This window comes from Pistacia vera, unplaced genomic scaffold (assembly GCF_008641045.1).
Source record: "Pistacia vera cultivar Batoury unplaced genomic scaffold, PisVer_v2 Contig1027, whole genome shotgun sequence".
Taxonomy (NCBI): domain Eukaryota; kingdom Viridiplantae; phylum Streptophyta; class Magnoliopsida; order Sapindales; family Anacardiaceae; genus Pistacia; species Pistacia vera.
The window spans coordinates 96,936-169,024 of NW_022195058.1; the positions used below are offsets into that span (position 1 = coordinate 96,936).

Below are 72,089 nucleotides of genomic sequence, written 5' to 3' on the forward strand. Positions count from 1 at the left end.
ATCTCACTGACGTCAACGTCAACATTCCAGGCCAGATCTCGCCAACGCCAGTGTCGACAACCCTCTCCATCACCCCGAAAATACTCCCCTTTTCCTATTGACCAAAACCCACCTCACCACACCCTCGTTAACCTCCCCAATCGCCTACAAAAGCTGGCAGTAGCCACCGCCACATTTTTTTGATTTCTGGTTGATTCACTCACTGAAAATCAACTCTGTCGCCATCATTGCACTCACTGACACTTTCTCTTCAAAAGCCCCAACATCCTAACCTTCAATTGTTCGTCGGTCATCATCCCAAATTCTATGGTTTTGGGTGAATGGGGAAAATGTTAACCCGACCCAGTGAAGCTCCCGGGTCCTGGTTAAACCGGTCAGGTAGGGCCGAGTTTTAAAATAGTGCCGAATCTCAAAAGACACAGGGGGGATATGGCAAGACGCTACAAATTTAATTGGATTGAGCCTTTGTTTTAAACTTTTGTTAGGGTTCCATTAAATTTATTTACCTAGACCCCCTCCAACATTAAAAACTCATATGTTGCTCCCTAAATTAGCCACTTGTCTCCCTGTCAATTTTTAAAAATTGTAACATAGTGTTTTTTTTTTTTTTTAAATCAATAATTACAAGGTCAAAACAAAAATATTTTACAAATTAAAATGACAAAAAGTGAAAATATATATATATATATATATTTTTGAAAAGAGGTGGTTAGTTCTAACGATCTAAGAATAGTGGTTTTGGAGATTTTGATCGTTGGAAAAAGGTAAATTGTTTAAAATAATGTTAAAATTTCAGTATATTTTATTTTTAAAAGTTTTTTATAATTTTTTTATATTTAATTTATAACTTTGGGTTTTAACATAAAAGGTCTATTTTGCCTTTCACTTAGTTAACTTCAACACAAATAAAAAAAAAAATATGATAATAAGGGGTGTAAGTGGCTGATTATAGGGCGCAACTGTCAATTTTGTAAGTTGGAGGGGTTATAAAGGATGTAACCCTAACAAAACCCTAATGGAAGTTAAAAGGGTGGGATGTTTGTGTTAACCTAATGGACTTTTTTATGCTCCTGTGAAATATTGAAACCTCAGGGGAGATCTGTGTAATTAACTCTAAAATAAATGACCAACAATAATACTAGATGAGATAATTTTAAGATTATTGGAGAATTATTGATAATATCCAATATGTTTCTAAAAAATTGAATATATAAAATTTATTATTTTTATTTTTGTTTGAAATAGATTTATAAAGAATTACCGAAGTGGCCTACATCATTTTGTAAAGAGTTGTGTAATTTAAGCCTAATAAATCTCTTTCTAGAATAATAATTAAAATTGTTTTTAAAAAATAATTTATAGATATATTATATTTGATTTTGTTATGCCTGAAAATATAGGGCTGACGCAAGACTCAGTCAACATAAAAGATCAGAGCTTGGGTAGGCCCGCAGCCAGTTAGAAGCAGCCACGTCGCGTGGTGACCTGAGCAGCACACTCATGTCAGTAAAGTGGGTGCGCGCCAGACCAGCCAGAAGCCATAGTGACTCCATGTGTCCAATCCCTGCCCCAAATCGCGTAAATCACTCTGGCAGGTGGGCAATGTGACATAAAGAAAGATTTGCACGGATAATCCCACTGACTCACAGATTTAGTAATGATAACCTTAATCCATCCCACTATAAATTGAGAGCTCTTCTCTCATTTACGGGATTAGCTACTCTCTCTCTCTCAACAATATATAACATTCTCTCTCTTGTACAATCATTTGTAAGTCAGTCCGCTAACGTGACCTGACCTCTATCATTAATACAAAAATCAGTGGATGTAGGATTCGCTTCCTTAGCATCCGAACCACTTTAAATACTGTTTTCCATTGCATTTAATCTCATTTTTATATTCACGTGTGTTCTCTGGGCCTACTCAGTATTTCACACGTGCGTTTGGTTGGTGTCAAAATCACGCATCAACAGATTTCAATTTATTTTCAATATTCTTAATATTTCCTTCTAAAGAATAAAATCAATGTTAAAAATCTTACCCACTTTTATCTAAATCAACTTGGACTTTCGCAAGAAGTAAAAAAATAAAAGACTTTTCATATGGCATATTACAAATAATAAACACATTGAAAATGTGGAAATATTAGATGAGTGGCTACAGCTGTTTACGCAGTCTTATTTGAAATTAGTAATTACCCAATTCCATCAAACTTATTTTCATTTTCTGCATGACAATTGACAACTAAACATCAGCCTGCCAAGTTAATTGAACTCGTTGCAAATAAGGGTAGTCACTCGAACTCTTATCTGATCGATAGTTTCAAGATCCTGAAAGATTAGTTGAGATACGTATAAGTTGGTCCGGATATACTTTGTCATAAAAAGAAAAAAGGTTAATTGAGCCAAATCTCATTTATTTCAAATCGGCTTTAATTTGTAAACCATTCATGGTGGTTCATTTGCTCACATGGCCCCTCCTCCTCCCTTGAAGAAATTCCAGTAAATCATCCACCATGATTATTTTATCATAAGGTTTAGCTCTATCATGAATACAATCATCTAAAATAATAATAAATTCTATAATATTTCAAAAATAATTAGGTCAGACATAAGTATAACTTAACTTCTGACTTAAAATTTTATTATAATCTAATAGACTGGAAAGAAGTTGAAGCCCTCTTTCAACTTGTATACTATTGTATGATCATAACAATAAATTATTATTTTAAAATCGCTTAATCCATATAAATAATGGTAAACATCGACCCCATGAGGTATAATATAATAGAGTAACACTAAACTCACTAACACTTCTCACTAACTTTCTCTCACTAACGGCACATGTCAGTTCATAATTCGTCAATTCACATGGGTCCTGCCTAACCAAACCAATCACAAACTCCCACATAGGGTCAGTAAGAGGGATTAGTGAGGTTAGTATTATTGAATATAATAATAAAATATCTATGAGGTTTTTGAAAAAAAAAAAAAATTCCTTATAGTTAATGAACTGTTAGTGAGCTGTCAACATTTACTCTGCTATGAGTTAGCAAATGTTATCAAATTGCTCTCTTACTATTTATTTTAACGTCTAAAACTTAATGATTAGGAAATTTTTGTTATTTTTGAAACTTCAAGGGGATGTTATTTTATCATACCTCATGGGATTAAATAATAACCCTTTCGTACTATTTGGTCTGGGGAATTTTTTATCACTGAAAAGATAGGATTATCACTGAGATAAATTACCTTGAAGATTAATAAAGAATATTATATTAATATGTTTGGTTAGATTGTTGATTATAAATAATTAATATATTTGGTTGGAAGGAATAAAATATTATTGGAGGGGTTTTTACTAAATTACCCTTCCTTTTTAATATTATTATTATTATTTAGAATATTTTTTGACCCCCTATATTTGAGAATTTAGCTAAAAACAGTCTAGCAACAAAAAATTAAAACCTAACAAAATACCCCCAACCATCCAAGACGATTGTCAGCCGATAGTCACCACCACTAGCCGCTATCGACAGTCAATGAAACGATGCACGATTGGCCGGATCTGGCCATTACCGGCTAGATCTATGGCTGCTAATGATTGTGGATATGGCTAGAAATGGCTTTGGCCAATCTATGGCCAGATCGACGCATTGCTGGCCAGATCCAACCGATCATGCATTGTTTAGACGACTACCAGAGACAGTCGACAATGGTGGTCGATGGCCAGCAGTCGTCTTGGGTGATTGAGGGTATTTTGGGTATTATTCATCTAAATAGTGAATGTATTTCTATCCAAAAAATTAATATATGAGGTTACGGAAGTCATTTCGCATATTTGGGCTAATTGTTATTTAGTAGATATAAGAGAGCATTTGTGTCCACAATGTTTATAAATTAAGGATAAAATTGGTATAAACATTGGATTACCTCGGTAATAAAAAATAGCACCCTTTCAGATAGTAATCGAATTACCCTTTATATTACCTATAGTAATCACTATTGGTATTGATCGATTACTAGAATCTTTAGTTACTTGACATCCAAATATGGTAGTTATCGAATTAAAAGATAGATTACCGGTGTTATCTTTTATGACCTCGAACCAAATGCTATGTTTATGTCCATAAGACACACCATACTGTATATCTATTAAATCAAATTGGCCCATAAGCGGTTTATACAGTGGCTGGGGCCTGGCCCAAGCCAAAAAAATTTAAAAATGATCTGGTTAATTTATAACATTAATCCCCATAAGGTATGATAAAATTACAAATTTTCCTAAGGTTTTACAATGACAGAAAACTCTCTACTGTTAAGTTTTAGATGTTAAAAAATCAATAATACAGCAATTTGATAATATTAATTAACTCATAAAAAAGTAAATTTTAACACTTCATTACTGTCAGAGTTATTTTAGAAACCTTAAGGGTCTGCTTAGGAGTTTTTTTTTCCGCTGGTTTTAAAGGGTTTTTAATCAGATTGGTTTTGAGGTGTTCTAAAACCATTACTTGCCAAATTTTTTTTGCATTGGTTTTAATTGGCTCAAAAACCCCTCAAAACTAGTGTAGTGTATTTTTGAGGGGTTTATAAAACACCCCAAATCGGGGTGTTTTAGTTGGTTTTAAAATTTTATTCCATAAATACCTATCTACTACAAAACTATCCCAATTGTATCTAAATTTTTTTTTAATCATATTATGCGCGTCTCCAACCATATTAAATATAAAATAATTTTAAACAATTATAAAAAAGAAAAAAAATTATCAAAATCCCATTTCTAGATGCTTTCTTGGAGAATTGGAGTTACAATTTTTCAATCATTCTAGATGCTGCAAAGAATGGCGAAGAAGGATAGAGAGACTTTATCATATTTGAAGTTATAAAATACTAATAAGTAAAAAAACAAAATAAAGAAATCTTACCTTGTAATTGAAAAAACAAAACTCCCAAGTATTGGTTGAAGTTGGGTATTTTTATGAGCATATATGTAAATTTATCATTTTAAAAAACTGTCAGAACCGCTAAAAAATAAACTCCCAAGCACAAGTTAGGTGTTTTAAAAACCGCTACTAAAAACTTCTCAAAATCGCTCCGATAGTTTACCTTCATAACCGCTACTATGAAACTCCTAAGCGGACCCTCCTAAGGGAATTTTATTATTATATCATACCTCAGGCAAGGACGAAGGGAGGGGGATCAAGGCTTTAATTTTTAATTTTTTTGACAAGTTTTGTAATTTGTCCCTAAATGAAAAGTAAAATGCAAAAAAACTAAATTCATCAAATAAGTTAAATTCTCATTTTTCTTTTTAGGATGTCAAGACTAAACCCTTTTTCTCTACTTCCTAGACCCGTTCTTTCTCTATTGCCCATAACTGATTCAACAACTTAGGTTTCAAACTTTTTCCTAATTTCTAATTCTTTATCCACACAAATGTAGTTTTCTCCTGCCTCTCGAGCTGGCAAGCTCCTTTTTTCTTCAATTTGTCAGATAATAATAATACATTTTTTATTTGTATTTTTTATTTTGAAAGTTTAAGTTTAAATTATAGATTATGATTTAGGAAGATGAAATTGTTCTTACTTACTCAAAAAAAAAAAAAAAAAAAAATTAGATTGTCATTGAGACCACAAATCGTACCCTTTTTTTTATTTGTGATCATATATTAAAGTTAGAGGAAGTAAAAAGATATTTTTTTAAAGTTATTTTGGAGTTGGCCTTGGGACTACTAACATGTATTGGTGGATTTTGTGTGTTTTTTTTTTTTTTTTAATGGAAAAGATGAAATCCCTAAAGTATACAATACTTTCAAAAGATAAAATCTTGTCAAAGACAATTATAAATATATTAGTTAATGAGAATTTTATATATATAAAACTTGTGCTTATTTTAATTTAAAATTGTATTGTTTTTCAAACTTTGACCCCTTACATTCCATTTTTGTTTACATCCCTGACCTAGGGCACCTATCTTCAACCCAAAAATTATTTAAGCTTTTTTGTTTGTTTGTTTGTTTGTTTGTTTACTCTTAAACAATAAATTTTACTTTAGCGCCTCATTTATTGGTTTTTATACATTAATACTCCAAATCTTATTATAATCTGGATGACCCCTTTGTTGGACTCGATTACAAAACGAAGTCCACTCCAACTCTGACAAAATTCAGTAATATTGGTTTCAATCATGAACAAAAAAATTTAAAAAAATGTTATTGTAATTTCATTTTTGACATGCCACAGCTTCACATTCTTGAATGTTAACATAGACTTAAAATAACAAATATTAACTATAAGTCATAACCACACCAAGAAATACGGCTTGCCCATCTTTCCCCATACTAATTCACTTGACAAGCTCTTTCAATACTAATTATACTTTCTCATTTATAGATTTATGTTATGTTTACAACAGTAATTTCCCACATTTTGAAGCCAATTAAACGAGGGAAAAACGATTTTTAGGGGCACCATTCTGTATCACCCATTTTGCAAATCTCCCTAACCGAATTTTAATTACAGTACCTGAAAATTCTCCTGTCCATTTCTGCTTCTGTGAAATCTCAAAATCATAGAATTTTTTTTCTTTTTTTTTTTTTTTTAACATTATCACTCTTTCTCTTTCTTTCTCAGCCTTCTTGGGTTGAATGTAAGGCAGAGACATCTCTGCCTCAGGCCGTATCAGAATGGTATTTCAAGATTTTGACCAACTATCAGAGCGCAGAAGGGTTGAAAGACAACGCAAATTTAGAAAGAGAGTTACCATCGCCGCCATTGTTGCCTTTGTCTTACTTGTTTTAATTGTTTTTGCGATTTTTGCCATTATCAATCTTGATAAAAAAGGCCGAGGTCCCCTTTCATCAGGAGAATCATCCCTTAAAGATTTTGCACGGGCTCAAAAATTGATTAAAACTATATGTAATGGTACCAACTACCAGACCTCTTGCAATGACACCCTCTCGGATGCAGCAAAGAAGAATAGTTCCTTGAATCAACCCCATAAATTTATCGAAGTTGCTATAACAGCCATTAATGATGAGGTAGAAAAGGCCTTCAACAAGGCGAAAGGATCCGATCTGAAAACCAAAGAAGAGAAAGCCGCGTTGAATGTTTGTAAGAAAGTATTAGATGATGCTAAAGAAGACTTGAAGAAAGCTATTTCTGAAGCTGACCCCAAAAATCTGCTAGAGAACCTCAATGAAAAATCTGCTGATTTGAATAATTGGCTAAGTGCAGTTATGTCTTACCAACAGACATGTGTTGATGCTTTTCCTGAAGGGGATTTAAGGTCTCAAATGGAGAAGAACATGAATATTACAAAGCAACACACCAGCAATTCCCTTGCAATCATCCAAAAATTTTCGAGTTACCTTTCGACATTGAGGCACACAATAGGAACATCTCGCCGCCTTCTCGAATCCATCCCTCATTCATTGGACAGCGATGGACTTCCTTCTTGGATTAGCTATGAAGATAGGAGAATATTAGAGAGTTCTGAGAATGATAAGGAAATTAAACCACATGCCACCGTGGCGAAAGATGGAAGCGGCAACTTTAAATCACTTTCTGCTGCATTGGAAGCAATGCCAAAACAACGCAATGACAGGTATAGTCCTTCAGAGTTTAATCCTATTGATCTTATATAAAGTTTTACAATGTTGTTTTTAATGTTTCATCCACTCTAATGCAATGCAGGTATGTCATCTATGTTAAAGAAGGAATTTATGAGGAAACTGTGACTATTACCCAGGAAATGACAAAAGTTACCATCATGGGAGATGGATCTCAAAAATCCATCATCAATGGGATAAAAAATGTTGCCGACGGAGTTAATATGTATGATACTGCAACTCTTGGTACGTTTGTCACTTAAAAACATTTTGCAACTTTTAGTTTTATGGACCCTTTGTATGTGACACAACACAATATTTGCGGCAATCTGCACAATAGCTTTAAATTGCTAATTGCAGGGATTTTACCTTTGTTATTTGTTTTGCAGTGGTTATAGGAGAAGAGTTTTTGGCTAAATCAATGGGATTCTGGAACAATGCGGGTCCGGAAAAGCGTCAGGCGGTGGCTGCTCGAGTCCAATCTGACCGTTCAATTTTTGTCAACTGCCGTTTTGAGGGGTATCAAAACACACTTTGGGCACAAACTCACCGCCAGTTCTACAGAAACAATGTGGTTCTTGGCACCATTGATATCATCTTCGGTGACGCAATGGCAATCTTCCAGAACACCCTGATAACGGTTCGAAAACCCTTGGACGGTCAACAAAATTCAATTCTAGCTCAGGCAAGGCTAGACAATTTTGAAACCACAGGATTTGTGCTACAAAACTGTCGCATTGAGCCTCACGAATCGCTTCAATCTGTCAAAAACAATGTCAAGAGTTACCTCGGCAGGCCCTGCAAGGAGTACTCTAGAAGCGTCGTAATGGAATCAACAATCGGTGATTTCATTGACCCTGAAGGGTGGGTGGCATTCAAGGGAGATTTTGGAATCAAGACTTTGTATTTTGCAGAGTATAAGAACAAAGGAGGCAATGCGAATACGGATTCCAGGGTGAAGTGGCCGGGTTTCAAGGTGATTGAGAAGGACGAGGCTGCTAAGTATACAGTAGGAAGTTTCTTCCCGGGAGATTGGATCACCAAGACAGGTGTTCCTGTTCACCTCGGCTTGTTTGAATAATTAATTTATTGATTTATTAAAGGTTATTACTAGTTTAATTCAAGAAAAGTGACTATCTAATGAGGATTTTATTTCTTGAAAGACACCAGGTTTGTTTCCTTCCCAGGATGGTTTTACTAATCATTTCCAATATTGTGTGTATATAATCTTTCATTTCTGGGTTCAAACCTTATGATCACCTATCATAATAACATTGTTTACCTAATCTTTTGAAATTTTAGGATGTTCAATGTGACCCAAGATTACTTAAAAATTAAGACAAACATGTAGGACATCTATGGAAGTTAGTTTTTTTTTTTTTTTTGTCTCTCTCTCTCTCTCAAGAAACACCTTGAGAGAGAGAAGAGAAGAATGTGTTTGGTGGAGAAAAAAAGAATAATACTTTACGTACTAACGGATTTTATTAATCAGTGTACTAACCTTTGTTAAAATAACACATAGTATCCGTATTATGCGTATGGTACCCGTACTATAATTTAAGTTAGTACACTGGTTAGTAAAATTCGTTAGTACCCTACCCATAGCATTACCCGAGAAAAAAATTGGTTCTACTTTTAGACGAGTGACGTCAATTTACCAAGTAAATTAGAAGGAAAATAAGAAACAGAGTAAATAAATACAATGAGAATTTTTTTTTTTAAATTTTTTAATAAGATATATTTTTCCGTAAAACCTAAAAGGGGTATTTGGTTGGGGGTTATATAAGATTACTGAGATTATATCATCTTCTATTACTTGATTACTAAGTTTGGTTGTCAAATAATATAAGATTTCAGTAATCTTCCAATACCAATAGTAGTTACTATTGGAGCTAATATAATAACCTCAATTTTCTTAGATATCATAAGATTACCAAGGTAATCTTATTTTTGTTACAATTTTATCCTTCATTAATAAAATTTTAGGACAATAATACCCTTATTTTAAAATTAATTTACATGAATCTGGCTTTTACTATTTCACCCCAATTAATTAACTTTTAGGACAAAATTACCCTTGAATTCAAAACAAATTGTGGCCCACCCAAGCCACCACCCCCACCAACCTGCCGCCAGCCAAACACCGTCGGTCGCCGCTGGGAGTCACTGAAAGAAGTTGGAAATCATTGTGAGTAGCCCACCGTCACCGAGAGGCTCTGATATGGCTATTTCTGGCTACATTAATGGCCGAAAATGGCTAGATCTATTCTGGCCAAATCTACTCTGATATGGCATTTTCAGCCATCAATATGGCCAGAAACGACTATATCGAAGCCTCCCGGTGTCTCAATTACTCACGGCGACTCCAGGCGACTTCCGACGGTGTATGGCGGTGGCAGGCAATGGCTTGGGGGTGGTGGAGGTGATTTTGTTATAAATTAAAGTTTTATATAAGCGGGGGTGTTTTAGCTAAATCTGAAATATTGGGGGTTAAAAGAAATGATTCAAAAATTTATAATAAAAATAATATTATATTAATATTTAAAAAGAGGGTAATTTAGTAATTTAAATAATATACACACTAATTTATTCTAACTAACCAAGCACATTTTCCTAAAGATTCCCAGTAATTTTCAAAGTAATCTAACTTTCTAGTAATCTAACATTTCTAGTAATCCAACATTCACTGAACCAAACACAAGAGATATAACATGCTAATCTAATTGGTATGAACTCAAAGTTGGCCTGACGGTCAAGAAGTAATCCATTCATTAACTTTCTGGGTTCAAACCTTAGGATCACCTACCACATTTGTGACTTACCTTGGAAAATTAAGTTTGTAGGGTATTCAATGAGTTCTAGGGATTAGATCTCATGGATGAGTTAATCTTGCGTATAAACTAGCCTGGACACCTCGGTCATAATAAAAAAAAAAAAAATAATCTAATTGGTATGGAGAGGACATTTACTAAAGTTAGATAGTTACAAAAAAAAAAAAATAAATAAATTTGTCTTTTCGAATTTTCTTACCTCTCTTGTTTGAATTTCNCAATTTTTAACATATATATCCCTAAAAGTATAAGTTGGAATCTGATTGGACCACAAATTGAAATTGTGAGGGATGAATTGTGATTTATGAGATCATATCCTGGCTCTCTGTTGATATTTGATGATGACAATGATGGTGAAGAAAAATTATACTAAAATGAAATTACTTCTAGAAACAAGGGCCAATTTTTCTTCGCCAGCGTCAAGTGTCGGTTCATTTTGCAGTCAACTCCATTCAACTATTCTTTTTATTATTAACTATTTAGATCACTTTCTGTACATCTTAATTAATCTTTTAGAATTTTTAAACTATCAATCAAATGATAGCTTTAATGACCATCTTTAGGGACGTAGTCAGAATTTTGAGTGAATGGATTCAAAACATCTAAATTAATAAATTTACAATAAAATATATACTGAAATCCCAAATCTTGTAACTTAGGCTTTTCAAAATCTAAAATTCAATTTTCTAATTTCAAATTCATTTATTAAAGTCAGCAAAAATCTATTCATGATTTTTTATCAATTAAGAAAAAAAATATTATTTTATCTTGTAACCTTCAAAAGAATAACTTTTCTCGTAATTTAACCTAAGAAAGAAGAAAGTATGAAAGAGAATGAGAGGAAATGGAAAATGGAAAATGGAGAAAAAGTAAAAAAATGTTAATTAATTTAAGTTTCTGTGTGGTTAAAATTGTAAATTCTATAATATATAAATTTTTTTTTTTTTTTTTTTTTTTTTAAAGTTAAGTGGGTTCAGTTGGACCCAGTGTACTTGACTAATTGCTTAACAACCTTTATTAATGATCCAACAAAAAACTCATGAACCTCCATTCAACTATTCACTTATTATATTTGTGTCAACTCATCTTAATAATTATGATATTTTTTATTTATAAACTCTCTCCGATATTATTTTTCCACATTTTATATATCTATCCGGGATTTAATTAAGAGTGTGTTTGGTGGAGGTAATCTCCAATTATTAAGATAATATCATCTTATATTATTTGATTACCACTTTTAGTTATCAAGTAATATAAAATTCTGATAATCTTTCAAAACTAATAACAATTACTGTTGATGATATAAGAGGTAATTTAGTTACTTCAATTTTCTTAGGTATTTTAAAATTACTTAGTAATCTTATTTTTGTTACAATTTTATCTCTAATTATTAAAATTTTTAGACAATAATACCCTTGTTTTAAAAATAATTTACAAAAGTACTAATGGACTATTTTATCCCTATATACAAAAAAATTTAGGACATAAGTACCCCTAGACTTTAAAAAAATTACCCAAGGGTGGTGGTTGGATATGGCCACCACCGTTGGCTGCCAACGTTAGAACGACACATGATCGGTTAGATCTGACCGATCGTGCACCGATTTGGCCGTTTTCGACCATATCTACGACTTCTAGTCGTTAATGACGGCCAGATCTCTAGCCATTTTCGATATATCTAGTCAGAAATAGCTAGATCGGTGCACAGCCAGCCAGATTGGGTTGATCGTGCATCATTCTGGCCACTACCACCGCCGTCGACGGTGGTGGGAGGAGTCTGTCAATGGCTTGGGGTGGATGATGGTGTTTTTGTTAAGTTTTAAACTTTTTTGGTTACAAGGGTATTGTAACAATATCTCAAACCTAGGGGGTTAAATGAAATTATTCAAAAACAATAATATTACAGTATATTAATATTTAAAAATGAGGACAATTTAGTAAATTATATAATATACCTACTAATTTATTCTTTACAGCCAAACATATTAATATAACATACCCACTAATTTATTCCAATAAATCAAATACATTTCCCTAAAAATTCATAGTAATCTTCAAAATAATATATCTTTCCATTAATATAACATTTCATGTGTGTTTATTTCGGGGGCATAGAAGATAACACTGGTAATCTATCTTATTTTTCAGAAATTACTATGTTTAGGTGTCAAGTAATAAAAGATTAATAAAAAATTTGGACACAAATGCCCTCATATGTCTACTAAATAACAATTAGTCCAAATGTGCCAGATGACTTCTTTAGCCTCATATATTATCATTTTAGACAGAAATACCCTCACTATTTACATTGATAATACCCAAAATACCCACAGCCACCTAAGACAATTGCTTGCCATTGGCCACCACCGCCGGTCGTCGCTGGCAGTCATCAGAATGATACACGACTGGTTGGATCTTGCCAGCTGTGCGTCGATCTAGCCGTTTTTGGCCAGATCGAAGGCCAAAATAGACAGATGGTTGTGGATCTAGTTGGAAAAAAAATGAGATCCATGGCTATAAATAGCCACAAATCTGGTCATTTCGGCCAGATCCACCACCGTTAATGACCACAGATATTGCCGTTAATGGCCAGAATAGATTTGGCTTTCTAGCCAGATACATGGCTATCTGACCGTTTTCAGCCTTTTGGCTAGATCATCGCACGATCAGCCAAATCCAGTCAATTGTGCGCTATTTCGATGACTATCGACAACGGTTGGCGTTGATGGCTGATAGCCGATAATCATCTTGGGTGGTTAGGTGTATTTTGTTAAATTTTAAACTTTTATTGTTAGGATGTTTTAGTTAAATTCTCAAATATAGAGGATTAAAAATAATGTTCTAAATAATAATATTAACAAGAAAAGGCAATTTAGTAAAAACCTTTTGATAATATTTTATTTCTCCCAACTAAACATATTGATTATTTATATTTACTAATCTAACTAAATATATTAGTATAATATTCTCTTATTAATTTTTAAGATAATTTATCTAAGTAGTAATCATATGTTTTCAGTGATAAAAAATTTCTCCAAACAAACGTGCCCTTTTAATAATAAAATATTTCCTTAACGAAATACAGCATAAGGGTTAAATCATAATAAATATTATATTGACGATATAATAATTAAAATCATAATTGAAGTGAAAAAATTGGAGTTAATACATAGCTTTTAATCACAGTCAAGGTGTTTGTATTTTAGTAATAATTTAAAATGTGAAATCGTGTATATTTGTAGAAAGATTACGGATGAAGTAAGCAATGGAATAATTGAAGAGAAGAGGAATGAAACTACTCGAGTGTGAGTGCCCACACATACACATCGGCTCTGGCATGTACACGTGATGGACCGCCAATTGTATAATATATGTGGATTTGAAAGTGTCAAATTTCTTAATCTCGGTTTCTTAAAGATTACGACTATTGGCAATAATCAAGCTGTAAAAACGCGTTTTCTCAGTCCCGGCCCCCAACTTTAAAGTCTACCGTCTCTTTAGCTTTTAACTCTTTTGAAAAAGATCCCATTGATGCCTTTTTTTTTTCTTTTTTTTTTTTTATATAAGCTTGCAACATCTCCACTCTCCAGTATCTTGTTTTTAGAAAGAAACAATTAAATAAACATCACTTTTTTTTATTCTTCCTTGATTTGGGTTTTTCTTTTTGGAAAAAATAAATAATTTATGTTTGAATGTAACGTAAATAATTTATGCAGAGCTTGGTAGGGCTTCAAGTTTTAAAGTCGAGGGATTTGTGGATTTAAAATTATTCGATTGTGCTCCAGTTGATTAGAATTCTTTGCAAATGCATGTATTTGAAACTTCTACAAAAAGAGTTTGTGAAATCTAAGAACAAATTACAAAACCCAATTTGATGATGTTATCCTTTTCGCGTGGAAAATGCGTAGAGACAAGTCAAAATTCCAGCTAATGAAAACGTTTTTTCCCTTGATTATTCATACGTAGACCCATCCCTTGATTATGACCAAAAAGTTAAAAAAAAAACAGATTTCACAGCAATTTTCTATCCTTTCTTCATATAGGAATTCTATGTTCAAATAATCAAACTCAAGACAAAACTGAAAACTCGCAGAAGGGTGCATCCCATTACAATTTCCCATGATGAATTTGTAACGTTGTGGTCAAATTTTACTTAAAAAAAAAAAAAAAAGACTGTGTTCTAAGTTATTTGGCGAAAAGGGTTAGTTAGAAGTTTCACAGTGTGCTGAAATCTATGAGTAATTTACGATGACTGGAGTTGAATTGATAGGGAGAGAAAATGGTTGGTAACAGAACACAATCACATAGACTTCATTAAAACGGCATCGAGAACATGTAGAGGGTCCCCTCAATAATTGTTAAACTTGTAGCTGAAGCCTGAAATTGGGATTCCGAAGAACAAGAACAAGCGTGTTCAAAAAGTGGCGTTTGATTCCTTCTCTGCTGCTGTAACGCGAGAAGTGAAAGTTTTCAAAAAGTGGTTTTTGATTCCTGGACCTGTTTTTCCAATTGAAATGAAAGCGAGGACTATCGCACAAACCCATAGACATTAGTACATTACACAGTTTTGGCAAATTGGTAGGACCACTATATGTAATTAATTTTTTTTTTTTTTTCTTTTATGGGATGAGTTAAGGCATGGTTTGAACCTAGAAACTAGAAAAAGAGAGCAAATTTATTTGACTATTATACTAACCCCATGAAGTTCATACAAAATTTTGTTTCTAAGCTTATCTATTACAAGTTTATTTAAATTCAAAATTCTTCTTATTCTTTTCATCTTCCCTTTCTACACTTATAAAATAAAACTTTAACTTCAAATCAAGATTTTTATCATAAAATTGTAACTATTGACATATTTGAGATAAATTTAACTACCTCTAAGTGATTGAGTGGTTTGATAGAAATCTCTTGAACGTCTTGAGTTCGAGTTTCTCTTCGGTTGCTAATAGAGATAGTTACTAGAGTTTTTATTCTACCAATAGTTTTAAGGTATCAAAAAATTAATTGAAGTACGTGTAAACTAATCCGGATACACATGGTTTAAAAAAAAAAAAAAAAAAGCAGAAATTGTTGCATAATTTTTATCATATCTCTTACTTTAAAAACATAAGATTAATTATTCACGAAATCGAGATGCCCCTGTTGTTTGAATTCCCCTGATCTAGAATTGAAGAAAAGGAGTCCTGAGCCATTGATGAGCGCCGACACGTGATAATCATAAAAATAAAAGCAATATTAAACTTACTATTTAATCACTCATGTAGTCGCCCTCTTCTTTAATTCCCTCACCTGCCAAACTCAACTCCCCCCCACTTTCTCCTTAAATACACTAAACCTCCTTCTTCCTCATGACCCTCTTCCTTTAGTTTCATTTCTTTCTCTTTTCACTATCTCATTCTTTTCTTTTATTCCCTCAAACATGCAGTTCTTCAAACTCATTATATTCCTGCTTCTCTTTCTCACTGCTGCTTCATGTGTTAGCTCTGACTCAAACGACTTGCCCTTTGCGTGCTTAAAGGTTCCCACTTCCACATTCGTCAGCTCTTTGCAGACCGCCATTGCCGTTATACACCACTCCACTCCTATCATTTCCCAGTTTGCTAATTTGTTTGGAGATTTTCGCCTTAAAAATGCTGTATCGGATTGTCTTGATTTGCTTGATTTTTCCATTGATGAGTTGGAATGGTCTGCCTCTGCTTCTCAAAATCCTAATGGTAACATATCTTTCTGCTATAGATATATGAATGAGTACTAGAATGGTATTGCTGATTGCAATAATCTTAGTATATTTAATATTATCTTTGAAGCAATCTTCGTAACTAGATTTCGACAAGTCCCGCTGGCCGTCTTTCAATAACTATTCATCTTCTTTCCCACATTTCCATTAATTGCTTGAATGTACTTTGTCTCCAATACTAAGATGCAGGGGACCTCTGCTTTTATTGTCAAACAATTATTTTTTACATTATGGATGATTTTTCCCACAACTGAACTTGAAATGCAATATCTTATGTCTTAAGGATTTCTTTCATTCTTTGATGCAACGTTGAAAGAGTGTAAAGAGTAATGCAAAGTGATTGTTGCTTTACTATCAGCCAACTTTAACTAACTTAACAAAGAAGGTCTACACTTTCTTATGACGTAGACGTTCATACTAGATAACAAAAATTAATGTTCAATTACAGGCAAACATAACAGTAGCGGTGATCTAAGTTCAGATTTGAGAACATGGTTAAGTGCTGCACTCGCTAATCAGGAGACATGCATTGAAGGATTTGAAGGCACAAATGGCATCGTCAAAGGCGTGGTGGAAGGAGGCCTTGAACAAATCTCTTCATTGGTTCAGGAACTTCTAACAATGGTGCATCCTGTCTCTAGTTTAAAGTCCAATGGGAGTAGCCAGAACGGAGGCAAAGGTAAAGGTGGCGGCGGCGGGGGCAAAGGTGGTGGTAAATCAGGGCGGAAGTTCACAGAAAACAACCAATTTCCCTACTGGTTTAAACGTGAGGACAGGAAATTATTGCTGGTAAATGGGGTTCAAGCTGATGCCATAGTAGCAGCAGATGGGACTGGAAATTATAGTAGCATAATGGATGCAGTGTTGGCAGCGCCAGACTACGGTATGAAAAAATATGTAATTTATATTAAAAGTGGCTTATATAAAGAGTATGTGGAGATCAAGAAAAAGAAATGGAACCTTATGATGGTTGGAGATGGAATTAACGCTACAATTATTTCTGGGAATAGAAGTTTTATTGATGGCTGGACCACCTTCAGGAGTGCCACCTTCGGTAAGTAACTCTATTTATTGGGCTTAATTCGTATAGTTTGGCTTAATTTTAAGGCATAGTGATTTCTATTTTTATGGATTAGGAAGAAGGGTTTTATATTAAACATTATTGGTAAAAGGGGTTGGGGCCAATGGAGTATAAATGAAGCTATATAATATTCTTGAAGACAAAGGGTAATGCATGAGATGAGATGCTAGCTTGAAGTGGATATATCATATATGTACAAGGACCACATTTATACTTTTGATAAATTTGTTAAAGTAAAGATAGTCATCAACCATATTATGAATTTAATTTAATGTTAGGCTTTAATGGGGAACCTTTTACCTATACCCTAGTAGTACTGCGCTGGCTGGCTGGCAAAGCCTATTGTGAATGTGACCTCTCATCTAATTAGCTCAAAGATTATTGTCAAAATTTAATTATTAGTACCACTTTTAAGCCCTCCTCGTCCCCAGGAATTAATTAAGAAAACTTAAGTTAATGTTTACCAAGTTAAGCTTTTGTTAAATATATTTTTGTCAAAATAGCAATTAGAACCGGTCTTGGTTTTTCCCATGTGGAAATAAATAAAATAGTTGAGCCAGTTATTATTGTTATCCTTTCAAATTAATTATTGCTTCCCATAATACAGAATTCTGCTTCTGGCAGTGGCACACATTTAAAGACTGATGCAGAAGCAGTTTGAACTTCAAAAATCATACTGGCTCTTTAGTTAAAACTAAGGGGATATTGAATTGTTACGAGCCCTGTAAATGATTAATTTTTGTTTATGAAACCTGCAGCTGTAAGTGGAAGAGGATTCATAGCGCGTGACATAACATTTGAGAACACAGCAGGACCAGAGAAGCACCAAGCTGTTGCACTACGATCAGACTCCGATCTATCTGTATATTTTCGCTGCGAAATTAAAGGCTACCAAGACTCCCTCTACACGCACACAATGCGGCAATTCTTCCGCGAATGCAAGATCAGTGGCACAGTTGATTTCATTTTTGGGGACGGCACTGTGGTGTTCCAAAACTGCCAAATCCTGGCGAAAAGAGGCCTGCCAAATCAAAAGAACACCATAACCGCACAAGGCCGCAAGGACCCCAATCAACCAACAGGCTTCTCCATCCAATTCTGCAACATCACAGCCGATTCAGACCTCTTACCGTTCGTGAATTCCACAGGAACGTACCTCGGCAGACCCTGGAAGCTGTATTCAAGAACCATATTCATGCAAAATTACATAAGCAATATTATAAAGCCAGAAGGATGGCTGGAGATGAACAATGATTTTGCTTTGGATACATTGTATTATGCGGAGTATATGAATTATGGGCCGGGGGCTGGGCTGTCTAACAGAGTTAAGTGGCCTGGCTATCATGTTTTGAATAGCACTAGTGAAGCCTATAATTTTACGGTGGCGCAATTTCTTGAAGGAAACTTGTGGTTGCCATCAACTGGTGTTAAATACACAGCAGGTTTGGCCGTGTGAGAAGAAATGTAACATTTTCTTTATATATATTTTAACTAAAAATAGTGTGAAGTAGTAGCTGGCCCTGGAATTACTGTAAGTTCTATTAATTTACCCTCATTTTTTTGTTGAAGAAAATATGATTTGTTTAGCTGGTGATAAGTATCAAGTGTATTTTTATGCACAGAACCTATTAATTGATCCTTTTATTTTTTCGAGGTAGCGAAGATTTGACTTTGTTGCTTCTTTCAAGTAGCATACAAGAACTTTTATTATGTTAATCGCATGGTATTAGTTGTTTTTTGTAATTTGATAATGAGTAAGTGACTTTTTCCCACCCGAAAAATTTCACCTTAAAATGCCAGTTTATTACCAAACATAAATCTCTTAGTAATTAATGTTGCAAAAAAAGTAGTATAAATGGGGGCAGCATTGTGACAAAAATATCCTTTACAATTTAAATTAAAAGTTAATTTTGATCTTTCAATTTTTACTAAAAAGGACAAATTTTCCCCCCCTCACATTATTCTTTTTTGTTTTCCACTATTTTCTTCCTTTCTTTCACTTTTTCTGTCTGTTTTGAACCTACATTTCTTTCCCGTCAACTCCTTCCTTTCTTTCTTCTCTTCTTATTTTTCTTCCTTTCTTTTTTCTTCTCTCCTTCTCTCCATGGTTGTTCGGCCCTCGCGGTGGGTTTGGGTTTGCAGTGCACCGCTTTATGTCCCTGATGGTGGTATTTGTTAATAGATGTTTTTGTTTTTGGTTTTCTCTACTATGCGGGAAAAAAAAAGATTAAGATGAAATGATCTTAATTCTATGAGTATGATGATGATGATGGCATGATGTCTTAAAGATTGGTGGTTGGCCAGATCCGGACAAAGGTTGTTTAGAAAGAAAAAGGACAAAGATTGTGGCAAAAGTGTTGGTGGATGTGATGAGACAAGTAATTTATGGGTTGTTGATTATATGGGTACTATGTCAAGGTCCAGGTCTCTTTGTAGCTTTAGGGTCGGTGGGCTTTTCGCGTAAGAAGGTGGTGGTGATTTGATGAGTTATTCTGGAGCTCGGAGTTCTATTTTAGTTGCAAGGAGTTCTGGGGTCAACGCTGGTCTACTCTTTGATCCAGAGAGAAGAAGTGGCTTCAATGAAGCTGAGCCAAGAAAAGGTGGTTTTGATAATGAAAGGAGAGAGAGAGTTCAGAAAGAGGACGAGGAGAAAAGAGAGAAGGAGAAGAAAGAAGAAAAGAGATTTGTGGATTTGCTTGATTAATGGAGGTTTTGTGAAGATGGGAGATACGGTGATAGAATGGATAATTGATTCTATTCACCTGGCATATAATAATAAATAAATTTTAATTCAAACAGTTAAAAGGTGTTTTTGTCTTTATGGTGAATATCACTGAGATTGTTTGGTTTAGTATTTTAGATAGGATTTTGGAGATAGTATTGGGTTATTGAATAGGGGATTGGAGATAGTATTGGGTTATTGGATAGGGGAGTATTACGAGGTAAATTTTAAAAATTTGTGAAAAAGCCTTTAGGTTTACTAATTTAATTAAAGACCCTAACATATAAAATGTCAAAAACACCCCCAACACCTGCAGTGCCAGATTCCAGCCACCACCGTCGGAATCTGGCCGGAAAATTTTGTTACAGCACAAACCGGTGGATTTGTGCCGTAACACGTCGTTATGGCCTTTTCCGGCCAAATCCATGGTGGATCTAGCCGAAAAAGGCCAGATCTACGGTTTGTTATGGCAGTCGACGGCCGGAAAAGGCCAAACGACGGCCATCTTTGGTTGTTAGCGACGGCCAAAGATGTGGCCGTCATTTTCGGTCAACGACGGCCATTTCTTTGGCCGTCGCTGACGGCCTGATTTGGCCTTTTCCGGCCAGATCCACCAGAAAAGGCCACATCGGTGAACTTCTTAGGCCGTTACCGACGGTGGTGGCTGGAATCTGACAAGTTGGGTTGATGGGATTTTTTTTTTGTTAATTTTTAAACTTTTTTTTAGGGGATATTTAGTGAAATTAATAACCTTATGGGGTTTAAAAGTAATTAAAAAAATAGGGTAATATTTCTGGAATAATGTGCCAAACATTATTTGGAAAATAGGATTCAGAATATGGATGAAAATATTAAGCCAAACACAGCCACTGTTTTTAACGGAAATTGTTAAAGAAATCTGACGTTTAGGTGGAAAAGTTGTATTTTAAAAGTCTTGACGGTAGAAAAATGTTGTTACAACATTATTCGGGTGGAAAAAGCCCTTTACTCTTTGATAATTGGTTCTGTTTTCTCTTTCATTATAGAGTTAACGACTTTTACCCACCCAAATAAGTGTTTAATGACAATTTTTCCACCCATTGGAGGCGTTTGTATCATATAATGTTTTATTATAGAGAGATATTATATTAACGGAATAAAAGATTGCCTTGAAGATTACTAAGAATGTTTAGAAAATGTGTTTGGTTGGTTCGAATATATTGGTGAATAATATGTTTGGTTGGAAGGATAAATGGGTGGGTATGTTCTATAAATTATTAAATTGTCTTCCTTTTTAAATATTAATTTAACAGTATTTTTTATTATTATTTTTTGAATAATTTCTTTTAACCCCCTACTTTTCAGATTGAGCAAAAACACCATAACAACAAAAAACGTTTTAAACTTAACAAAAACACCTCTATCCATCCAAAGCCACTACTAGCAGCCAACCACCACTATTGGCAGTGCCACAGATCTGGCCGTGAAATGGCCAGGTCTTTGGCCATGAAACGCCGCTCGTTTCACGGCCAAAGACTTGGCTGTTTCATGGCCAGATCTGTCGCCGTTTCACGACCACATGCTTGGCCGTGAAATAGCCAGATCTTGCTTTTTTCGACCATGGAACTGTGATCCATGGTCAGAAAAAGCCTCACCGACGCACGGTCGGTCATATACGGCCGGTTGTATGCCATTATGACGACTTTTGGCAACCTCCTGTGGCGATCAACGATGGTGACTAGTTTTGGGTATAAAGGCATTTCTGTGAATAATGATAATAACAAGGGCAATGTCGTCCAAAAAATTTAAAAAGCGAGGACAAAAATGTCTACATGAGTGATTGGGTGTTTTGTATATATTAGCAAATATAAGGTTAATTTGGACCAAATGCTCAACTATTTAAGGGCAACATGGGAAAAAAAATTGTAATACCAAGTTAAGTTTTAATAACAGCCCCCCCTTAGGTATTAAGATTACTGGAAATTTATCCCCCAAATGCTACTGTTTGTCATAAAATATTTTGGGAATAATTTTTTAAAAACCAACCAAACATCATTATCTGCTCAATTTAAAAAAATATTACCCTAGTTATCTAATATTAACCCGATCCAAACGGCCCCATAAAGTTGTAAAAGAATCTGGTGTTTTTGTCTTTATAGTGAATATCATTGTTTTTAAGGGAAACTGTTAAATGAATTTGACGCTTAAGCGGAAAAGTGGTACTTTAAAAGTTTGAGGTAGAAGAGTGTCGTTACGCCATTATTCAGGTGGGAAAAAGTCGTTTACTCTTTGATAATTGGTTTTGTTTTCCCTTTCATTATAGAGTTAATGACTTTTACCCACCTAAATAATTGTTTAATAACATTTTTTCATCCACAAACTTGTAAAATGCAACTGTATTATCTAAATTTATATTTTGACGATGAATAGAGAACAAACTTGATCCTAACTATTGAGGTTTTTGAAGAGGGAAGACTGATGAGTGTTTTGGTGGTTGGGATTAATCAAAATTTGACTTGAGAGGGACGACTACGCAAGCCCTAATCGCTTGATTGTTGGCAATTGACGGGGTCGATAGGAATAGGTTTTGAGGGTTTTTGGTGAGTGATGATCGGGAAAGATAATGGTGGTGGTGTGAGGTCACAACAATGTCGGAATCGAAAACAGAATATAAATTTGGGTAATAAAATGGTATTTTAAAATTTTGTGGGTGAGAAAATGTCCTTAAACCATTATTTGGGTGAGAAAAAGTAGTTTACTCTTCATTATATTTCTGAAATTTAATTAATTATTATCCTCATTAAGAAAATCACATGTTCTATTGGACTTGTATAGACTTTTCTATATATTTTGGTGTTGTTGATTAGATAATTAATTAATTAAACAGCCGGAAGAAAGAAGGTTGGTCTGTGGATAATTGAGGGCAGAGCTACAGCCCACAGAATGATCATATATACGAAGTGGAACATGTGAGAGTTCGTTGGAAGTAGATTAACCAAAAGGAAATAAATAAAACTCCGCTGATTTATCTCGTGAGTTATGATCAGGTTGCCATGTTCATATGCGGGGAGGAAGAGCAATTTATTAATATCCAAACTGTTGGGTAGATTGAAAATTTATACAAAGATATTATTAAAAATTTCAATTGGGTCTCCTTGATTGTGTACATGTTTGCAGATTAGGATCTAACAATGGAAACCAATATTTAATTCATTTTTTCGTCAACAAAATCTAAACGCATTTTGCCAATTAACACAAGCTGCCTTCTTGATACTTAAGAATTAGATTTTCTTTCGTTAGATAATAGCATAGTAGATTATAAAGTTTTCATATAAATTAATATTAAAATATTCATGAAATAAACATATCTTTTGTGTAGTTATTGCAAACCCAGTCTTGATGACGATGATCCCCATTTGGTAAAATTGAGGAGGAAAGGAAACACACTCTTTACTCCTCTCATGACTTCACCACTGCAGTCAACACTTCATAATGGAACATAAGTAAAAGAATCTGGTGGTGCCCATAAATTTTCCCATCTATCGTTACTAGTAAACATCAATCAATGATATGGTTTTCAAAACTCCAAATTTATGAAGCTGACATTTCCAAGATTATACTCGGTCCTACTCCTTCTACAATCCTTGAACAAGTACCAATAACTAAAAGTTATAATTATTGAAAAAAAAGAAAGAAGAAGAAGCAAGAATGGCCTTAACATCTTGCTTGTAACCATTTTATCAGCAATTCTAGTGATTACATTTCCTCCATTTAATTTGGAAGGCTAACTGTGAGCATGACTGACAAGCAAGGGCCCTAGAAGATCTCTGCAAAAGAACCACAAATGCTTCATTTCACATGGAAGTTCTTAAATCAGGAAACTTATATATGACAGTTTTAAAACGTTATCTGGTTGATATGGTGCGACTGTTCAATAGCAAAATGACATAAAAAGTTAATTTTTATAACCACCAATTATGACCGTGGTTACTAATGAATTATAGATTGTAGTTATTGATCAATTTTGATGATAGATAGATGAAAGAGAAAATTTGACATATATGTGACAACATATATCATTATTTTATTGAACGATCTCACCATGTCAACTAGGTGATATTTTCATATAATTATATCTTGCAAAATAGACATGACAGGCTCACATATATTATCCATAAATTAACTGAGTTGTCATTTCTTTTGCAACGTCTCTATTAACATGTAAATCTAATTGAATCTGACAAAGTATAGAAGCTAAATAATGAAGAGTCTGCGCTTAGAATTAGATTCCAATACTTGATTATTGTTTTGAGAGCACATCAATGTCTTCTCAACCATTAGTCTCTATTTATTGCAAGATACATATGCACTCACATAGGGCCAACCGGCCAAGTGAGGTAGCGGCATCCACCCCCACTAAAATGGAGAAACCTTTTAGATGTCATATCTCTTATAATTATATATGCTCATTGCTTCATAAAATAATCAAAATTGAGAGTTCTCAAAAATGGATGTGAGTATATTCAGTACCAGCAGCACTCAGGTCGAATGCAATTAGAGCTAGCCGTTTACCAGTTGCCTGTTACCACCACCAAAGATTTGCAGAGATTAACAATAATGACCAAATATTCAGCTTTAAACATCTCTTAATTTTGTTCTCTTATAATGTTCCGAATAAAAAAGAATTAATAGTCACAAGCATGGTCGGATACAGAGGACAGTTTTGTGGATAAAAAGAAAGTCAATAATGAATAAATAAACTCAATAAGAATCTGACATGTGAGAATTTGGCAGATGCCAGAGACAAAAACATTTAGCAGAAATGCACTAGTCTCGTGATTTTTCACAAGACAAAGTGTCAAGCTGCTCTTCTTTTTGGCTTCCTTTCGACTTCATTTCTACACCAGAATTTACTTCTTTTGATTTCTTATCGATAAGAAACAGTATCACCAGCAAAAAGAAAAAAAAATGAACTTCTTATGTAACAATTAAGGCATGAACTGTAGCAATCAGCCAACAATGATGACCATTTCTTTTGAAGACTAGTAACTTGATGCTGGAAGTTTCCATTGCCAACTTGGTATATATAAGCTTGCAACTTGCTAAAAGCTTCTTGGCTTTTTTTTACCTATCAGAGTTTTTGCAGACAAATGAAGGATTGTATTATTGAAATGTTCAGTCAGTAATAGTACAACTAATGGCCCCCCATACAGAACCCATCTATCCCATTGGCCATTATCTTTTTCTTTTGTTTGTTTATAAATTAAATAAATACTCTACTTTCTGTGTTTTTACGGTAGATGCTTGAAGCCTTGAACTATCTTTAAGATATGCTTCTATAATTTGTGATAAATAAGCCCCTAAATGAGTAAAAACAAAAGAGTCAAAAGAGTGATAATAGCATCTTTTTGTATCCAATGCAGCCCCCTTCTCAACCACAAGCAAGATGAGTGCAGAGTACTTCTTTTTTCTCCAATTTCCCTACGGAGAAAAATTGATATAAATAAGTTCATGACAAATGCTTTATATCAGTTTTTAATCACAAAATGTCAAATCCCTTTAAACTTCATTTCTGCACGGATTTGTTTTTGGGTTTTACGCAAACGTTTTCACTCAAAATGCTTATATAGTTATGGGAATCTAAACTTTATAAACTAAATTGCAAACTCATTTGCTGACAATGAGGAATGTTAAAATTAAGTTTTATAGATAACTAGCACTCTAGTACATTGTGAATTTGTCATTTCTCCTTTTCAAAGACCACCGCCACTAAAATCCAATTTAATTTAATACATTAATCCAAATACTAACTCCATATGCAACGTATATTTCCCAAAAACTTTATTATAAAGAATCGGGAGTCTCCTCCTCCAATTTTAAATAAACAAATTCTTCTACTTCTTCTGCATTAGCTCTGATGGCTTTCTCCATTCTGAAACTGTCCTTTCTTCTCTGCACAATCTTCATCTCTTCCACATCCGCTCTTAGATCTCCTTCCACTACTTCTCTAAAAACCAACTTTTCTTCCATAACAAATTTCTGCAAGAGCACACCATACCCAGATGCCTGTTTTGACTCATTGGAACTCTCTATATCAATAAACATCGGTCCAGATATCCTCAAATTTTTACTTCAAACCCTCCAAAATGCTATATCTGAAGCTGGAAAGCTTGGAAATATTTTTAACAGTGCAGGAGGCTCGAAGCTTGTTGAGAAACAGAGAGGAACAATCCAAGACTGCAAAGAACTTCACCAAATCACATTAAATTCTTTACAAAAATCAGTGTCGAAAATCCGTTCATCCGGTCCAAGAAAACTAGCCGATGCAAACGCCTATCTCAGTGCAGCTTTAACCAACGAAAACACTTGCTTAGAAGGCCTTGATTCTGCTTCAGGTCCATTGAAGCCAGTTCTTGTGAACTCTGTAGAAAATACTTACAAGCATGTTAGTAACTCTTTGTCAATGCTTTCCAAGCCGGGTCCTAATAAGAAGGGCAACAAAAATCGCCGCCTTTTGGGGTTTCCGAGCTGGTTGTCGAGAAAAGATCGACGGATTCTGCAGAGCTCCGGCGACGCATATGACCCGGACGAAGTACTAACGGTGGCTGCTGATGGAACAGGAAACTTCACTACCATCACTGAGGCCATAAATTTTGCCCCAAATAATAGTTATGATCGAACAATCATCTATATCAAACAAGGGGTTTATGTAGAGAATGTAGACATTCCAAGCTACAAGACTAATATTGTTCTGCTCGGAGAAGATCGTGACTCAACTTTGATTACTGGTAACAGAAGTGTCGTTGATGGATGGACCACTTTCAGATCTGCAACTATTGGTAAACTTCAGAAACTTTTCAATTTTTATGATATTGTCACCATAACATTAACTTATTCTAAACTTTTACTTTCAGCCGTTTCTGGGGAGGCATTTCTAGCCCGCGACTTAACAATTGAGAATAGTGCCGGACCGGAGAAGCATCAAGCGGTGGCCTTAAGAGTAAATGCAGATTTTGCAGCATTTTATAGATGTCGCATCTACAGTTACCAAGACACATTATATGTGCATTCATTTCGCCAATTTTATCGAGAGTGTGACATATACGGTACCATAGATTACATATTTGGTAATGCCGCAGTGGTCTTCCAGGCGTCAAACATTGTATCTAGAATGCCGATGCCAAGCCAATTCACAGTTATTACAGCTCAATCTCGAGACAGCCAAGATGAAGATACAGGAATTTCATTTCAAAATTGTTCAATTTTAGCCACGGATGAACTCTACTCAAATTCCAGCACTGTTAAAAGCTACTTGGGTAGGCCCTGGAGAGTGTATTCAAGGACAGTGTTTCTGGAATCCTACATTGATGATTTTATCGACCCGACTGGGTGGACTGAGTGGTCTGGCGATCAAGGTTTAGACACATTGTTCTATGGCGAATACGATAACTGTGGCCCTGGTTCAGGAACTGAAAATCGAGTCACTTGGCCGGGGTTTCATGTGATGGACTATTATGATGCATATAATTTCACAGTATCCGAGTTCATCACTGGTCAAGACTGGCTGGATTCCACTTCATTCCCTTATGATGATGGGATTTAACCATTAAATTATCTTCTGTAAAACCCTTTTCTTCTCACTGTTTAGTTCTAATGTGATTGGAAAAAGTTCCTCAAAGATAGCTAAGATAGATCATAAAGATATCTTTTTTTTTTTTTTTTTTTGGTTTTTGATAATCAGGATGTCTGGGCCAGCTTCCGTGCACTTCAACTAATTCATAGGGTCTATTGAACACTTTGCAAGCCTAAAGAATCAGGTAAACCAAAATATTACTATGAAAAGTGACTCCAATAATTTAAAGAAGAGAGCAAACATTTTTTACCGTCAAACCAATTGGTTAAAGATATCAATTTTCATTACATGTCTTTTAAATGTAGCTGATTCCTGTTCTGTAAAGTCTGTTTAAGAGTTTAAGGGGAACATAAAGCAACCATAGCAAGTGGATGTTCATGTTTCGGTTTCATTTTGAAATTTTCAAATGTTAATTGATTCATTGGTAAGTAGCATGCTCAACTTGACTAAGCTAATAATTCTAAAAAACAGAAGCTTCAGTATTTAAGAGCTGTGCCCATCAGAGTTAGTGATCACAAAACGAGGTCAGATTTTTTTGTTTTTTAGGATAAAAACCAAGTCAGTTTTTTTCTCTTTTCAATACTTTTAATTAATTTGTGGGGACTGATCTGTTGAATTTTTGAGTCTTTTTATTCAAAGAATATTAATAATAATACGCGCAGCTTGTACTTTGGTCGGGTCATTTTGTAATTTGTAAGCAATTGCTACGCGTTGAGGTTGTTCGATATGATTCATAAACCAAAGTGTGGGCACATATTTCAACTAAATCCGAGCTCTTAAAATGAAATTTAAGATCTTGTTGACTCCATTATTAATCTTCAATAAGATTAAAGCTTAATTCTGTTTTGGATTTGAATTTGAAAATATTGTGAAGCAAAAAACGGAGCCGTTTCACTTAAGTCCATTCAAGCCAAAACGGGGTCGTTTTATTTAAGACCATTACCGAATCTCAGCCGTCAGATCAAGACAGATCCAAGGGCTGAGGATTACGAACGCAGACATATATAAAGAAGAGCAACAGTGATAAAACGTATAATGTGTTTTTATTGTCAATCGGGTATTAGGGTTTGAAAGAGGGAAATACTGGGGTTGGTTTTCTGCTGAATCTTTCTGGGTGTAATCTGGGTTGATTGTGAGAGGGTTGCGTTTCCTTCCAGAGGCTTGTATTTGTCCTCTGTTTTCTTGTAGATTATTGAGAGATTCTTGAGTGATTAGGCCTTGGTTGGGTGTTAGTCTGTTTCGACAGATTTGTAGTCTTGTCCTTCTTGTAATCGTTGAATATCTTCTTAGTGCTGTGAGTGTCCGTATTTCGGAGCTCAACGTGAACGTAGTCTATCCAAGATTGGATAGACGAACCACGATAAAATCGTGTCTTGTGTTGTGTGTGTGATTCTTTGATCTTTAATCTTGTGTGTGGTTATTTGTGTTGCGAATTTGCTTATTAGGCTTAGGTTATAACAGAATTGATTGGGAATGGAGACAGAAACCATTTAAGTCAACAAATTGATTCGGTATCAGTCATCAGTGTTTCTGAATCAGTAATAACTACTGTGCAGTAAATATCTAATCAAGGGTATTTATAACTTACTTTAGCTACTTTGTTTTTAGATGTGATTATGAGTATATGTTTGACCTTCAATATAATTATTGCTGGTCACCCTAAGGTTTTCTTAATTACCACTAACCTCCCTATTTTAGTATTTTATTTCCAGAATAAAATCTATAGAAAGTTAGCCATAACTATAGCCTATAGGGTAGGTTAGGAATAATTAGGTGAAGGTTAACGATAATTAAAACAAAGAGTAAAATAAAAAAGACCTCCACTAAGGTTTCAACATGTCACAGGCGCAAAGAAAAGATCATTAGGTTAATATAAACACTCTACTCTTTAAACCAATGTTTTAAAACCCAACTCAGGTTAAAACCCGACAAAGTTGTCGGGTCTCAGGTTGACTGGTTTGACTGACTAGTTAAACCGAGTGACAACTTTTAAAATTCAGTAAATACACCTTAAAAATTTGATAAGTCCTTATAGGTTAAAAATTTACTAACACACCCTAAATACAAATCGGCTGGAGACTGGTTGACAACAGCGACATCTCAAATGCAATCACAATCATCAATTGAGCCCATTCCCCAGAAAATCTATCCAAGATATGTCCAAAATCAGTTCAATTTCGACCAGCAGATCTCACTAACGTCGACGTCAGCATTCCAAGCCAGATCTCGCCAACGCCAGCGTCGACAACCTCTCCATCACCCCGAAAATACTCCCCTTTTTCTATTGACCAAAACCCACCTGACCACACCCTCGTTAGCCTCCCCAATCGCCTGCAAAAGCTGGCAGTAGCCACCGCCATGTTTTTTTGATTTTCGATTGATTCACTCACTGAAAATCAACTCTGTCGCCATCATTGCACTCACCAACACTTTCTCTTCAAAAGCCCCAACATCCCAACCTTCAATTGTTCTTCGGTCATCATCCCAAATTCTAGGATTTTGGGTGAATAGGGAAAATGTTAATCCGACCCAGTGAAGCTCCCGGGTCCTGGTTAAACCGGTCAGGTCTGGCCGAGTTTTAAAATAGTGTCGAATCTCAAAAGACAGAAGGGGGATATGGCAAGACGCTACAAATTTAATTGGATTGAGTCTTTGTTTTAAACTTTCGTTAGGGTTCCATTAAATTTATTTCCCTAGACCCCCTCCAACATTAAAAACTCATAAGTTGGTCCCTAAATTAGCCACTTGTCACCCTGTCAATTTTTAAAAATTGTAACATAGTTTTTTTTTTTTTTTTTTAAATCAATAATTACAAGGTCAAAACAAAAATATTTTACAAATTAAAATGATAAAAAGTGAAAAAAATTATATATATTATATTATATTATATATATATATATTTTGAAAAGAGGTGGTTAGTTCTTACGATGTAAGAATAGTGGTTTTGGAGATTTTGATCGTTGGAAAAAGGTAAATTGTTTAAAATAATATTAAAATTTCAGTATATTTTATTTTTAAAAGTTTTTTATAATTTTTTTATATTTAATTTATAACTTTGGGTTTTAACATAAAAGGTCTATTTTGCCTTTCACTTAGTTAACTTCAACACAAATAAAAAAAAAATGCTAATAAGGGGTGTAAGTGGCTGATTACAGGGGGCAACTGTCAATTTTGTAAGTTGGAGGGGTTATAAAGGATATAACCCTAACAAAACCCTAATGGAAGTTAAAAGGGTGGGATGTTTGTGTTAACCTAATGGACTTTTTTTTGGTCCTGTGAAATATTGAAACCTCAGGGGAGATCTGTGTAATTAACTCTAAAATAAATGACCAACAATAATACTAGATGAGATAATTTTAAGATTATTGGAAAATTATTTATAATTTCCAATATGCTTCTAAAAAAATGAATATATAAAATTTTTTTATTTTTATTTTTGTTTGAAATAGATTTATAAAGAATTACCGAAGTGGCCTACATCATTTTGTAAAGAGTTGTGTAATTTAAGCCTAATAAATCTCTTTCTAGAATAATAATTAAAATTGTTTTTAAAAAATAATTTATAGATATATTATATTTGATTTCAATTTATTTTCAATATTCTTAATATTTCCTTCTAAAGAATAAAATCAATGTTAAAAATCTTACCCACTTTATCTAAATCAACTTGGACTTTCACAAGTAAAAAAATAAAAGACTTTTCATATGGCATATTACAAATAATAAACACATTGAAAATGTGGAAATATTAGATGAGTGGCTACAGCTGTTTACGCAGTCTTTTTTGAAATTAGTAATTACCCAATTCCATCAAACTCATTTTCTTTTTCTGCATGACAATTGACAACTAAACATCAGCCTGCCAAGTTGATTGAACCAGTTGCAAATAAGATAGCCACTCCAATTTTTATCTGGTCGATAATTTCAGGATCTTAGAAAATTAGTTGAGGTACCCATAAATTGGCATGGTTACACTCTGTTACAAAAAGAAAAAAAGTTAATTGAGCCAAATCTCATTTATTTCAAATCAGCTTTAATTTGTAAACCATTCATGGTGGTTCATTTGCTCACATGGCCCCTCCTCCTCCCTTGAAGAAATTCCAGTAAATCATCCACTATGATTATTTTATCATAAGGTTTAGCACTATCATGAATACAATCATCTAAAATAATAATAAATTCTATAATATTTCAAAAATAATCAGGTCAGACATAAGTATAACTTAACTTTTGACTTAAAATTTTATTATAATCTAATAGACTGGAAAGAAGTTGAAACCCTCTTTCAACTTGTATACTATTGTATGATCATAACAATAAATTATTATTTTAAAATCGCTTAATCTATATGAATAATGGTAAACATTGACCCCATGAGGTATAATATAATAATAAAATATCTCTGAGGTTTTTGAGAAAAAAAAAAAAATTCCTTATAGTTAATGAACTGTCAGTGAGCCGTCAACATTTACTCTGCTATGAGTTAGCAAATGTTATCAAATTGCCATCTTACCATTTATTTTAACGTCTAAAACTTAATGATTAGGAAATTTCTGTTATTGTTGAAACTTCAAGGGGATATTTGTTATTTTATCATACCTCATGGGATTAAATAATAGCCCTTTTGTACTGTTTGGTTTGGGAATTTTTTATCACTGAAAACATATGATTACCACTTAGATAAATTACCTTGAAGATTAATAGGGAATGTTATATTAATATGTTTAGTTAGATTGTTGATTATAAATAATTAATATGTTTGGTTGGAAGGAATAAACTATTATCGGAGGGGTTTTTGCTAACTTACCCTTTCTTTTTAATAATAATATTATTATTTAGAATATTTTTTGACCCCCCTGCATTTGAGAATTTAGCTAAAAACACCATAGCAACAAAAATTTAAAACTTAACAAAAGACCTCCAACCATCCAAGACGATTGTCGGCCGACAGTCACCACCACCAGCCGCTATCGACAGTCAATGAAACGACACATAATTGGCAGGATCTGGCCATTAGCGGCCAGATCTATGGCTGCTAATGACTGTGGATATGGCTAGAAATGGCTCCGGCCAATCTATGGCCAGATCGACGCATTGTTGGCCAGATCCAAGCGATCATGCATTGTTTAGACGACTGCCAGATACAATCGACAATGGTGGTCGACGGCCAGTAGTCGTCTTGGGTGATTAAGGGTATTATTCATGTAAATAGTGAATGTATTTATATCCAAAAAATTAATGTATGAGGTTACGGAAGTCATTTCGCACATTTGGGTTAATAGTTATTTAGTAGACATATGAGAGCATTTGTGTCCACAATGTTTATAAATTAAGGATAAAATTGATATAAACATTGGATTACCTCGGTAATAAAAAATAACACCCTTTCAGGTGGTAATCGAATTACCCTTTATATTACCTATAGTAATCACTATTGGTATTGGTCGATTATTGAAATCTTTAGTTACTTGATACCCAAACATGGTAATTACCGGATTAAAAAATAGATTATCAGTGTTATCTTTTATGACTCGAACCAAATGCTATGTTTATGTCCATAAGGTACACTATATTGTATATTTATTAAATCACATTGGCCCATAAGCGGTCTATACAGTGGCTGGGGCCTGGCCCAAGCCAAAAAAATTTAAAAATGATCTGGTTAATTTATAACATTAATCCCCATAAGGTATGATAAAATTACAAATTTTCCTAAGGTTTTACAATGACAGAAAACTCTCTACTATTAAGTTTTAGATATTAAAACAAACAATAATACAGCAATTTGTTAATATTAATTAACTCATAAAAAAGTAAATTTTAACACTTCATTAATGCCAGAGTTATTTAGAAACCTTAAGGGTCTGCTTAGGAGTTTTTTTTTCATTGGTTTTAAAGGGTTTTTAATCAGATTGGTTTTGAGGTGTTCTAAAACCATTACTTGCCAGATTTTTTTTGCATTGGTTTTAATTGGCTCAAAAACCCCCCAAAACCAGTGTAGTGTATTTTTGAGGGGTTTATAAAACACTCCAAATCGGGGTGTTTTAGTTGGTTTTAAAATTTTATTCCACAAATACCTATCTACTACAAAACTATCCCAATTATATCTAATTTTTTTTTAATCATATTATGAGCATCTCCAACCATATTAAATATAAAATAATTTTAAACAATCATAAAAAAGAAAAAAAATTATCAAAATCTCATTTCTAGATGCTTTCTTGGAGAAGTGGAGTTACAATTTTTCAATCATTCCAGATGCTGTAAAGAATGGCGAAGAAGGATAGAGAGACTTTATCATATTTGAAGTTATAAAATACTAATAAGTGAAAAACAAAATAAAAAAACCTTACCTTGTGATTGAAAAAACAAAACTCCCAAGTACTGGTTGAAGTTTAGGTATTTTTATGGGTATATATGTAAATTTATTATTTTAAAAAATTGTCAGAACCACTAAAAAATAAACTCCCAAGTACAAGTTAGGTGTTTTAAAAACCGCTACTAAAAGCCTCTCAAAATCGCTACGATGGTTTACCCTCATAACTGTTATCATGAAACTCCCAAGCGGATCCTAAGGGAATTTTGTTATTATATCATACCTCAGGCAAGGATGAAGGGAGGGGGATCAAGGCTTTAAGTTTTAATTTTTTTGACAAGTTTTGGAATTTGTCCCTAAATGAAAAGTAAATTGCAAAAAAACTAAATTCATCAAATAAGTTAAACTCTCATTTTTCTTTTTAGGATGTCAAGACTAAACCCTTTTTCTCTACTTCCTAGACCCGTTCTTTCTCTATTGCCCATAACTGATTCAACAACTTAGGTTTCAAACTTTTTCCTAATTTCTAATTCTTTATCCACACAAATGCAGTTTTCTCCTGCCTCTCAAGCTGACAAGCTCCTTTTTTCTTCAATTTGTCAGATAATACTAATATATTTTTTATTTGTATTTTTTATTTTTTATTTTAAGTTTAAATTATAGATTATGATTTAGGAAGATGAAATTGTTCTTACTTACTTACAAAACAAAAAAAAAAAAAAAAAAAAAAAAAAAAAAAAAGAGATTGTCATTGGGACCACAAATTGTACCATTTTTGTATTTGTGATCATATATTAAAGTTAGAGGAAGTAAGAAGATATTTTTTTAAAGTTATTTTGGAGTTGGCCTTGGGACTACTAACATGTATCGGTGGATTTTGTGTTTTTTTTTTTTATTTTTTTTTTATTTTATGGAAAGATGAAATCCCTAAAATATACAATACTTTCAAAAGATGAAATCTCGTCGAAGACAATTATAAGTATATTAGTTAATGAGAATTTTTTATATATAAACTTGTGCTTATTTTAATTTTAAATTGTATTATTTTTCAAACTTTGACTCCTTACATTCCATTTTTGGTTACATCCTGACCTAGGGCACCTATCTTTAACCCAAAAATTATTTAAGCTTTTTGTTTTGTTTGTTTACTCTTAAACAATAAACTTTACTTTCGCCTCATTTATTGTTTTTTACATTAATACTCCAATCTTATTATAATCTGGATGACCCTTTGTTGGACTCGATTACAAAACGAAGTCCACTCCACTCTTGACAAAATTCAGTAATATTGGTTTCAATCGAACAAAAAATTAAAGAAATTGTATTGTAATTTCATTTTACATGCCACAGCTTCACATTCTTGAATGTTAACATAGACTTAAAATAACTAATATTTAGTCATAAACCACACCAAGAAATACGGCTTGCCCATCTTTCCCCATACTAATTCACTTGACAAGCTCTTTCAATACTAATTATCTTTCTCATTTATAGATTTATGTTATGTTTACAACAGTAATTTCCCACATTTTGAAGCCAATTAAACGAGGGAAAAACGATTTTTAGGGGCACCATTCTGCATCACCCATTTTGCAAATCTCCCTAACCAAATTTTAATTGCAATACCTAAAATTCTCCTGTCCATTTCTGCTTCTGTGAAATCTCAAAATCATAGAATTTTTTTTCTTTTTTTTTTTTTTTTTTACATTATCACTCTCTCTTTCTTTCTCAGCCTTATTGGGTTGAATGTAAGGCAGAGACATCTCTGCCTCAGGCCGTATCAGAATGGTATTTCAAGATTTTGACCAACTATCAGAGCGCAGAAGGGTTGAAAGACAACGCAAATTTAGAAAGAGAGTTACCATCGCCGCCATTGTTGCCTTTGTCTTACTTGTTTTAATTGTTTCTGCGATTTTTGCCATTATCAATCTTGATAAAAAAGGCCGAGGTCCCCTTTCATCAGGAGAATCATCCCCTAAAGATTTTGCACGGGCTCAAAAATTGATTAAAACTATATGTAATGGTACCAACTACCAGACCTCTTGCAGTGACACCCTCTCGGATGCAGCAAAGAAGAATAGTTCCTTGAATCAGCCCCATAAATTTATCGAAGTTGCTATAACAGCCATTAATGATGAGGTAGAAAAGGGCTTCAACAAGGCGAAAGGATCCGATCTGAAAACCAAAGAAGAGAAAGCCGCGTTGAATGTTTGTAAGAAAGTATTAGATGATGCTAAAGAAGACTTGAAGAAAGCTATTTCTGAAGCTGACCCCAAAAATCTGCTAGAGAACCTCAATGAAAAATCTGCTGAGTTGAATAATTGGCTAAGTGCAGTTATGTCTTACCAACAGACATGTGTTGATGCTTTTCCTGAAGGGGATTTAAGGTCTCAAATGGAGAAGAACATGAATATTACAAAGCAACACACCAGCAATTCCCTTGCAATCATCCAAAAATTTTCGAGTTACCTTTCGACATTGAGGCACACAATAGGAACATCTCGCCGCCTTCTCGAATCCATCCCTCATTCATTGGACAGCGATGGACTTCCTTCTTGGATTAGCTATGAAGATAGGAGAATATTAGAGAGTTCTGAGAATGATAAGGAAATTAAACCACATGCCACCGTGGCGAAAGATGGAAGCGGCAACTTTAAATCACTTTCTGCTGCATTGGAAGCAATGCCAAAACAACGCAATGACAGGTATAGTCCTTCAGAGTTTAATCCTATTGATCTTATATAAAGTTTTACAATGTTGTTTTTAATGTTTCATCCACTCTAATGCAATGCAGGTATGTCATCTATGTTAAAGAAGGAATTTATGAGGAAACTGTGACTATTACCCACGAAATGACAAAAGTTACTATCATGGGAGATGGATCTCAGAAATCCATCATCAATGGGATAAAAAATGTTGCCGACGGAGTTAATATGTATGATACTGCAACTCTTGGTACGTTTGTCACTTAAAAACATTTCGCAACTTTTAGTTTTATGGACCCTTTGTATGTGACACAACACAATATTTGCGGCAATCTGCACAATAGCTTTAAATTGCTAATTGCAGGGATTTTACCTTTGTTATTTGTTTTGCAGTGGTTATAGGAGAAGAGTTTTTGGCTAAATCAATGGGATTCTGGAACAATGCGGGTCCGGAAAAGCGTCAGGCGGTGGCTGCTCGAGTCCAATCTGACCGTTCAATTTTTGTCAACTGCCGTTTTGAGGGGTATCAAAACACACTGTGGGCACAAACTCACCGCCAGTTCTACAGAAACAATGTGGTTCTTGGCACCATTGATATCATCTTCGGTGACGCAATGGCAATCTTCCAGAACACCCTGATAACGGTTCGAAAACCCTTGGACGGTCAACAAAATTCAATTCTAGCTCAGGCAAGGCTAGACAATTTTGAAACCACAGGATTTGTGCTACAAAACTGTCGCATTGAGCCTCACGAATCGCTTCAATCTGTCAAAAACAATGTCAAGAGTTACCTCGGCAGGCCCTGCAAGGAGTACTCTAGAAGCGTCGTAATGGAATCAACAATCGGGGATTTCATTGACCCTGAAGGGTGGGTGGCATTCAAGGGAGATTTTGGAATCAAGACTCTGTATTTTGCAGAGTATAAGAACAAAGGAGGCAATGCGAATACGGATTCCAGGGTGAAGTGGCCGGGTTTCAAGGTGATTGAGAAGGAAGAGGCTGCTAAGTATACAGTAGGAAGTTTCTTCCCGGGAGATTGGATCACCAAGACAGGTGTTCCTGTTCACCTCGGCTTGTTTGAATAATTAATTTATTGATTTATTAAAGGTTATTACTAGTTTAATTCAAGAAGAGTGACTATCTAATGAGGATTTTATTTCTTGAAAGACACCAGGTTTGTTTCCTTCCCAGGATGGTTTTACTAATCATTTCCAATATTGTGTGTGTACTGGTTTTACTAATCATTTCCAATTTTGTGTGTGTACAATTTTTCTTTTCTGGGTTCAAACCTTAGGATCACCTATCACAATAACATTGTAATTTACCTGATCTTTTGAAATTTTAAGATGTTCAATGTATCACAGGATTACCAAAAAAAAAAAAGTGTACAATTGTTCTTCTTTTTCAAAGAAAGAAGAAATCCTATGCCATGGTTTCTATACATCACAATTCTTTAAAAATGAAGACAAACATGTAGGACATCTATGGAAGTTAGTTTTTTTTTCCTCTCTCTCTCAAGAAACACCTTGAGAGAGAGAAGAGAAGAATGTGTTTGGTGGAGAAAAAAATTGGCTCTACTTTTAGACGAGTGACGTCAATTTACCAAGTAAATTAGAAGGAAAATAAGAAACAGAGTAAATAAATAAAATGAGAATTTTTTTTTTTTTTTTTAATTGTTTAATAAGATATAAGAAAAAAGTTGGTTATACTTTTAGACAAGTGATGTCAATTTACAAAATTAGAAGAAAAAAAAAGTAATACAATTATTTAGTAAAATTAATAAAAAAAATAATTTTGAGTAAGGTCAGCAACTGCCACTACCTCTTTATGAATATGTCCATGCGTGTATAAATTAACTCTCATATTTGAATGTAGGAGCATGATTTAGTCTCAAGATTTTTCCGTAAAACCTAAAAGGAGCATTTGGTTGGGGATTATATAAGATTATTGAGATTATATCATCTTATATTATTTGATTACTAAGTTTGGTTATCAAATAATATAAGATTTTGGTAATCTTCCAATACCAATAGTAGTTACTATTAGAGCTAATATAATAACCTCAATTTTCTTAAGTATCATAAGATAACGAAGGTAATCTTATTTTTGTTACAATTTTATCCTTCATTAATAACATTTTAGGACAATAATACCCTTATTTTAAAATTAATTTACATGAATCTGACTTTTACTATTTCACCCCAATTAATTAACTTTTTGGACAAAATTACCCTTGAATTCAAAACAAATTATGGCCCACCCAAGCCACCACCCCCACCCACCTACCGCCAGCCAAACACCGCCGGTCGCCCCTGGGAGTCACTGAAAGAAGTTGGAAATCATCATGAGTAGCCTACCTGTTAGACCGGTCGTCACGGTCACAAAATTAAACCTAAGTACCGTAGTTAGCGGTAAGCAGGGTCGAATCCACAGAGAGCAAGACTAACGACCTAATGTATATTTGAGTTAACAAAAGAGAAATTGGCAAAATGATTGATTAAAACTAAGGAAACTAATTACTTGCAAGAAATTAAAAGCATTAAATAAATTGTTAACTAAAACACAATATTAAAAGCGTTGTCGCTACGGGTTCGGTTTGACTCAAGACCAACTCTCACAATTCCTCTCCTCGCTCTTCAATTTCCTAATCCTACAAGGCTAGGCAAATCCATAGAAATATCTCCCGGCAATCTAGGCATAATCTATCCTGTCTCCCCGTCGTCTTAGTTACAGATCGATTGGTTAAAGACTATCATTGACTAACCGAAAAATGCTAAACCCTTAAACACCACTAGTTGGTACAACGTTAACAAGTACAACCTATCAACCTGTATCATCCAATCAACTAATTACACAATAAATGCATTCCTAGTAGAGATGACATTAAACGCTACTACAACTTGATTGCAATCAGTACCGAAGCAATTTAAAGTCATAATCAACATTCAATAATCTCAAACCGACATTCAATTATGCGAAAAGTTATATATCAATAAACGTTCTCAATGGACATTATCAATTCAACACATCGAGCATCAGAATAATATTAAAGTATCGCAAACAAACTGAAACGAAAACAAATATAATCTGAATACAAGAAACTTAACCAAATATCCAACATTCGGGCTCATCCAACTAGTCGAGAGCTGATGAGGAGATCAGTGGAGTCAATCTCGATCTCGCCTACACCGTAACGGACAACCGGGAACTCAGCCGCTCATGGTGGTGATGACGGAGGCTGAAACAGTGGAAACGGAGCTGATCATGGCGAAGAGGAGGTAACCGACAGCGATATGATGCGAAGAAGGGCCGAAAACAACCAACGGACAGCCCGGAATACGAACAGCCGCCGTTCGCCGGAAAACGTTAATTTTCCGGCGGGTCTCCGGAAAACGGTGGCGGAAATGGGATCCGAAGGTACCAATGGAAAGCTCTGGTGATGGGGAGTTCAGATCAGGTCCTGGGGAGGTGAGAAGTCGCCGGAAATGAGCAGGATCTGGCCTGGAAGATGAAGAGTCGCGACGGCCAAATCACGGATTCCGGCGGTTTTCGCGGCGGCTGAAGCTAGGGAAGTGTAGATCCGGCTGTGGGGAAGGGAGATCTACCCTTGGGGAGCTGGAACGTCGCCGGAAAACGGCGAAATCTCGCCGGGAAGACGAAACGACGCGGTGGTGGGAAGTCGTATCGTCGCGGTGTTGTGTGGCGGCTTGCGGTGGCGGCTTGCGGTGGCTGATGGTGGATCGGTGCTTGGGAAGATGAAACGTCGCCGGAGGGAGACGAAGGGTCGCCGGAAAACTGCGTGAACAGCCCCCCCCTGTGGACGCGATCTGCATTTTTGTTTTATAGAAGAATGTGTAAAATATCAGTTTAGTCCCTGCACAATTGAAAAGTGACAAAATCAGCCCCTTAAAACATGACATTTTACCCCCTAAATAGCATAAATGAGACAAAATCACCCTTAATCCATAAACCACAACCCAATATCAACTCATATATTTTCCAAAATCATTCCAAACACGTTAAATTCATAAGAAAAATATTAGGAAGCGATTTTCGTGAATAAATTCATAAATTCTTTAATTGTCTCAATATACTTCAATTTAATCACACATGGGGTATTTTTATCACCAAAATAGAGTCACTTTCATGACTCTAACACTACCGTCACCAGGAGGCTCTGATATGGCTGTTTCTGGCCACATTAATGGCCGAAAATGGCCATATTAGAGTAGATCTGGATGAAAATGGCTAGATTTATTCTAGCAATTTTCGACTAGATCGATGTATTTGGCCATTTCTAGCCAAATCTACTCTGATATGGCATTTTCAGCCATCAATATGGCCAGAAACGGCCATATCGAAGCCTCCCGGTGTCTCTCGGTTACTCACGGCGACTCCAGGCGACTTCCGACGGTGTATGGCTATGGCAGGCAATGGGTTGGGGGTGGTGGAGATGATTTTGTTATAAATTAAAGTTTTATATAAGTGGGGGTGTTTTAGCTAAATCTGAAATGTTGGGGGTTAAAAGAAATGATTAAAAAATTTATAATTAAAATAATATTATATTAATATTTAAAAAGAGGGTAATTTAGTAATTTAAATAATATACCCACCAATTTATTCCAACTAACCAGACACATTTTCCTAAAGATTCCCAGTAATTTTCAAGGTAATCTAACTTTCTAGTAATTTAACATTTCCAGTAATCCAACATTCACTGAACTAAACACAAAAGATATAACATGCTAATCTCATTGGTATGAACTCAAAGTTGGCCTGACGGTCAAGAAGTAATCCATTCATTAACTTCCTGGGTTCAAACTTTAGGACCACCTATCACATTTGTGACTTACCTTGGAAAATTAAGTTTGTAGGGTATTCAATGAGTTCTAGGGATTAGATCCCATGGATTAGTTAATCTTGCGTATAAACTAGCCCGGACACCTCGGTCATTAAAAAAAAAAAAAAAAAAAAAAAAATCTAATTGGTATGGAGAGAACATTTACTAAGGTTAGATAGTTAGGGGGAAAAAAAAATTTGTCTTTCTAAAAATCNAAGAAGTAATCCATTCATTAACTTTCTGGGTTCAAACCTTAGGATCACCTACCACATTTGTGACTTACCTTGGAAAATTAAGTTTGTAGGGTATTCAATGAGTTCTAGGGATTAGATCTCATGGATGAGTTAATCTTGCGTATAAACTAGCCTGGACACCTCGGTCATAACAAAAAAAAAAAAAATAATCTAATTGGTATGGAGAGGACATTTACTAAAGTTAGATAGTTACAAAAAAAAAAAAATAAATAAATTTGTCTTTTCGAATTTTCTTACCTCTCTTGTTTGAATTTCAAATGCTTTTAAAAAAGATTAAAATTACTTATGTATGTACAGTATAACCTCTCTATAGTTATAATAGTAAGATTAAACTAATTTATTACTATAAGGAGGTTATAACTTAATAGAAGTGTAATTACAAAAATTATTAATTTGATTTCCTATTTTATAATTCACATTTTAGTAGTATTTATTGGGAATTTTATTAATTATTTTAGTAGTATTAAGATTTCTTATTTACTTTTAATATTATTTGATTTCTTATTTTATAATTCATATTTTAAATAAATATTTTATTTTATCTTAAATCTTTAATACATATATGTTTTGTATTATACAGTTAATTATTATTATGTGGAGACAACTTTCTTAAGACAAGAATTTGAAAAATTATAATTTATTATAATATAGAGTTTATTCTTATTTATAACTATCACAAGTTAGGACTATAATTTTTTATAATTATATAAAAATTATATTTATATAAAGTATCACTATAAAGAGGTTTACTTTATATTTATATATTCTTTCATCCAAGCTTTACAACATAATTTTGAAAGTTGTTGGAACTAGTTTTCGTTTGTATAGTAGAAATGGTTTCTGAATAGTTGTAAATGCATTTAATTAAGAATGCTAGATTAAATTTCCATTGTTCAAAGCTTTTGATGATAGTAAGAAAAACGCGGTGTCATAAAATCTTTACAAGTAACTATCACCAATATTATTACAGCGTAAAAGCCATGCTATTGCAGGCCGACTCTGCCAAGATATATATATTTCTTGGATACTTCCTATAATTTATTGATAAATTCCACTTGACTTCTTCGAATTCGACATGCAGTTCTGCCCAAATTGAAGACCAAGGAGACACTTGATAGAGACACAATTTAGACTTTGTGAAGGGACCTAATACTCCTATTTAAAATCTGTTCCATCAGAAACAGAAACTTAAAACTAATAATAATTTCAGAACCATTTGATCCCCAGAGGAGAAAAGGTCCATGGTTTGAATCAGGCAATACTTCACACTACGTAAGATTGGAAAATGTTGAATATTCTAAATTACAATATCCTTTTTTGTTCCTTTCAAGACAAGTAACTTCGCTTCGTCGGAGGATTTACAAAGTCTTTATGAGAAATCAATATAAAAAGTTCAGGGACGGCTTGGTCTAATATTGATAATCAAATCAATAATTTGAAAATTGAAAATTCTAGTGACCCATTCCAGGATAACCTCATAGCTCCATTTGAACAGCCATATATCAAAGTTTCCAGTTTCAATCTTCTTACATCATACAACAACAAAGAAAAGAAAAGCCAAAGCTATGGAAACAGCCAACTCATTTAAGAGCTACAGTAAAGTCGATGAACTGCAAGAGCAAGAGTATCGCAGAAGAACCCGCAAGCGTCTGATCATCATCACTGTCTCCACCATTATCTTGATCATAATCATCGTTGGAGCTCTGGTAGAAACATTGACCGGAAAAGCCACATCGAAAAATACTCTGCGGCCAACCTACTCATCGGAATCTATCACTGCTATATGCAATGTTACTCAGTATCCGGCGTCGTGTGATTCTAGCATAGCATCTCTCAAGAGCTCCTCAAACATCACTGATGCGAACCCGAATCCAGAAAAGTTGTTCCAGCTCTCCATGCAAGTTGCAGTCAATGAACTGACAAAGCTTTTGTCTTGGCCGGACGAGCTCATATCCTCCGAGACTTATAGCAATATTACCAATGATCCTGCGGTGCAAGCGGCTTTAGATGATTGTAAATTCTTATTTCAGGACGCCGTTGATCATATCAATGATTCTATCACCTCGTTCCAAGTGGGTCAGATGTCCGGAAAGCAGATCAACGACATCAGAACATGGCTGAGCACCGCAATTACCAATCAAGACACATGCTTGGATGGAATATACGAAGCCACGAACCACACTATTCTTCCCCAATACATGAAACACGCTATGCGCAACGCCACTGAGGCCACCAGCAACTGCTTGGCGATTGCATCAAACATTTTGACAATCCTACTCCATTATGTGCAAACTCCGAATAATCGGAAATTATTAACAGTTGAAAGAATTTATCAATATCGGACGTTGAATGATGATTTTCCGGAATGGATCCGAAATGGGTACCGAAAATTACTGCAGGAGGAGAATCCTATAGTGGATGTAATAGTGGCAAAGGATGGTAGTGGAGATTTCGAGACCATAAACGAGGCCATAAAATTGATTCCCAAGAAGAGTACGTCGAGGTTTGTTGTTTATGTAAAGGAAGGAGTGTATGAAGAGAATGTGAATATTACAAAGGATTATTGGAATGTGATGATTTACGGTGATGGAATGAACAAGACGATTGTTTCCGGCAGCTTGAATAAGATCGACGGCACTTCCACATTCTTCTCTGGCACTTTTAGTAAGTAACCACTAACGTCTCTGTCCATATTATCCTTCAGTCATATCTTATTGCGAGTGTTCTATAAAATTCTATGTTGGTTTTAGGATTAATTCTAAAATTGAAGTAATAATTAAGAAGCAAATTAGTATTTTGTTGGAGTCACCCTGTTGTGTGATTGACCCAAATATAATTAAGTTAATAAACTCTTTACTCTTTACTAATACATCTAAAAAACTTTACTTTTCCAGTGATTAACCAATTGTATTTTTTTGCCTAAAATGCAGTTGCTGCAGGCAGGGGATTCATAGCAAGAGACATGGGCTTCAGAAACACAGCAGGCCCAGAAAAACATCAAGCAGTGGCCTTACGTTCATCCTCAGACAAATCAGTTTTCTACCGATGCTCCTTTGAGGCCTATCAAGACACTCTGTACACACACTCGAATCGCCAATTTTATTGCGATTGCCAAATCATCGGCACCATTGATTTCATTTTCGGAAATGCGGCCGTCGTTTTGCAAAACTGTAGCATCCAGCCCAGGCAGCCCATGCCCAACCAATTCATCACCATCACGGCCCAAAGTAAGACCGACCCAAATCAGAACACTGGCATGTCCATCCAACGCGCTGAGATCACTCCCTTCGACAATCTGACAGCTACCACGTACCTCGGTAGGCCTTGGAAGAATTATGCCACCACTGTTTTTATGCAATCAGATATTGGAGGATTTCTGGACCCAGAAGGATGGGCTCAATGGGTTGATGGTGTTGACCCACCAAGCACTATTCTTTACGCTGAGTATCAAAATACTGGGCCTGGATCAGTAACAGATGGGCGTGTGAGATGGGACGGTGTTCGGCCCAATATCACAGAGGCGGAGGCACTGAAATTTTCGGTGGAGTCTTTCATCCAGGGCAGCCAGTGGTTGCCGGATGCCGGTGTAATGTTTGATGGGAGTTTATGATGTGCATTGAATATACGTAGGATTAGGAAATTAATTAAATTGATTTAAATGATAGAATAATATTCAGTAATGTCATTTATTACTTTTATAAATTCTTTATATATATAGTAAAACCTTTCTATAGTTATAATGGTGAGACTAATTAATTTTATTATTATGAGGATGTTATAATTTAATAGAAGTGTAGTTATTTCTTATTTTATAATTCATGTTTTAGTAGTATAGTATTAGGATTTGAATTCATGCTTTAATAGTATTATGATTTCAATTCAACGCTTCAATTGTCTACTTTTTAAACAAATAAATGATCGTATTTTAGAACCAGTAAAGATAAGTGTCTTTGATGGAATTGTAAATACAGTTACTATATGGTTAAACTGATGTGAAGCCACAGACAACTACGAATTGTTTTAAGCATTACAAAATTATGAACACTGATGTCGATGAATTGCAAGTTATAAATAACGTGGATGAGAAGAATCAAATAGTAATTGTAGAATTGAGTGATCAGATTTGACAACTTCATTACACTAATCGAATGGATATTAATGTCTTCCTCAATCATTCAAATGAGCAACAAGTCGTGTATACTTTAACTGAAGAAGAAATCATTACTATAATTACACAAGAAAAGAAAGGAAATAACCATGAGGATGATAGTACGGAAATACAAAAAGTTTTGTGCTAAGAAATTCCAAACATGCTTGAGAAGCTATAAATTTTTTGCTTCAACAAAAACATGTCCATGCTAGCAAGTAATGTACTAGCAAGTTAAACAATGTGGTAACAATTGTAAAGAATAAATCATTCTCTCAAACAATTTTAAATAAATATTTTATTTCATCTTAAACCTTTAATGTAACAAATAATATTTTTTTTTTGCAATATACACATAATTATTTCTTTGTGGAGGCAATTTTCCTTAAGACATGAATTAAAAAAATTATAACTTATTACAATGTGGAGTTTATTCTTATTTATAACTATCCCAAGTTGGGAATAAAATTTTTTATGACTATGTAGAGTTTATTCTTATATAGAGTATCGCTATAGAGAGGTTTTACTATATATATATATTAAACCAAGACCTTATTATTTAGGTTATGATTTTGAGTTTGGTTATGATTTTGAGTTTAAATATAAGGATTCACTCGGAATTGCTAGTGAAGATATATTTTGTTCATGGACATTAACTCAATATATTCAATGTTTACAAATTTCAGTTTATTTAATTTTTTTTCTCCATGTTCAACAAGAAGTACTGAAGAGTATCATTTTAATAAAATAAAAGTCTGTAATGAGCCCATCGATCTATGCTATCTGACCATTCAAGAAGTAGAGCAAATTGAAGTCAAAACTAATTTAACATTTAGTATTGTAACTTTCCTAACCATACGATAAATTAAATCAATAATATGTAAAATTAGTCACTTTTATGTAATATAGGTTCTTTTTAAAATACACAAGTAGAAATAATGTGTATTATATGTAACGAAAAAATCTATAATACCACGGTGGTATCATATCATCCATATCACCAAGCAAGCAGTGAATTTGTGACATATTTAGATTTTTTCTCTCTCGTTTATTTTTAAATTAAGTGTGATTGATAGTTACCTAATATTAATATGCATGTATTATTTTGTGGTACATGTCAAAAATATATACTACTGTAGTATCATAAACGTTCTCGTACGTATATAGCTGGAAACTAAGCTAAAAACATGAAAACAGTCAAACATTGAGTGAAATGAACGAATAAGTTCAAGAAAATAAGACATGACGGGAAGAATTTATTAGGGTTCCACCTTGTACATGGGTTGCCATTGGTCTAGTTCCTAACGTATGTATTTTTTTTCTAATATATTTTTGCTCCGTTTATTATATATATTTCCTTAATTAGCACTTAGCAGGCTACTCTCTTGGTTTCCTCCGCCAATTTGTCCATTTTCACATGATCAAATCTTAATCTGTTAACATCATATCCTTGCAAAAATGGAGAGATTTATGTCTTGGCTTAAACCACACCTATCATCTCATACAAACAGATGATTAGATACCATTTCAAAATAAAACCGAAGGTTTTTATTATATAAAATCCACTTATGTTAAACAAACTTAACCGTCATGAAGATGGCTTCACGCAAAGCTCTGATCGAACTTATAGCTAGTTTTTGTTTTTTGAGCTCGTTTGTTCTTCTTGGTACATCAACAAGGCAAATCAATCAACAACGAGATTTGGTTTCCTTCGCATGTAACAATACCCTTTACGTTGAAGAGTGCTTATCATCGTTACGATCAGAACCTCTAAACGAGACATCCGATCTCAGAGGCCTCGCGAGTATAGCATTGAATCTGAGCATCGCTCATGGAGAGGAAACAAAAGGTTACATTGATGATCTGAAGTCGAAAAGTGGAAGTGAATCCAGATGTTTGAATGATTGCACAGAAGAATATGCCGATGCGGTTCAAAATCTGGAAGATTCAGTACATGCGCTAAGGATTAGGTATTATGATAAGGTGACCACATTGGTTTCGGCTGCAATGACTGATTCTGATACGTGTGAGGATTGCTTTGGGGAGACGGAAGAGAGGGAGTCTCCCCTGACTGAGAGAAACCAGTATTTTCACAAGTTGTGTAGTAATTTCCTGTCAATCACTAGCCTTCAGTTTTGATTTGCATGTTTTTTTTTTTTTTTTTTTTTTTTTTTCATATTATAAGCAGGCCATTTCATGTTAATTAATTCTCAATTATCAGATTAATGTTTTTGCATGTGGAATCAATATAAATCCTCCAATGATCATATCAACAATTTGAGCTCGATATGGTTCAAATTATGATATATATATATATATGGAAACGATTAAAATGTGTCAATGCATGTTTAGAATCAATTATAAGAATATAGAGTTAATTTCAAATATTCATTACACTACAAGTCTGCCCTAGCTATCACGCTACAAATTAAAGTCTTCATTGCTTTAATTTATAGTGTAAGGCTAATACAAATATAATCTTTAGTGAGATAAAATTTAACTTTACAATATGAATAATAACTAAATTAAAGATAAATTTTGCCTAAAATTTAATAAAATTCAATTAAACTTCATCGTTATTGTCTAGCTAATCCAAAACTATCATAAGAAAATTGTTCTGTACTGATAAGAGTTCGTTCAACATTGGACATTTGTATATAGTGCCTCTATGGTGCAATTGTGCATCGCAAATCTTTGATCGTTTTCTCGTTGAAGTTATCATTGATAAACATGCCTACAACAGTGCATAATAACACGAACCCAAACAACATTGAGTCAGTTTTCATATGTTTACTTCCTTACTTCATACTGATGAAGTGCTGCATTTATAGTTAATGTCCTTATGATATGTCTTCTTTAATTTCCTATATTAACATATAAATGATGATTGATTCGATTCATTAAATATGCTTAGTACTGAGAAATTTCAATCACATCATTAACATATTTACATAACATATTGCGGAAGTAAAATAACTTTAATGCTAACCTCCCGCCATAGCAATTGGTTGTAGATATTCACTTTGTCAATTCTGATTTGCTAATCTGCACGATTTTGTCTTCTTAGAGCCTTACAGATTTTTCTAATTCAGTGCAATTTCTAAGATGGTTTTTGGGTATATCATATTAATAGAATTGCATGCATTGGGAACCTATAATATCTTCCTTTTATACACATACTGTCAAGGGATGTAATTGCTCACAGTAGTAACTGTTTACAACAGTTATTCATTGCAGTTACTTATTTACTAAAACTACAATTAATAAAAGTACAGGACCAATTAGCAAATAATGAAATTTAATTAGAAATTATAACATTCTCCCACTTGGTCCAAACTTTTATCACACAATCCACATCATAGTAGTTTTAGATTCTTCATGTTTAAGCAGAAAAATAGAATTGCATGAATCATAGCGGCAAGTCCCTTTTAAACAAGTATTACCTTCTCGTAACGTTTGGTTTGGGAATTTTTTATTAATAAAAAGATAGGATTACCATTGAGATATATTACCTTAAGCATTAATAGGTGAATGTTATGTTAATATGTTTGGTTAGATTGGTGAGTATAAATAATTAAGATGTTTGGTTGGGAGGAATAAAATATTATCGGAGGGGTTTTTACTGAATGCCCTTCCTTGTTAATATTAATAATATTATTATATTGTTATTATTATTTAGAACATTTCTTTTAACTCCCCCTACATTTGAGAATTTAGCTAAAACATCACAACAACAACCAAAGTTTAAAATTTAATAAAATACATCGAGCCATCCAAGACAATTGTCGACCACTAGCCACCAACGCCAATAGTTGTCAGAATGACACATGACTGACTGGATCTGGAAGACTATGCGCCAATCTAGCTGCTTTCGACCAAATCGAAAGCCAGAAAGGGTCAGATGGTCATGGATCTAGTCGAAAAACAAGATCCATTTTGGCCATTAACATCCATGGATCTAGCTTTAATGATCCTATATGTGGCCGTTTATAGCCATGGATTTTGCCGAAAATGGTCAAAATGGATTTGGCCGTTTCCGGCTAAATGCATGGCTATTTGGCCATTTCCAGCCTTCGATTTGTTCAAAAAGGGCCAAATTCGGCCAGTTGTGCATCATTCCAACGATTGATGACAGCGGCTGGACGGTGTAACTAATAGCCGGCAATCATCTTATGTGGTTGGGGGTATTTTGGGTATTATTCGTGTAAATAGTGAGGGTATTTCTGTCCAAAAAATTAATAAATGAGGTTAAAGAAGTCATTTCGTACATATGAGCTAATTGTTATTTAGTAGATATATAAGGGTATTTGTGTCCAAAATGTTTATTAATTAAGGTTAAAATTGGTATGAATAATGGATTACCCCGGTAATAAAAAAACAACACCCTTTCAGATGGTAATCGAGTTACTCCCTATATTACCTACAGTAATCACTGTTGGCATTGGTCGATTACCAAAATCTTTCATTACTTGGACACTCAAACGTGGTAATTGCTGGATTAAAGATAGATTACCGCTGTTGTCTTTTGACCCCAAACCAAATGCTCGCTCCATGTATTACTATGCAATTTTCTCTCTTCTAAATAAACTCATAAATGTGGAATATTACTTTATGAACAAACCTCAAATGTTTGTTCCAGGTCTTTCACGATGTTTGTTATTCTATAAAATAAATGTATACAACTAGAAAGAGAAAAACAAACTAAATTTCAGAGTTTCATAGAATAAAGATATGAAAGCATTACCTTTTAAAGTGACAGATTGGGACATAATCCCACTTGAAACGCCATGATCCTTGAACGTCTTTGGTGGCATGCCTTTTGTCAGAGGATTTGCAATCATCAACTCGGTATATATGTGTTCAATAAACACTCGTTGGCTTAATGTGCTCTTTTATGCTAAGTACTTAATGTCTATGATTACTTTTTTTTTTTTTTTTTTTTTTTTGTTTGGGGGTGGGGGTAAGTAAATTTCATTATAAGAAAGAAAGAAAGAATATACAAAGGCCATAAAACTCGGCCAACTACTCGGACATGCCCTAGGTTAGGTGCAAAAGAATCAAGTAATCAAGAGACTACTATCTAAAGGATAAACTAGGCAATAGCATATACAAAACAAATGCCCACTTTCTCTGTTTTGCAATCTTCACACAAAAGATTATGAACAAGAGGAGCAAAACGAGCTAGGCAGAATAATGCTATACAAAGCACACTAAAGACAAAGGATACAAACCAAACTCAAAAGAAAACAGGAGAGCACACCTCTAAGAGACCGTCGAACCATCAAAACAAGCACACACCTGCAAAGGTCAAAACAACAAAGCAACACACATCTCACACAACCATAACATCCGTCCCAAGCTAACAACAAGTAAAGAAACCAAGGAGCACCTCCTCACCCAAACCAAACGAGCACCACACACCCGAAATCTCAAAGGCCTTACTCAACTAAGAGAACATGAAAAGAGATCTCGGCAACCCAAATTATGAGCAAGTCTAGAATTAATAGCGGCCTTCTTACCTTTTGTAAGGTCCATAGCCCTCTCCTCACAAATGTCTTGATCATATTCACCAAGGCTATGACATCTTGACTACCTCTCTCAAACAAACTTGTGGTTCTTCTCGCAAATATGGTTTACTGTAACTCCCAATCACAACCTCCTATAGCATAGTTAAGTTTCTTTGGTTTTTCATCTACAAGAAAGATGAGAAATATAATCTTGCCATGGCCGAATATAATACTCAAGGAAGCAAAGTCAAGAACCCGACACCAATGTTCTAGTGAAATCACAAGAGAGAAAAGATGATCCACGATTTCTATGTAATGATTTTAAAAATAGCCAGTGCAATTAGAGATAACTCCATACATCACCAATGTATCCTCGTTTGAATGTGATCTTAATGGCCAACCATAACATGATTGAGTGTCTAGGGATAGCCTTCGAAAACCACAAGAGATGAGCCACTCCACCCGATTCTTATGCATCCTAGTTAGTTTCCAAGCTGATTTATGTTAACGGTACCCGAGGGTTTGGAATCCATCTGACTCTATCTTCACTACCCAAAGGAGAGAAGTCTGTCGACCCTTTAACTCCAAGAGAGCCAAACAGTTTGTCACCGACCAATTCACCTGTACCATCACAAATCTCCTTAAACCTTTGCATAATATAAAGACCCGAGTCATAAACAATTCTAGGGCAGTACCTACTACTAATGGGCCTTTTGGGTGCCAATTGTCATGCCACAAGTTAAGTTTTTCCCCACTACGAACAATGTAAAAAATCTATCTTGACTTCTTCTCTCAATTTCAATATGCTCTTCCAAGCCCAAGAGTCATTACATGAGGTTGGGAATCCCAAATACTTTTCTTTACCAATAAAGTGCTTTTTAATCCAATCAACCCATGTGGAGTCTCCTTTATCAAGAGTAATGTTCCAATTATGTCACATTCCCTCTTGATTCCACTCTTGTTTCTCACAATTTGAGGCCTCCCTTCTCCTTAGGAACAATACCTTCTGCCAACAACTTGGCTTTGTTCTTTTCATCTTGAGCTCGACCCAAGGAAAGCTCTCAAACTAGCATCAATATCTTCCTGGACTTTGGAAGGGAGCATGAAAACTGAGGACCAATACACTTGAATGCTAGATAAGAAAATTTGATAAGAAAAACTCCACCCATATAAGAGAGAAACTTATTTTCTAAGAGTTAACTCTAACCAAAATTCTATCTAACTTAGGTTTTCAATCCGAATTCTTAAGTCCTTTGCAATGAGAGGGACACCAAGATCTTCATGGGAAGCTTGCCCTTCTCAAACCCAAAAATAGCCGTGAGATCCCTACTTTCTTCAATGGTAAATCCAGAGAAAAGAAATATTACTCTTGGAGTGGTTTGCAAGAAGACTAGCCCAAAAGGAGAGATCATCCAAAGCATTCTTCAAGAGAGAAAGAGACACGTTATTAACATGATAAAAGAGCATTAGATTATCTGCAAAACAAAGATGTGTTAGTTTGAAATTTTTGCATCTCTAATGGTACTTGAAATCCTTATTGGCATCGCTCTTTCTAATAATCTAGAGGTACCTCCATGATAATGACTAAGAGATAGAGGTATTGGTCCCTTGTCTTAGACCCCTGAACCACCAAAGAAACCATAAGCTCCCTATTCAGGGCTATAAAGTACGGGCGTTGTAATGCATTGTTCTACCCATTTGAAAAATTGCAAAGGAAACCGAAACAACCTAAGCACCTCCAAGACAAAACCCCATCTCACCGAATCATAAGCCTCATTAAGTCAACCTTAATAGCTCATCTCTTTTCCTTAGCCGACCCCCTATCATAATGGTATAGTAAAGTAACTCTTGGCTAAGCAAGATATTATTCACAATTTTCCTACCCCTAACAAAGGCTACCTAGGCCTATTGATAACTTGAGCACACCCTCTTAATTTTATTTGCCATTATCTAGAAATGCATTGTATATGGTGTTACAGCTAGATATAGGCCGAAACTCATGGCAAGAGGAATGGTTTCACATTTGGACACCAAGGCGATAATGGTACAATCAAGTTCTCAAGAGCTTACCCGAAGAAAGAAAAAGCGTTGAATTGCCTCAATACATCTTTTCCCACCACATTCCAAGCTTTTGGAAAAGTTAGCACCATAGCCATGGCCCTAGGGCTTTATCCTTATTCATCTCAAACAAAGTTTAGTGATTTCTTACCTACTAACAATGGCCACCATCCATTTGCTTCCTCCACCGAAACGACGGGCTCTACCAATATATCCAACCCATGAAAATTACTACAAGTTCCTTATCTTTCAAAGGTCTTCACAGAATTCCACAAATACTCTCTTGACTCTACTTGGATCATCAATGTAACATTTTCCCTATCTTAGAGAGAAAATTCGATTCCTATTCCTCATCCATTAATGGATTTGAAAAAATAAGATATTATAATCACCTTCTTTAAGCCATTTGACCCTGGACTTTGCTTAGTAGAGATTCATTGGCCTTGGAGAGCTTAAACAACTTGCAGCCTTGTCCTTCTCCTCTTGAAAAACAAGTTCATGAAAGGATCCACATTAATTTCTTTTGGCACATGGTAAGATCATCCCTTGCCTTCTTTGCTGTCTTGGAAATATTCCAAAATTCCTTTTCATTTAACCCTCAAAGACCTATCTCAAGGCTTTAAGCTTGAAGATAAGCCTAAACATAGATTGTCATCCACTTCCATTTTCCACACATTTCAACCAAAGGAAGGAAAACTTCATGCTCCATCCAACAATTAAATAATTTAAATGGGGGTTTTCTTACCTGGGAGATAGTCAACAATCGAGGACACATATGGCTATGATTCAAAACACCGAGGAGAGAAAAGTAGCATACGAAGATGGAAAACCCAAACCGCACTTCTCATTATCATGACATGGTCAAGCTGACCATAAATTTCTAATAGCATCTCTTTATTGTCACATGAAGTAATCCCCTACATAACAGATATCATCAACTTTGGCCATTTTACAAAAATCGTCAAGATCCCCACCATGAGGCTTTCAAGTAGTGGATCCACCAACTTTTTCCCATGTGCCTTATGGCATTAAAGTCCTCCATGATAAACTAACATTCTTAGCCAAACAAACTAGCTTTATGTTCTAGATCTTTCCAAAACTCCCTCCCCGCACGCAAACTATAAATACCATACACAAAAGAGCAACAAAAAACATTACAGACTTAGGCACTTAACTTTACAATGGATGATTTGCACCGAACTCACAAAACTTGGACCCTCACGGCCTCAACATCCCCTCCCAACCCCTCCCAATCCTACCCTTATCACACTCCAAGTAGTTATCAATTAAGGTATGCTTACAAAATATAAAGTTCTTCACTATATCTTTGTTGCTTTCCTTAACCGAGTCTCTAAAATGGCACACAAACAAAAGCTATTACTCCTAATTAAGTTAGTAGCCTCCTTTTGCTTTGTAGGGGAATTAAGACCTTAATATTAAAGAAGTTATCTTAATCATGTCTCACTTTGAATAACAGAACCTACACCAATTTGGCCTCTTCTTTTTCTAACTTCTAGTTAGAGAGACTTGCCCTTTGCCTTCCTTTTCCTCATCCATTTTCCTCAACTTGCCAAACGAGTAATTATCGGTGAACTAGATCCCACCTCTGTAATCTCCTCGACGTTTGAAATGGAGTAGAACAACCTTGGCCCACACAAGAAACTCAACACTACAAACTAACACCACTCTCACCCTCCTTTCTCTACCATCAATCTCACCCTCCATCTCGACCACTCCAGAGAAGCAAGATCCTCATCATAAAAGAGGAAGTGCATACCTCATCAAGATTATTTCCTTCTCCACTTTTACCCATGGCTACCACAACACCTTTAGGCCTTGACCTTCTCTTTTAAAATCTACGTCACCTACTTTCAACACTCACAGCCATTTTCAATCCCTTATCCCCACTCCTCTCAATGTCAATAACATAATTCTTACTCTTCCCCCTTTTGGATAGCATCACAAAAAGATTCACACTCTCGCAAGGTTTAGTAGTTTTAATTTTTGCTCTTTATGGCACCATCTCCATTCTTTCCGAGTAGTAATAGTATTCTTCCTTGTAGTGATTTGTCTCCATCTTGAACATTAGAATTAGGCTTATGTTTTGATAACAAATAGGTCAATTTCCTTAAGGGCTAGGAGACAATTTGTCGGACATACCAATGTTTGTACCAAGCACAGGAAAGAGGCTTCCACACATACTCCACCTTATTATTGCTATCTCACACATTCGACAACTCAACTCAAATCTTTCTTAAACCGATGAAGAATCCATTTCAAGACATTAGCAAATTCAAGCCTTTTACTGATTCGGTTATATTGTTCATGTAAAAGGGAATTCCTACAACACTTGTTATGTGTTTAATCCCTTAGAAGTCCAAAACTCTATAAGGATTTCATAGAATTTTTCCCATATGGATACCCTAGTCACACCATTCATGCCCAAAATCAAGTTAGGAGACCAACTTCAAGAAGAAAGGTTGTCCACCTATGAACATGGTCCACTCTCTAGCACATCCAATTTTGTAACCTCGTTCGAAACTTGAGCATGTAGCCCTTAGCCCATATAAAGTCACCCCCACAGCTCCAAAACGGTTCCATTTTTGTCAAAAAAGCTTTTAACTAAGTAGAAAGGCAACCTTTTTCCAAGGAAAACCTAACAAGGCAATTACTCAATTTATCTACTCCTAATGTTGCAAATCATAGGAATTGAAATTCTAAGCTTTGCACCTTTCTTGCCCAGATTCGGCTTGAAATATTCAAAAGAGACATTAGACCTCTTTGAGAACAGAAATTTTTCCAAGCACCTTTTTTCTCTACTTCCACTGGTCTATCTTCCACACTACTATTCATTCCCATTGAATTGTTTCCTTTCACGGGTTGGAACTCACCCTTGGCTATTCTTTCTTAAACCCATTTGACTTAGCTTGAATCTTCTTCATTTCATCACACGGCTCACTAGCGCACCTTTGACTTTTTCAGGCTCCTTGAAAAGTGCATCTCAAGCAACCCAAATAATCCCCCTTCTTCACAACAATCTTTACTAGAATCCGAAGGCTTCATAACCTTAACTTGACAAAGTAGCTCTTGACCTCTTCTTCAACTTTATTCGCCAAAAATGGTTGCCTTTTGCTTCAAAATGAGAGAAGGAAATTTTGAGATTATTAGAAATAAGAGGTGGTGACATGTCATTGATGACATGGACGGAGGGATGACATGGTTTGCTGACGTGGATGGCTTAGTGATGTGCAATGAGAGGTGTCAACATTATTGGATGATAAAGGATTATGTGCAATGGAGGAAGGGATAAGATTAGATTGCATTATGGATAAGAAGAATCACAAAGGATAAGGAAATCACACAAAGACCAAGGGAAGGAGGTGATATGGAAAACTCACTAAAAGGACACTCTATTGACTGGTCCTAAACTAAATGGGATAAGGAGCATCTGGCCAACCAATAGGAAGCAAGGAAAATCAAAGGAGATAGGACTTGGAGGAAAAATTCAACATTAGCCACCAACGTTCCAAAAACAAAGTGACCAACCAAAAAACACACCCATGTTGTGACTAGCAAGAAACTGGCCACAAGAGACACATTTTCAACACCAAACTACATCTCAAAGAGGACTGTAATACCACAAAACAAATCGAAACACGGCCAAATGCAAGAGGAACAAAGAGAGAGGCCGAAACACAAGTTACAAGTGGCTCCCAAAAATACAAGCAACACCAGATCTCTAAAACTTAATAAAATTAGAGAAAGAATTTGCAAAGAACAAAAAGACCAAAAGAACCAAAGAGGAGGTGAACTAAGAGTTGATGAGGTGGGTAGGGAGAAGAGGGAAGGTGATCGAAAAGATGTGATGAAGGTGACGAATGGTGGGACATGGGAGTGGAGAGAATGTGAGAAGGTGAGGGTGGTGGAGGAGGGAGACAGTTGGTGGACAAAGAGGGGTTATACTATCCTAGAGAGAAGGTTAGAGGTTTTTCTCTCACAAAAACCTAAAGGCAAAAACTCTTGACTCAAGTTTACTTCGACTACGACTTTTATTGTTCTTAGTAAAAAAACATAGCAGCTAAATTGTAACAATATAACTTTTGGCCTAGAGATAGATCAAAAAGCCCAAGCCTAGATATGAAGCTTTTCAACAAAATACCTTGTGAAGTAGCCTAAAAACAAGAAACAAACTAACTTCCATGGTATAAATGGCAACCAAGGATTGTTGGGCACTTCTCCAAGATATACCTCACACAAGTATAAACATATTTGAATGTGATTTTGAGAATCAAGGTAGAGCAAAGTCCGAGTCTGAATACCAACAACCTCTAAATTATTGGACCGTCTACATGAAATTTTTAAACCCTTGAAGATACCTTTTACCTTCTTTGCAACTCTAAGATCTAAACCTGGATTACTTTGATATCTTCCTAACATTCCAACAACAAATGCAATGTTAGGTCTAGTACAAAGTTAGAAAAATTCAAACTTGAAGTGGTTTACCCTATCTTTATGTTTCTTCTAGTCTTCTTTCCCCTTTAATTCACCCTTTTATGCTCAACTTTTTTTGTCTTTAGCTTCTACTCAACTTTGTTTTCAATCTTCAGTCTTTTAGCTTAGCCTTTTCTAATTGACTTCTTTATCTCAAGCAATATTGTCACATTCACTCAAAAACTCTTTAAATTGACCCATGATGAAGGATACTTTACTAATGAACAAACTTTTATCCTAATCCTTCCACACTTGTATCATGGACTTTCCTCAAGAAATCCAAATATTCATCAGAATCATTTAACATATTCCTGATGTTTCGAAACACATTAAACCCTTTCTTGTAAACAAATCAACCCCAAACTTCATTGAAATCATTAGAAGCATTGTTTTTTCATCTTCTTACTCTTTGTTTACACTAGATATTTCACAATTTTTGTGAAACTCATCCATCAAATCTGGATGATCTCCCAAAACCATAGTTACTATCTTGTAAAGTTGATCACCCTTTTGGCTAAAGTCAAAGCATTCACAAAAAAATCATAAACAGTTGGATCATTCTTGAAACATAAATTAAACTTATCCAGAAACTCCATAGTAGTTTGAAGGAGAGCATCTTCTTCTTCGAAATCTTTCATCCATAGCAATTGGTTCATTTGGCTTGTAGAACATGCACAATCAACTTTTTGATTTCGAAAATCAGCTCGAATAGGTAAAAACAAGTGATAAGTCTGAGATGTGGTTCATTGGAAAAGGCTTGTGTATCTGATCTATTCATGTTATGGTTAGGAAGTAGAAAAGAGCAAGTAAAGATTGTGAAGTGAAAATTTAGGAAACATAAATCTTGATGACATTAGGATTTGTATATATAAATAAGATATCCTGATTGACATTAGCATTATCTTATAAGGGTATTTTGAAACTTATTGGATACATAATTTAAAAGACTAACCTAGTGGAGTTTGTGTTAGTGTATGCCCTAGGAACTAATCGTGTTGTCAATTTGAGGGCATTATATCTTGTAAATACTCTTTTGAGAATGGAAGAAACAGTTCTGATTTCACATATTGTTTACTGTTTCGTTTATATTATTTATGATGCACGTGAAATGTTCGACTAATACGAATCTTTAGAAGATCAAATCATTAAAGCATTCCCTACGTAAGTAATGTTAATTGGGTAGTAACATTGCATAGTAGGCATGTTGAATGCCTCCATTGAATTTAATGTGATGGTATTAGTGTGGGTGATTATAAGAGTTATGTCACTAGGGTATTAGCATTGGCAAACAGTTAAAGGACTGTTTATCGACTATGACCGATTACAATGAATCACATGGACATTTAGAATGTGGTCAATGATACATCGTAGGATCATACTAGTGTACCACTAATCCTTAGACCTGAGACATCACGGTTGGACTCGATATAGGATGCTTATGATTCATATGGTCTATATACACGAGACTAGTCATGTTTTATGTAAAAAGCCAGTTTGATCATATGTTATTCATGTGCGAGGACAAGTGATGGTAAAGATGGGATCCGTTGACTTGAAATAGTTTGGTCCCGAGTTCCCAAACGAATGTCCATAAACATTGGAAAAAATAAATCTCCGGTCAGAGTACAAAATAGTCATATGAAAAGGAGTTTCATGATGATATGTTCCATTATATTAATTGACAATTCGGAGAAAGATTAAGTTAAGGGTTTTGACAAACCATGAACCTATACTTAATCGGGATTAGACAATGGAAGGATTTTACTACATAAAACGTATGATCGAGAAAAAAGGTTCATTGGAGTTTAACTTCATTGCGGCTTAGGGGTTATGGAGCATTGCTAGATAGGGGTGTTCAAAAGAACCGATTAGAATCGAAACCGGCGAGTGCCCGGGGTTTGGTTCCAGTTTCTACCCGGAATCGGCCGTCAACAAGTAGGTTCCGATTCCAAATTTTTGAAACCGTTTCTGTGTGGTTCCAGTTTCGGTTCCTGTAATTAGGAACTAGAACCGGGAACCGAGACTAATATAAAATAAAATTAAAAAGTAGGGGGGTTAATAAAAACTTTTGTAGAAAAAGTAATGTGAATACATTTATATTTATATTTCATAACATTTAAAGTAAGTTGGTTTCACTTTTGAGAATCTATCTTTACAAAGTAATGGAGTTTGTAATTTGTAATTTATAATTTGTGATTTTATTTTTGTTAATAAGTGCCAGGTGGGAGGGGGGTATTTGTAAGTTTTTAAGGGTTTTTTTGCCATTTTAAAAACTTTTGGGGGTCATTGTAATTTTATAGGGTACTCAGAACCGGAATCGTTGTTACAAGTTTCGGTTTTAAATTTCAAGGAACCGTCAGTTCCAGTTTCGATTCCTTCAAAAAATGCAGGGTACTTGGAATCGAACACCCTTATTGCTAGATGCGTACCATAATCGATGGGAGTTTTGATCATAAAGAGTTATGAAACATATCAGATTGTGATATTGGGCCCACATCTAGGTTACAGTGAACCTAAGTGGTTACACCTAAAAACAAGTATGAGAAGAGAGAGTAATACGTATCGTTAAAGGTTAACGATGTTCAGATTTAAACGTGTGCATCCGAATTTATGTATTGGCGAGAAATGATTACTCATGGGAAGCTAGCACTTACCAAGGTAATAAGGTAATTTGGTCATTATTGGATTAGATTCAATGATGGACTAGAATATATTATTGAATTAGATTCAATAATGGGTTAAATATTAAACGGGATTATTTTATATGCTTTGATTATAAATTTGTTTAATCAAGGATTTAATATTAGAGTTAATATTAAACTGAAATTGTTTCAAGGACTTAGGATCAATAATGATTTAATATTAAGAGTTAATATTAAATTGAAATTATTTCAAGGACTTGAAAATAATATTGAAAAGCGTTGAATTGGCCTCAATTACATCTTTTCCCACCACATTCCAAGCTTTTGGAAAAGTTAGCACCATAGCCATGGCCCTAGGGCTTTATCCTTATTCATCTCAAACAAAGTTTAGTGATTTCTTACTACTAACAATGGCCACCATCCATTTGCTTCCTCCACCGAAACGACGGGCTCTACCAATATATCCAACCCATGAAAATTACTACAAGTTCCTTATCTTTCAAAAGGTCTTCACAGAATTCCACAAATACTCTCTTGATCTACTTGGATCATCAATGTAACATTTTCCCTATCTTAGAGAGAAAATTCGATTCCTATTCCTCATCCATTAATGGATTTGAAAAAATAAGATATTATAATCACCTTCTTTAAGCCATTTGACCCTGGACTTTGCTTAGTAGAGATTCATTGGCCTTGGAGAGCTTAAACAACTTGCAGCCTTGTCCTTCTCCTCTTGAAAAACAAGTTCATGCAAAGGATCCACATTAATTTCTTTTGGCACATGGTAAGATCATCCCTTGCCTTCTTTGCTGTCTTGGAAATATTCCAAAATTCCTTTTCATTTAACCCTCAAAGACCTATCTCAAGGCTTTAGCTTGAAGATAAGCCTAAACATAGATTGTCATCCACTTCCATTTTCCACACATTCAACCAAAGGAAGGAAAACTTCATGCTCCATCCAACAATTAAATATTTAAATGGGGGTTTTCTTACCTGGGAGATAGTCAACAATCGAGGACACATATGGCTATGATTCAAAAACACCGAGGAGAGAAAAGTAGCATACGAAGATGGAAAACCCAAACCGCACTTCTCATTAGTCATGACATGGTCAAGTGACCAAATTTCTAATAGCATCTCTTTATTGTCACATGAAGTAATCCCCTACATAACAGATATCATCAACTTTGGCCATTTTACAAAAATCGTCAAGATCCCCACCATGAGGCTTTCAAGTAGTGGATCCACCAACTTTTTCCCATGTGCCTTATGGCATTAAAGTCCTCCATGATAAACTAACATCTTAGCCAAACAAACTAGCTTTATGTTCTAGATCTTTCCAAAACTCCCTCCCCGCACGCAAACTATAAATACCATACACAAAAGAGCAACAAAAAACATTACAGACTTAGGCACTTAACTTACAATGGATGATTTGCACCGAACTCCACAAAACTTGGACCCTCACGGCCTCAACATCCCCTCCCAACCCCTCCCAATCCTACCCTATCACACTCCAAGTAGTTATCAATTAAGGTATGCTTACAAAATATAAAGTTCTTCACTATATCTTTGTTGCTTTCCTTAACCGAGTCTCTAAAATGGCACACAAACAAAAGCTATATACTCCTAATAAGTTAGTAGCCTCCTTTTGCTTTGTAGGGGAATTAAGACCTTAATATTAAAGAAGTTATCTTAATCATGTCTCACTTTGAATAACAGAACCTACACCAATTTGGCCTCTTCTTTTTTAACTTCTAGTTAGAGAGACTTGCCCTTTGCCTTCCTTTTCCTCATCCATTTTCCTCAACTTGCCAAACGAGTAATTATCGGTGAACTAGATCCCACCTCTGTAATCTCCCGACGTTTGAAATGGAGTAGAACAACTTGGCCCACACAAGAAACTCAACACTACAAACTAACCCACTCTCACCCTCCTTTCTCTACCATCAATCTCACCCTCCATCTCGACCCACTCCAGAGAAGCAAGATCCTCATCATAAAAGAGGAAGTGCATACCTCATCAAGATTATTTCCTTCTCCACTTTTACCCATGGTACCACAACACCTTTAGGCCTTGACCTTCTCTTTTAAAATCTACTCACCTACTTTCAACACTCACCAGCCATTTTCAATCCCTTATCCCCACTCCTCTCAATGTCAATAACATAATTCTTACTCTTCCCCCTTTTGGATAGCTCACAAAAAGATTCACACTCTCGCAAGGTTTAGTAGTTTTAATTTTGCTCTTTTGGCACCATCTCCATTCTTTCCGAGTAGTAATAGTATTCTTCCTTGTAGTGATTTGTCTCCATCTTGAACATTAGAATTAGGCTTATGTTTTGATAACAAATAGCAATTTCCTTAAGGGCTAGGAGACAATTTGTCGGACATACAATGTTTGTACCAAGCACAGGAAAGAGGCTTCCACACATACTCCACCTTATTATTGCTATTCACCATTCGACAACTCAACTCAAAATCTTTCTTAAACCGATGAAGAATCCATTTCAAACATTAGCAAATTCAAGCCTTTTACTGATTCGGTTATATTGTTCATGTAAAAGGGAATTCCTACAACACTTGTTATGTGTTTAATCCCTTAGAAGTCCAAAACTCTATAAGGATTTCATAGAATTTTTCCCATATGGATACCCTAGTCACACCATTCATGCCCAAAATCAAGTTAGGAGACCAACTTCAAGAAGAAAGGTTGTCCACCTATGAACATGGTCCACTCTCTAGCACATCCAATTTTGTAACCTCGTTCGAAACTTGAGCATGTAGCCCTTAGCCCATATAAAGTCACCCCCACAGCTCCAAAAGGTTAATTTTTGTCAAAAAAGCTTTTAACTAAGTAGAAAGGCAACCTTTTTCCAAGGAAAACCTAACAAGGCAATTACTCAATTTATCTACTCCTAATGTTGCATAATCATAGGAATTGAAATTCTAAGCTTTGCACCTTTCTTGCCCAGATTCGGCTTGAAATATTCAAAAGAGACATTAGACCTCTTTGAGAACAGAACATTTTTCCAAGCACCTTTTTTCTCTACTTCCACTGGTCTATCTTCCACACTACTATTCATTCCCATTGAATTGTTTCCTTTCACGGGTTGGAACTACCCTTGGCTATTCTTTCTTAACACCCATTTGACTTAGCTTGAATCTTCTTCATTCATCACACGGCTCACTAGCGCACCTTTGACTTTTTCAGGCTCCTTAAAAGTGCATCTCAAGCAACCCAAATAATTCCCCCTTCTTCACAACAATCTTTACTAGAATCCGAAGGCTTCATAACCTTAACTTGAACAAAGTACTCTTGACCTCTTCTTCAACTTTATTCGCCAAAAATGGTTGCCTTTGCTTCAAAATGAGAGAAGGAAATTTTGAGATTATTAGAAATAAGAGGTGGTGACATGTCATTGATGACATGGACGGAGGGATGACATGGTTTGCTGACGTGGATGGCTTAGTGATGTGCAATGAGAGGTGTCAACATTATTGGATGATAAAGGATTATGTGCAATGGAGGAAGGGATAAGATTAGATTGCATTATGGATAAGAAGAATCACAAAGGATAAGGAAATCACACAAAGACCAAGGGAAGGAGGTGATATGGAAACTCACTAAAAGACACTCTATTGACTGGTCCTAAACTAAATGGGATAAGGAGCCATCTGGCCAACCAATAGGAAGCAAGGAAATCAAAGGAGATAGGACTTGGAGGAAAAATTCAACTTAGCCACCAACTTCCAAAAACAAAGTGACCAACCAAAAAACACACCCATGTTGTGACTAGCAAGAAACGGCCACAAGAGACACATTTTCAACACCAAACTACATCTCAAAGAGGACTGTAATACCACAAAACAAATCGAAACAACGGCCAAATGCAAGAGGAACAAAGAGAGAGGCCGAAACACAAGTTACAAGTGGCTCCCAAAAATACAAGCAACACCAGATCTCTAAAACTTAATAAAATTAGAGAAAGAATTTGCAAAGAACAAAAAGACCAAAAGAACCAAAGAGGAGGTGAACTAGAGTTGATGAGGTGGGTAGGGAGAAGAGGGAAGGTGATGAAAAGATGTGATGAAGGTGACGAATGGTGGGACATGGGGTGGAGAGAATGTGAGAAGGTGAGGGTGGTGGAGGAGGGAGACAGGTTGGTGGACAAAGAGGCGGTTATACTATCCTAGAGAGAAGGTTAGAGGTTTTTCTCTCACAAAAACCTAAAGGCAAAAACTCTTGACTCAAGTTTACTTCGACTACGACTTTTATTGTTCTTAGTAAAAAAACAACAGCTAAATTGTAACAATATAATTTTGGCCTAGAGATAGAATCAAAAAGCCCAAGCCTAGATATGAACTTTTCAAAAAATACCTTGTGAAGTAGCCTAAAAACAAGAAACAAACTAACTTCCATGGTATAAATGGCAACCAAGGATTGTTGGGCACTTCTCCAAGATATACCTCAACAAGTATAAACATATTTGAATGTGATTTTGAGAATCAAGGTAGAGCAAAGTCCGAGTCTGAATACCAACAACCTCTAAATTATTGGACCTCTACATGAAATTTTTAAACCCTTAAGATACCTTTTACCTTCTTTGCAACTCTAAGATCTAAACCTGGATTACTTTGATATCTTCCTAACATTCCAACAACAAATGCAATGTTAGGTCTAGTACAAAGTTAGAAAAATTCAAACTTGAAGTGGTTTACCCATCTTTATGTTTCTTCTAGTCTTCTTTCCCCTTTAATTCACCCTTTTATGCTCAACTTTTTTTGTCTTTAGCTTCTACTCAACTTTGTTTTCAATCTTCAGTCTTTTAGCTTAGCCTTTTCTAATTGACTTCTTTATCTCAACAATATTGTCACATTCACTCAAAAACTCTTTAAATTGACCCATGATGAAGGATACTTTACTAATGAACAAACTTTTATCCTAATCCTTCCACACTTGTATCATGGACTTTCCTCAAGAAATCCAAATATTCTCAGAATCATTTAACATATTCCTGATGTTTCGAAACACATTAAACCCTTTCTGTAAACAAATCAACCCCAAACTTCATTGAAATCATTAGAAGCATTGTTTTTTCATCTTCTTACTCTTGTTTAACAAAGCAACTAAAGACAAAGGATACAAACCAAACTCAAAAGAAAACAAGGAGAGCACACCTCTACGAGACCGTCGAACCATCAAAACAAGCACACACCTGCAAAGGTCAAAACAACAAAGCAACACACCATCTCACGCCAACCATAACATCCGTGTTGAGCTAACAACAAGTAAAGAAACCAAGGAACACCTCCTCACCCAAAACCAAACCGAGCACCACACACCCAAAATCTCAAAGGTCTTACTCAACTAAGAAGACATGAAAAGAGATCTCAACAACCCCAAATTATGAGCAAGTCTAGAATTAATAGCGGTCTTCTTCACTTTTGTAAGGTCCATAGCCCTCTCCCTCACAACTGTCTTGATCATATTCACCAAGGCTATGACATCTTGACAACCTCTCTCAAACAACCTATGGTTCCTTTCTTTCCAAATATGGTTTACTGTAACTCCCAAGCACAACCTCCCTATAGCATAGTTAAGTTTCTTTGGTTTTTCATCTACAAGAAAGATGAGAAATATAATCTTGCCATGGCCGAATATAATACTCAAGGAAGCAAAGTCAAGAACCCGACACCGAATGTTTCTAGTGAAATCACAAGAGAAGAAAAGATGATCCACAATTTTTGTGTAATGATTGCAAAAATAGCCAGTGCAATTAGAGATAACTCCATACATCACCAATGTATCCTTCGTTTGAATGTGATCTTTAATGGCCAACCATAACATGATTGAGTGTCTAGGGATAGCCTTCGAAAACCACAAGAGATGATGCCACTCCACCCGATTCTTATGCATCCTAGTTAGTTTCCAAACTGACTTTATGCTAAAGGTACCCGAGGGTTTGGAATCCATCTGACTCTATCTTCACTACCCAAAGGAGAGAAGTCTGTCGACCCTTTAACTTCCAAGAGAGCCAAACAGTTTGTCACCGACCAATTCCACCTAGTACCATCACAAATCTCCTTAACCTTTGCATAATAATAAAGACCCGAGTCATAAACAATTCTAGGGCAGTACCTACTTACTAATGGGCCTTTTGGGTGCCAATTGTCATGCCACAAGTTAAGTTTTTCCCCACTACGAACAATGTAAAAAATCTTATCTTTGACTTCTTCTCTCAATTTCAATATGCTCTTCCAAGCCCAAGAGTCATTATATGAGGTTGGGATATCCCAAATACTTTTTTTACCAATAAAGTGGTTTTTAATCCAATCAACCCATGTGGAGTCTCCTTTATCAAGAGTAATGTTCCAATTATGTCTCATCATTCCCTCTTGATTCCACTCTTTGTTTCTCACAATTTTGAGGCCTCCCTTCTCCTTAGGAACATATACCTTCTGCCAACTAACCTTGGCTTTGTTTCTTTTCATCTTTGAGCTCGACCAAAGGAAAGCTCTCAAACTAGCATCAATATCTTCATGGACTTTGGAAGGGAGCATGAAAACTGAGGACCAATACACTTGAATGCTAGATAAGACAAATTTGATAAGAAAAACTCCACCCATATAAGAGAGAAACTTACTTTTCTAAGAGTTAACTTTAACCAAAATTCTATCTAACTTAGGTTTTCAATCTGAATTCTTAAGGTCCTTTGTAATGAGAGGGACACCAAGATACTTCATGGGAAGCTTGCCCTTCTCAAACCCAAAAATAGCCATGAGATCCCAACTTTCTTCAATGGTAACTCCAAAGAAGAAAATATTACTCTTGGAGTGGTTTACAAGAAGACTAGCCCAAAAGGAGAGATCATCGAAAGCATTCTTCAAGACAGAAAGAGACATGTTATTAACATGATAAAAGAGCATTAGATTATCTGCAAAACAAAGATGTGTTAGTTTGAAATTTTTGCATCTCTAATGGTACTTGAAATCCTTATTGGCCATCGCTCTTCCTAATAATCTAGAGAGTACCTCTATGATAATGACTAAGAGATAGAGGGATATTGGATCCCCTTGTCTCAGACCCCTTAAACCACCAAAGAAACCCATAAGCTCCCTATTCAGGGCTATAAAGTATCGGGGCGTTGTAATGCATTGTTCTACCCATTTGAAAAATTGCAAAGGAAACCTAAACAACCTAAGCACCTCCAAGACAAAACCCCATCTCACCGAATCATAAGCCTTCATTAAGTCAACCTTAATAGCTCATCTCTTTTCCTTAGCCGACCCCCTATCATAATGGTATAGCAACTCTTGGCTAAGCAAGATATTATTCACAATTTTCCTACCCCTAACAAAGGCTACCTAGGCCTTATTGATAAACTTGAGCAGCACCCTCTTAATTTTATTTGCCATTATCTTAGAAATGCATTTGTATATGGTGTTACAGCTAGATATAGGCCGAAACTCATGGCAAGAGGAATGGTTCTCACATTTGGACACCAAGGCGATAATGGTACAATCAAGTTCTCTAAGAAGCTTACCCGAAGAAAAGAAGTGTTGAATTGCCTCAATTACATCTTTTCCCACCACATTCCAAGCTTTTTGGAAAAGTTAGCACCATAGCCATCCGGCCCTAGGGCTTTATCCTTATTCATCTCAAACAAAGTTTTAGTGATTTCTTCACTACTAACAATGGCCACCATCCATTTGCTTCCTCCACCGAAACGACGGGCTCTACCAATCTATCCAACCCATGAAAATTACTACAAGTCTCCTTATCTTTCAAAAGATCTTCATAGAATTCCACAAATACTCTTTTGATTCTACTTGGATCATCAGTGTAACTATTATTCCCCATCTTTAAAGAGAAAATTCGATTCCTATTCCTCCATCCATTAACATATTTGAAAAAATAAGATATATTATAATCACCTTCTTTAAGCCATTTGACCCTGGACTTTTGCTTGGCTAGAGATTCATTGGCCTTGGAGAGCTTAAACAACCTTGCAGCCTTGTCCTTCTCCTCTTGAAAAACAAGTTCATGAAAAGGATCCACATTAAATTTCTTTTGGCACATGGTAAGATCATCCTTTGCCTTCTTTGCTGTCTTGGAAATATTCCAAAATTCCTTTTCATTTAACCCTCAAAGACCTATCTTCAAGGCTTTGAGCTTGAAGATAAGCCTAAACATAAGATTGTCATCCACTTCCATTTTCCACACATTTTCAACCAAAGGAAGGAAAACTTCATGCTCCATCCAACAATTAAAGAATTTAGAGGGGGTTTTCTTACCTTGGAGAGATAGTCGACAATTAAGGACCATATGGCTATGATTCAAAACACCCGAGGAGAGAAAAGTAGCATACGAAGATGGAAAACCCAAACCGCACTTCTCATTAGTCATGACATGGTCAAGCTTACACCAAATTCTTATAATAGCATCTCTTCTATTGTTCTACATGAAGTAATCCCCTACATAACAGATATCATCAACTTTGGCCATTTTACAAAAATCGTCAAGATCCCCACCATGAGGCTTTCAAGTAGTGGATCCACCAACTTTTTCCCCCATGTGCCTTATGGCATTAAAGTCCTCCATGATAACCTAACATTCTTAGCCAAACAAACTAGCTTTATGTTCTAGATCTTTCCAAAACTCCCTCCCCGCACGCAAACTATAAATACCATACACAAAAGAGCAAACAAAACTATTACATGACTTAGGCACTTTAACTTTACAATGGATGATTTGCACCGAACTCCACAAAACTTGGACCCTCACGGCCTCAACATCCCCTCCCNTAAGATTGTCATCCACTTCCATTTTCCACACATTTTCAACCAAAGGAAGGAAAACTTCATGCTCCATCCAACAATTAAAGAATTTAGAGGGGGTTTTCTTACCTTGGAGAGATAGTCGACAATTAAGGACCATATGGCTATGATTCAAAACACCCGAGGAGAGAAAAGTAGCATACGAAGATGGAAAACCCAAACCGCACTTCTCATTAGTCATGACATGGTCAAGCTTACACCAAATTCTTATAATAGCATCTCTTCTATTGTTCTACATGAAGTAATCCCCTACATAACAGATATCATCAACTTTGGCCATTTTACAAAAATCGTCAAGATCCCCACCATGAGGCTTTCAAGTAGTAGATCCACCAACTTTTTCCCCCATGTGCCTTATGGCATTAAAGTCCCCCATGATAACCTAACATTCTTTGCTAAACATACTAGCTTTATGTTCTAGATCTTTCCAAAACTCCCTCCCCGCACGCAAACTATAAATACCATACACAAAAGAGCAAACAAAACTATTACATGACTTAGGCACTTTAACTTTACAATGGATGATTTGCACCGAACTCCACAAAACTTGGACCCTCACGGCCTCAACATCCCCTCCCCTCCCACCCCACCCCTCCCCTCCCCAATCCTACCCCTATCACACTCCAAGTAGTTATCAATTAAGGACTGCTTACAAAATATAAAGTTCTTCACTCTATCTTTGTTGCTTTCCTTAACCGAAGTCTCTAAAATGGCACACAAACAAAAGCTATTACTCCTAATTAAGTTAGTAGCCTCCTTTTGCTTAGTAGGGGAATTAAGAGCCTTACTATTCAAAGAAGTTATCTTAATCATGTCTCACTTTGAATAACAAGAACCTACACCAATTTGGCCTTCTTCTTTTTCTAACTTCTAGTTAGAGAGACTTGCCCTTTGCCTCTCCTTTTCTTCTCATCCATTTTCCTCAACTTGCCAAATCGAGTAATTATCGGTGAACTAGATCCCACCTTTATAGTCTCCTCGACTTTTGAACTAGGAGTAGAACAACCTTGGCCCGCACAAGAAACCTTAACACCACTCTCACCCTCCTTTCTTCTACCATCAATCTCCACCCCTCCATCTCGACCAACTCCATGAGAAGCAAGATCCTCATCATTAAAAGAGGAAGTGCATACCTCATCAAGATTATTTCCTTCTCCACTTTTACCCATGGTTACCACAACACCTTTAGGCCTTGACTCTTCTCTTTTAAAACCTACATCACCTACCTTTCTAACACTCACCAGCCCATTTTCAATCCCCTTATCCCCACTCCTCTTAATGTCAATAACTAAATCTCTTATTCCTTCCCCCTTTTTGGATAGCCTCACAAAAAGATTCACACTCTTGCAAGGTTTAGTAGTTTTAATTTTTTGCTCATTTATGGCACCATCTCCATTCCTTTCCCGAGTAGTAATAGTATTCTTCCTTGTAGTGATTTGTCTCCATTCTTGAACAGTAGAATTAGGCTTATGTTTTGATAACAAAGAGTCAATTTCCTTAAGGGCTAGGAGACAATTTCGTCGGACATACCAAATGTTTTGTACCAAGCACAGGAAAGAGGCTTCCACACATACTCCACCTTTATTATTGCTATCTCACCATTCGACAACTCTAACTCAAATTCTTTCTTAAACTCCGATGAAGAATCCATTTCAAGACATTAGCATATTCAAGCCTTTTACTTGATTCGGTTATATTGTTCATGTAAAAGGGAATTCCTACAACACTTGTTATGTGTTTAATCCCTTAGAAGTCCAAAACTCTATAAGGATTTCATAGAATTTTTCCCATATGGATACCCTAGTCACACCATTCATGCCCAAAATCAAGTTAGGAGACCACAACTTCAAGAAGAAAGGTTGTCCACCTATGAACCATGGTTCACTCTCTAGCACATCCAATTTTGTAACCTCGTTCGAAAACTTGAGCATGTAGCCCTTAGGCCCATATAAAGTCACCCCCACAGCTCCAAAATGGTTCCAATTTTTGTCAAAAAAGCTTTTAACTAAGTAGAAAGGCAACCTTTTTCCAAGGAAAAACCTAACAAGGCAATTACTCAATTTATCTACTCCTAATGTTGCAATATCACTAGGAATTGAAATTCTAAGCTTTGCACCTTTCTTGCCCAGATTCGGCTTGAAATATTCAAAAGAGACATTAGACCTCTTTGAGAACAGAACATTTTTCCAAGCACCTTTTTTCTCTCCTTCCACGGGTCTATCTTCCACACTACTATTCATTCCCATTGAATTGTTTCCTTTCACGGGTTGGAACTCACCATTGGCCATTCTTTCTAAAACCCCATTTGACTTAGCTTGAATCTTCTTCATTTCATCACACGGCTCTACTAGCTGACCTTTGACTTTTTCAGGCTCCTTAAAAAGTGCATCTGAAGCAACCCAAATAATCTCCCGTTCTTCATAACAATCTTTACTAGAATCCGAAGGCTTCATAACCTTAACTTGAACAAAGTAGCTCTTGACCTCTTCTTCAACTTTATTCGCCAAAAATTGTTGCCTATTTTGCTTCAAAATGAGGGAAGGGAAATTTTGAAGATTATTAGAAATAAGAGGTGGTGACATGTCATTGATGACATGGACGGAGGGATGACATGGTTTGCTGACGTGGATGGCTTAGTGATGTGGCAATGAGAGGTGTCAACATTATTGGATGATAAAGGATTATGTG

The 72,089-nt window shown here is 35.3% G+C and overlaps 6 protein-coding genes across 6 annotated transcripts; all 6 read left to right on the plus strand.

Moving 5' to 3' along the window:
- Positions 1 to 6,687: 6,687 nt before the first annotated feature.
- LOC116123117 (putative pectinesterase/pectinesterase inhibitor 45) lies at positions 6,688 to 8,692 on the plus strand. Its single transcript, XM_031408917.1, has 3 exons — positions 6,688 to 7,607; positions 7,697 to 7,857; positions 8,001 to 8,692. Exons 1-3 carry the CDS (start codon positions 6,688 to 6,690, stop codon positions 8,690 to 8,692), a joined length of 1,773 nt encoding a protein of 590 aa, XP_031264777.1.
- Positions 8,693 to 15,712: 7,020 nt separating this feature from the next.
- On the plus strand, positions 15,713 to 18,982 carry LOC116123042 (pectinesterase/pectinesterase inhibitor PPE8B-like). Its single transcript, XM_031408831.1, has 3 exons — positions 15,713 to 16,162; positions 16,634 to 17,239; positions 18,025 to 18,982. Exons 1-3 carry the CDS (start codon positions 15,868 to 15,870, stop codon positions 18,720 to 18,722), a joined length of 1,599 nt encoding a protein of 532 aa, XP_031264691.1. The 5' UTR covers positions 15,713 to 15,867; the 3' UTR covers positions 18,723 to 18,982.
- A 6,902-nt stretch (positions 18,983 to 25,884) lies between these two features.
- On the plus strand, positions 25,885 to 27,609 carry LOC116123283 (probable pectinesterase/pectinesterase inhibitor 12). The gene is made up of 2 exons (XM_031409075.1): positions 25,885 to 26,806; positions 26,882 to 27,609. The coding sequence occupies exons 1-2, from the start codon at positions 25,885 to 25,887 to the stop codon at positions 27,568 to 27,570; spliced, it is 1,611 nt and encodes a 536-aa protein (XP_031264935.1). The 3' UTR covers positions 27,571 to 27,609.
- An 8,092-nt stretch (positions 27,610 to 35,701) lies between these two features.
- LOC116123125 (putative pectinesterase/pectinesterase inhibitor 45) lies at positions 35,702 to 37,706 on the plus strand. The gene is made up of 3 exons (XM_031408929.1): positions 35,702 to 36,621; positions 36,711 to 36,871; positions 37,015 to 37,706. The coding sequence occupies exons 1-3, from the start codon at positions 35,702 to 35,704 to the stop codon at positions 37,704 to 37,706; spliced, it is 1,773 nt and encodes a 590-aa protein (XP_031264789.1).
- A 5,419-nt stretch (positions 37,707 to 43,125) lies between these two features.
- Positions 43,126 to 45,413, plus strand: LOC116123033 (pectinesterase 3-like). Its single transcript, XM_031408824.1, has 2 exons — positions 43,126 to 44,379; positions 44,646 to 45,413. Exons 1-2 carry the CDS (start codon positions 43,281 to 43,283, stop codon positions 45,323 to 45,325), a joined length of 1,779 nt encoding a protein of 592 aa, XP_031264684.1. The 5' UTR covers positions 43,126 to 43,280; the 3' UTR covers positions 45,326 to 45,413.
- Positions 45,414 to 47,452: 2,039 nt separating this feature from the next.
- Positions 47,453 to 48,001, plus strand: LOC116123134 (putative invertase inhibitor). The gene has a single exon (XM_031408939.1). It carries the CDS (start codon positions 47,453 to 47,455, stop codon positions 47,999 to 48,001), a length of 549 nt encoding a protein of 182 aa, XP_031264799.1.
- Positions 48,002 to 72,089: the final 24,088 nt, after the last annotated feature.

What these genes read in the sequence shown, in the direction of transcription:
- LOC116123283 (XM_031409075.1), top strand. Translation starts at nt 25,885, where the DNA reads ATGGCTTTCTCCATTCTGAAACTGTCCTTTCTTCTCTGCACAATCTTC. An exon ending in TTTCAGATCTGCAACTATTG is followed by an intron (nt 26,807 to 26,881) that starts GTAAACTTCAGA and finishes TTTTACTTTCAG; the next exon opens with CCGTTTCTGGGGAGGCATTT.
- LOC116123134 (XM_031408939.1), top strand. Translation starts at nt 47,453, where the DNA reads ATGAAGATGGCTTCACGCAAAGCTCTGATCGAACTTATAGCTAGTTTT.
- LOC116123117 (XM_031408917.1), top strand. Translation starts at nt 6,688, where the DNA reads ATGGTATTTCAAGATTTTGACCAACTATCAGAGCGCAGAAGGGTTGAA. An exon ending in CCAAAACAACGCAATGACAG is followed by an intron (nt 7,608 to 7,696) that starts GTATAGTCCTTC and finishes AATGCAATGCAG; the next exon opens with GTATGTCATCTATGTTAAAG. An exon ending in GTATGATACTGCAACTCTTG is followed by an intron (nt 7,858 to 8,000) that starts GTACGTTTGTCA and finishes TTTGTTTTGCAG; the next exon opens with TGGTTATAGGAGAAGAGTTT.
- LOC116123125 (XM_031408929.1), top strand. Translation starts at nt 35,702, where the DNA reads ATGGTATTTCAAGATTTTGACCAACTATCAGAGCGCAGAAGGGTTGAA. An exon ending in CCAAAACAACGCAATGACAG is followed by an intron (nt 36,622 to 36,710) that starts GTATAGTCCTTC and finishes AATGCAATGCAG; the next exon opens with GTATGTCATCTATGTTAAAG. An exon ending in GTATGATACTGCAACTCTTG is followed by an intron (nt 36,872 to 37,014) that starts GTACGTTTGTCA and finishes TTTGTTTTGCAG; the next exon opens with TGGTTATAGGAGAAGAGTTT.
- LOC116123042 (XM_031408831.1), top strand. Translation starts at nt 15,868, where the DNA reads ATGCAGTTCTTCAAACTCATTATATTCCTGCTTCTCTTTCTCACTGCT. An exon ending in TGCTTCTCAAAATCCTAATG is followed by an intron (nt 16,163 to 16,633) that starts GTAACATATCTT and finishes GTTCAATTACAG; the next exon opens with GCAAACATAACAGTAGCGGT. An exon ending in CTTCAGGAGTGCCACCTTCG is followed by an intron (nt 17,240 to 18,024) that starts GTAAGTAACTCT and finishes TGAAACCTGCAG; the next exon opens with CTGTAAGTGGAAGAGGATTC.
- LOC116123033 (XM_031408824.1), top strand. Translation starts at nt 43,281, where the DNA reads ATGGAAACAGCCAACTCATTTAAGAGCTACAGTAAAGTCGATGAACTG. An exon ending in ATTCTTCTCTGGCACTTTTA is followed by an intron (nt 44,380 to 44,645) that starts GTAAGTAACCAC and finishes CCTAAAATGCAG; the next exon opens with TTGCTGCAGGCAGGGGATTC.